Here is a 72,089-nt window from a genome sequence, read left to right on the forward strand (position 1 = left end):
TATTCTCATTGCTTTCTTAAGGAGGCAAGGCAAGGTTTTGAACTATTTCAATTTTAGGGTTCTTTGGCTGGAGTGGTGACTTGTAGGTAATGGAGACACGGTGTCTACATTTGTTTCTGATTTGGGCAGGTGGGGATTTGCATCCACTGTTATGGTGAGTTCTGAGATTCTTATTAGAGCTTTGGGAGAAAGAGAACAGGCATTATAGCCTCCTTGTTTCACTAATATTTAGACCAAACCAGCGTAAGAAAAATAAAATGCTCCCATTGGATTCAGCCTGACTCAGTGGAGTTCTACTTTGGCACAAAATCCTAGCTTGCAGAAAGTACTATATTTCCCATATTGCCTTGATTGTGCACACAGGACCTTTTGAGGAGGAAGTTGGCTAGCCAAGGCAGAGTTCAGGGGATCTCAGGGTTCTTAAAGCCTCATCTCAATGTGACCCCTTTCTAAGATCACCCTCTCATTTGCTAGAAAGCTAAGAGCCACGGTGACTTCATTTGTATAGACGACACAGAGTGCAGGAGTCCAGGCTAAAAATAGGCTTTATTTACTCCTTCCTTTTTATCGACATCCAAACCTCGGCCACCAGATAGACAGCTCAGATTACAAGAGGCAAAGGAAAACAAACCTCACAAAAAGTACACCAAGGGAAAAAGATATCTTATACTCTAAAATCCAGAGCACAGCAGGTATCAGCTAGGATGGCCCATATCCTGGCATCTCTGGGTGCTACAGGGAAGATTTCTCAAACAGCAGTCTTTGTCACTCATTCCACATTTATTTATTATCTTTTGAACATTAGGAATTATCACATTGAAAACATTATGCGGTATGTGTCTTAATAGAACATACCCTAACCTGGCTGCATGGTTATAACAAAAAATAAAGAGCCCAGAGGGAAAAGAGAAATTCCTACTCCAGTGTGTTGTTTCAAATAGAAAAGATTTTTTACAAGCAGAACTCACAATGATGAATGTACATTAAGGGATTTAACTTACTCACATGGCAAAACGACAGGAGGAAAGTCTGCTAGAGGCTTCCACCCAAGATCTTATTCACAACGTGGAGCCAAAGAAAGTCACTCTTTTTCTTGCAGAACCTGTACTGATACTTCCCAGAACCTCAAGCGAGATAGCTTTAGGAGGAATCCAGAACTCTGCAAAGGAGAGAGAAGAAACAAATAATCCAAGACCTGGCTGACATTCCTGCTTCAGGGGATTAAGTGATTCTGAAGCCTGTACTCCTTATGGATTTCCTTTTGTGTGAGATCCTAAAGTATTTGCACTAGCGTTGGAGTGGTTTCTTTTTTTTCCCCCTAAATACAAATATTTTCGTGGACTTAGAAATTGATCAGGAGTGGTTGCAGTCAGAAGCCCCAGGGAATGGAAAGGTATCTGAAATGGGTTATTTAGTCATCTGAGCTTGAAGGCAGTGTGGCATCCAGATAGTATTAAGGTATGGAAACGTGTTTGCTTATGGCATGCAGTGGCAAACAGCTAAACCAGATACAATCAGAAGTATCCATCAAAGGCAAGGAGGTGAGGGGCTGAGTTGCCATTGCCAAGAAATAGCATTTATGTTATGGGTTTGATAGCTGATTCTATGGACAATTAAAAGATTAAAGATTAAAAACAGAAAGTGATTAGCCAGTTTTTAAAACTCTCAAGATATAGACTAAATCCAAGGGGCTTCCCAGGACTGCTAGATAATTTCTTATCAAGAGCAGAACTAAAATAGCTGGATAGCAAATGTGCTATATATTTCTTCAGATTGTGGGTTTCCACACCAGTTGACTTTATAACCTTAGCAGAATCTTGTGAGACAGTTAGGGCTACAGCTAGTAATAATGGAACTTCTGGCATTGGAACTGGATTATCTAGTATGACTTCTAAGTAAAGGAAAGGGATCTAACTCCAATTATCTTTCCATATCAGAGAGTTTGTTCCTGCCTTGTTTAAAGACTCAGAATCTCATTGCTTGGAAGGAATTACATTTCAGTGGAAGGAATTACATTTCATCACCACCCTGATACCTAAATCTACAACTTAATTAGTCTCTTCACACTGGGACAGAGAAAGGGAGATTACAAAGCCACAGGATGTAATTTTCCCAGCCAAAGAATTGGAGCAATTTTCAAATTCATATTAGGAAAAATCCGGGGAATATGTCTGTGCTTGCTTGAGCAAGGAGAGAAAGTCTAGTTTTAGACTGGGCTGAATTTCTCTATATAAGTGTCAGAATTCTGGATTCAGTGGAACTTCAACAGCTGGAAATAATGATAATTGTTTCATTGAGTGTTTCATTAAGGTCTTGGGTGGCTACTGCTAAATTAAACTGAGAGGGAAGAAAAATTCTGAAATAATTAAGTAAAGAAATCCAAAGATATTGGGATGTAAAATGTGTTGGAGTAAATTTACCGTGTGTGGCTGGCTTCTCTCCACCTCATGTTGACCCAGAGAGGGCTTTGAAGAGAGTGTTCATCAGCGCCTTCTGAGAGCTATGCCAGCAGGTCAGATATCTTTCCTGGCTGTGTTCAGGCCACAGCTGATAGAAGAAGATGTTGAAATGGAAATGACTCCTTGATTTCAGTGGGTAAGGAAGTTCCTGGGGTGAGAGAAGTCATGAGGTCACACTTAATCACCAAAAGCGTGATGGACGCGGTTACTGCAGTAGGCATCTTCCACTGTGCGGTAGTCAGTGCAGCGAGTCTGTCTCCAAGATCAGTGACGGTGGCTGGACAACTTGGGGTTCCTAGGGTGAAGACAGATGGCGAGCCCATTGAGGTCCTACTTGATTGGTGCCTCTGAGCAAGGATAGGTCAGCTGAATCGAGGTCTGCCTCAGACACAGGGGTGATGGCAATCCTCCCTTTGATTTGTACCCTCAGAGCCCTTTGACTGAAGGAGGAGTCAGGAATACATGAGAAAATCTGTGCAATAGCATCCCAATAATATTCTTTGAATCTCCTTATTAGCATTCCTCAAAGGACTCTGAAGTCATTTTAAGAATGACCATAAAAACTAACAAATGAATATAACAAAACAGAAACAGACTCTAGAAAACAAACCAGTGGTTACCAGTGAGGAGATGGCTTGGGGATGGAGCAAGAGTGGGGAAGGGTGCTGAGAGGAACAAACCAGTCAGTACAAAATAAATAAGTTATGAGGATGGAATGTACAGCACAAGACATATAGACAACATTTTATAATAATTTTAAATGGAGTATAAAAATGTCAAATCATTGTGTGTATCCCTGAAGCTAATATAATATTGTAAATCAACTATGCTTCAAAAAATTAAAAAAAAAAAAAAGACCATAGAATGGGAGAGGGAGATTCCCAGATCTTCATGTTCAAAAGGTAAGTATGATCCATCTAACTCTGATTCCATGCAGGCAAGTCTCCTTGAACTGTGATGATTCCTATTATAAAGTTGGATGAAACTACCATGAATTTCTTAGGGTTGTTAGGAAGTCAGATGGATTCACAGATGTGAAGTTCTCAAAATAGTGTCTGGACAGTAGTAAAAGTCATATAAATTTTTCTTGTGGTTAATATCATTGTTAGAAATGGCTAAGTGAAAGTTTCCAGAGGTTTTTCCTACCCAAAATAGGAATAAATCAAAGGCAGTACCCCCGACCTGTTAGAATTATGGAAATCTACAAGATTATTAGAGGCTTGAAAGATGTAGGAGTAGAGATTACATCACTTTCATGGTTAGCTGTCCTGTTTAGTTACTGAAAAAGACAGACTGATTTCAGAGAATGCCAATAGATTATCAGATGTTTAATTAAGTGGAGATTCAACGTTGCAATTTTATATGTGGTGAGGTCTCTTCATTGGAACACATCAATATAGTCCTTCCTAACCACCCAATGACTTGACAGATGCTTTTTTTCTCTATCCCCAAAAGCAGTAAATAGCAGAAATTTGTTTTCATGTGACCGAGACAGCCATACATCTTCACTGTCTCTCCGCAGGGTTATATCAACTTTCTAGTTCTACGTCTCAAGTCATTCTGCAGGGATGAATAATTACCTCATCAATGTCTGGACATCACACTGCCCACTACCCTATCATGCGGATAGAAAACCGAGCAGGGTCCCTATTACCTTGGTAAGATGAAGGGCATAAGTGCCACAGCCTCGAAAATACATACCACAGAAGTATAGGGACCTTCCCCTTCCATACGATTTAGGAATGTCCTATGATCTAAAGTATTTGCTCTTCCAAAATGAAAAATAAAAAGCAACTCTTTGGTTTTGAAAAAAAAAAAATCGCATATCTGTGAACTGCACTGACCCATATGCAGTGGCCCAAAATAATAGCCAGTTTGACCCAAAGAACAAGGATACTCTCCCACTGGTGCAATGCAAGTGACTCTTATTTTTGGTCTTTATGATTCAGTGGATCCTATGGATGCTGAATAGACCTTGTGGTGACAGACATAGCAGGGGCTCTGATGATTTGGGAGAAAAATCATGGCTTCTCTATAAGTGAAAATTATGGGCTCTCTTTAAGTAAACAGACTTGCCACTGATCCCTAGAAGACTATGAAGCCCTGATGGTAAGATCCCTTGTGACTGTTAGGTCTTGGCTGCTTGATATCAGCTGAATGTTGTCTTACTGTGTCATAAATTTTGGTATTCATCGTGGTTAAGTTTTTACACTTAGTAAATATGTGAGCCTGGACAAGTTTCCTTTTCGTACTTTGGTTTCCAAATTAACAGGATAGTAAATAACTGACAATGTTTTGATAGGATTAAATGCCTCAACAAGTAGACCACTTATAATACTGTCTGGCAAATAGTAGGGGTTTATTCAGTGTTAACTGTTGTGGTTCTTATTCTCCTTTGAGGACTAGGACCTATAACCCCACAGAGCCCAGAGGTGTAAGGTTGGGTCATTTGGCTACGTGTTATTCCTGCACCCAAACCAACATACTTTTCCTATTAGGGACCAAAGCATCCCATACAGTGATACAGTGAAGTTGCTCAGTCGTGTCCGACTCTTTGCAACCCCTTGGACTATAGCCTATCAGGCTCCTCCATTCATGGGGTTTTCCAAGCAAGAGTACTGGATTGGGTTGCCATTTCCTTCTCCAGGGGATCGTCCCAACCCAGGAATTGAACCCTGGTCTCCTGCATTGCAGGCAGATGCTTTACTGTCTGAGCCACCAGGAAAGCATCCCATACAGCTTTCTAATTCAACGTACAGCATGTACTCTGGAAGAATGGACTCCATCTTCAGAGTATTGCTTCTGAGCCAGTGCTTTACTATGCCTTTGGATGCTAATTCCAGGATGCTCATTCTCCCAGTATATGTCAGAGCAGTAATCCTAGGTCTGGAATGAGCTGTCTCCATACCTCTCCATGAGTCAAATCCCATTGACTGTACTCTGATACTCTGATCTTGATGGTCATGATCATAGTGAACCCTGCCTCCCATCCCAGTTCTGATGTTGAAATGAAGTAACTAGCTTCATTGCTTCAGGCCTAATATCTCTGTTGCCATCAGGGAGGAAAGTGCTATGACAGTTTCTCTTACCCTCTGCCCTGGTCTGCACATGACCGTCACCACTGACTCTTAGTGACACCAATGCCCTCTTACCAGCTAATTCATGAGCCTGAGTCTCCAATGTCCTCTGAGTCTTTCTGTGGAAGGGAAAAAAATCTGAATGGTCTTTTGGCTTCACAAGAATATTACTTCTCTGAGGCATTTAATCAGTTCTCTACAATTGGCCATAGCAATTTGGGAATTTCAATTCTGTTCAACATGGATTATTGCTTTCTCCATGCTGCTAGGAGCCATCCCTACATCCTTCCCTGGGGTCTGTGGCAGAGTGTTAAGTCCCATGTCACAAGAGAAGCTCTCCTTGGTCATGTCTTATTTTCCAGTCCCCCGGCTCAGGAAACCTCCCATTGCAATCCCATCTGCCATCCCGGATGGTCATGTCCATCCCTCCCTGCTATCCTGGCCATCCTTGCCTCCTGCCATCCTGGATGGTCATGTCCACTAATTCCTGTGGTTTCTCTGTGGCCTTGGCCTGTATTTCTCTAGCAGGTTAATAAGTGCCCATCTGGGTGATGCTGTACTTAACTATGGCTATTGCCAGGCAGCCACAGAGAGAGGGGCACACATTCTGAGACGATCCCTGTGGGCTTGAGGGGAGAGTGCTGCACTGTCCTCCTTACTGAGGGTGGCCCAGTCTTGATGGTGGGCTGGAGGCTTGATCTCTGTGGGCTCTGAGGTTCAAAAGAGTCTGGCTGTCCTGGGCAGGGAGGTTGAGCATACGTGGAAACTCTGTACTCTCCATTTAATTTTGCTGTGAACCTAGTGCTCTAAAAACAAACAAACAAAGGTGTGTAAATAAAATTTTTTTAAATTCTGAGGACTCAAAATCTCAAGAGGGATCTACTCAGATATTCTCATCTCAGGGCCGAGATGTAACATACTGGCTTCAGAAGAACTTTCAATTGTCTCTGAAGATCAGGGATAATAGTTTAAATCCTCAGTTTTGCCTTAAGCTTTTCTTCTCTTCTCCTAAGAGAGGAAATTGGCCTCATTTAGGCTACCAAAGAAGTGCTCTGGTATTCACATTTGCTTTTCAATTATTTGTTCAATATTGTTAGCTTTTCATCAGGAAGGAAAGCACCATGACTTAATGACAGCTCACTAAGTCTGCGGTCCTATGTCCTGTTTCCATCAGTCATGACAATTCCTTCCAATAGAAGTGGCTTCCAAGCTGCCAGCTGTTAACTTCTAAGCAGCTGGGCTGCCTCCTTGTGCCAGGGCATAGTCTTGGCTCACAGAACAATGGGGATGGTGTCCTTAGTCTCAAATGGTGACCAGTGAGCCCGTCCTGGGACCATGTCTTTCCTTCTGGCTTTCTTGAACTGCTCTTGGAGTTGGCTGAGTTCTCTGGGAAGCAGACACTGGGATGGAGACGGGACTGCAGAAAAGTTGTGCAAAAAAGAGGAGGAAGTTGGATTGCGCAAGCAGAGCTGTCAGGCTAGGATGTAGAAGCTGCAGACCTGACCTTGTCTCTGCCAGGCTGTGGGAAGCTCCAGAGCGAGGTCCCTGTGGTGGAGAGGCTTCCTCCCTCAGAGGAAGTGGCCAGGCCTTTGCAATTCAGCCTTGCTCGTCATTGTCCTTCTGGAAAGTGTGACTTGGCTCTTAATCTGTTGGCTGATCACACACCTCAGACTGAATTCTGTACAGAGAAAGGATTTGAGCTACACAGTTCTACTTCATCCACACATGGTTACAATGAATTCAGGTAAGATAGTCCCTCTGTTCTGCAATTTTCACTTTCCAAAGTTTCCCTGGTGGTAAGTTTCAAATCCCACGTGGTTGAGCACCACTACGAAATCTCTCAAGGTTAGCTGCCTGGTTGCGGGAATCACCACTTTGTCCAGCAAACCCCACCGTCGGTCACCTAGGGGCTGCTGTGTTATCAGAGCCAGGGTCTCAATATCGCTATACCTGTGTTCACATAACCTTAATGGCGACCGCAAAATAAGTGGAGTGGTGTTAGCAATTCAGAGATGCCCAAGAGAAGCCAGAAAGTGCTTCCTTTATGTAAAAAGGAGAAAGTCAGCAAATAATGCGGAAAGAAAGAAATGGTATGCTGAGGTTGCTGAGATCTGTAGTTAAGAATGACCTTCCAATCTGTGAAATTGCGAAGAAAAGAGAAGCTCTTGCTAGTTTTGTTGTGTCGCCTCAGACTTCAAATATGTAAGTGCATAGTTAAGATAGATGTTAGGTAAGATGTTAAACTTACACAATAAGATATTTTGAGAGAGAGAGACTGTAACAGTGCAGTGAGCCCAGCGGGAAGCTGGCAGCCATTGCTGAATGTCATTTCTCCATACCCTGTTGCCAGGCAATGAGTATTGCTCAGTCATTAGTCAGTGCCATGGTGGCACCCACAAGCAAATAACAGTCAAGAATGGGCAATTAATGAGGGGGTTCAGACAACAATAGAATGGTGGTCCTGAGGTAGAGAGTGAGGTAAGAGTTGAATCCTGGCCTTCTCCCTCAGGCCCTCCAGCTCACCCAGCCTTGTGAGCTGGGGGGCCCAGAAACTGCTGGGAGTCTGTGCCCTTCAGGGCTCCAGAACCCTCACCAAGGCCACCTACTAGCCTTGGCCCAGGCCTTGAGGCTGTGGTAAGCCTTTCCCCCATCCCTGTCTCTGCGACCTAATAGCAGCAGCTGTCTGTCTGGGTCACCATTTGTGGGACCTGGTTTCCTCTGCTTTGGGTGGCCTGAGGAGCCTGATGGCCAGCTGGGTCCTTGCTGCCCAGCTCCTTCAGAGGTGACGGCTGGGCAAGGTGTGGGGGACGTGGCCCTGAGGGAGCCCCTAGCTGAGCTTTGCCTTCCTCTTAGCCAGAACAGGAACCTCGAAGGGTGACAGTTGTACCTTGGGTCCTTGCCCTTTCTTGTTGGGACAAAAAATAATATTCATTTGGTAGAGAGTTATAGGAACTTTTTTGCCAGACCATGACCTGACTTCAAAGACTCTGACACCAAGCAGGTTGCAACAACTAACTACACCCCTCCCCACCTTTTGCTCTGAAAAGGGTTTTGATGACAGCTCAGTAACTTTGGGCTTCTTAGGGCATGAACCACCCATGTACTTGCATGGCCCTGTAATAAGCCTTTCTGTTCCAAATGCCAATGTTTTAGTATTGTTTGGCCTTACATATGCCACCAGCATCACATACGTGAACTGGCATAGTCAGTGACAAGACCACATTCTTAAAACTTTTGTTACAGTATACTGTTATAATTGTTCAATTTTATTATTGATGTTAAGCTTGTAGTTTGCCCAACTGACAAATTAAACGTTGTCATGGTTATGTGTGTATAGGAAGAAACATATACAGTGTTTGGTACTGCTGCCGTTTCAGGCATCTACTAAGGGTGTTGGATAGTATCCCTCACAGATAAGGGGGAACTACTGTAGTTACATACAGTGATGAGGTTTATCTATGGTTTTCATAATGGAACCAGAACATTTCCTCCTCATCAGGAGAACTTTCCAAGACTATTTGCTTTAAAATAATAGTTCATTTCAGAATCAGTGTCTTTCTGAGGGACAGAGAACAATGTGAATTCATTTTACAGTGAAACTTCATTTGTTTCATTAAATGACTATTCTTTATCATATGCTGCCTGCCAAGTCGCTTCAGTCATGTCTGACTCTGTGCGACCCCATGGACACATGGGATTCTCCAGGCAAGAACACTGGAGTGGGTTGCCATTTCCTTCTCCATCTTTATCATATAGATGAGGTCAAATTAGAGATCTAATCTGGAAGATATTCAGAGTAACCTTGAGAGTTATTCTGCTTTTCACATGTATTTTTAAAAGTACTTATATAAACATCTCATTTGGCTCAGACAATAACCCTAATCTGTCAAGTGTGCAGAGCAGCATCGCAAATTCTCTTGGTCAAATTTTATTATTATTTATTCCATAAATTCTAAGAGACTTTCATGATACCAGGAAACTTAAATCCAAGGACCACTAAATTAAAAACTTAAATACCAGTGTATTCTTAATGACTTTACCTACTTCAGTTTTTGTTGTGACTTTAAGTTCATGTGAATCTGATGAATTTAAAAGCTAAGTTATGGCAGTCCCAAGATGGCAGAGGAATAGGACGGGGACCACTTTTTCCCCCATAAATTCATCAAAAGATCTTTGAATGCTGAGCAACTTCCACCAAACAACTTCTGAATGCTGGTGGAGGACACCAGGCACCAAGAAAGGCAGCCCATTGCATCCCATTCTCTTCAAAAGGAGGTAGGACAAAATATAAAGACAAAAGAGTTAGGGACGGAGACACGTCCTGGGGAGGGAGTCCCGTCCTGGGGAGGGAGTCGTGAAGGAGAAGTTTCCAAACAGTTGGAAACCCTCTCACAGGCGGGTCTCTGGGGGAGTTTTGGAATCTCAGAGGGCAACATAACCGGGAGGGGAAAAAAAAAAAAACCCACAGAATAGGTGCCTAACCACAATTTCCAGTGGAGAAACAGCCCAGATGCTCACGTATGCCACCAGCGAGCAGGGGCTGGACAGGGAGGTGTGAGCAGCATCATTGGTCCTCAGGGTAAGGACTGAGCCTGAATGCCCTGAGGACAATCTGAGGGAGTTAACGTGAGACAGCAACCCAAACTGTGGGATCGCCAGAGAGGGAAAAAAAATGAGAAGAGAGTTTTCCCGTGAAAGGCTCTAACATGCAACCTGGCCCGCTCACAGAACAAAGGATTGAGCTACACCAAAGGAGAGCTAGCTGGCTGCATACAGGCCCCTCCCTGCACTGGAGGCAGAGAGGCAGGCAGGTGACAGCCAGAGCTGGAAGGCGAGGGGCAATCCTGGCCCCAGAGACCGGCATCCTCCACCAAACTGTGGGCAGGCTCCCAGTTGCTAACCATGTCTTCCTGGGATCCTGGATGGTTGACATCTGTCAGGAGGGTCACAGCCTGAGGTCAGCTCACCAGAGGAGACACACGGCACATCTGATACGGTGCTCTTGCAGCGCACCCAGGAAACCTAGTGGCCAGGACGTGGAAGGGGATTAAGACTCACGGCCCACCTGGGACAGTGTGCTCGCCAAGCACGTGGTTGCCTGAGCTGCTCGGAACTGGGAAGGGCATAAAACACATGCCCAAAAAGTCTGTGCCCTTGCAGAGTACCCGAGAACCTGAACCCGAGCAGCTTAGACCTGGGAAGTACATGAAACACAGGGTCCACTTTGGACAGTGCCCTGCAGAGCACCCTGGAGCCTGAGCAGTGTAGACAGGGAAAGCACATGCAGCTGTGAGCTGGGGCAAACCTAGTGTGGTCTGTACACTGCGAGCAATCCTCACACATGCTAGTCATATTTGTTTGCAGTGTTCCATCCTCCCCACAACACAACTGAACAAGTGAGCCTAAATAAGTGACCACCTTCGTCCCCTTGTGTCTGGGCAGAAATTAGACACCAAAGAGACTTGCAAACAGAGGAAGTCAAAATAAACAAAGAGGGGACTGCTCTGGAAGTGACAGGTGCAACAGATTAAAACCGTGTAGTTAACATTGGCTAATCATTTGAGGGGTCCTATAGAACTTGAGAATGAGTACAAGCTGGAACAAGGAACTATCTGAAACTGAACTGACCCCAGACTGCCCACAACAGTTCCAGAGAAATTCCTAGGTAATTTACATTTCACATTTTAATTTTTTTAATTTAAGTTCTTTAATACTGCTTTAATTTTCATTTTTATCACCTACTATTACCTTACCAAAAAAAGACCTTATTTTAAAAGCAAATTTCATATATATATATATATTATAATTTTTGTGATTTTGTTTTGTATTTTTAATATTGTCTTTTTGAGAGTCTAACCCCTACTCTAGATTTTTAATTTTTGCTTTTTGGTATTTGATATCAATTTTGTACCTTTAAGAATCTAATCCTCAGTATCCATTTTCATTTAGGGGTGTGATTACTGGTTTGATTGCTCTCTCCCCTTTTGACTCTCCTTTTTCTCTCCCAGGTCGCCTCTATCTCCTCTCTCCCTCTTCTCTTCTCTACTTAACTCTGTGAATTTCTCTGGGTGTTCCAGGCTGTGGAGAACACTCGCTGCTGCTGCTGCTAAGTCGCTTCAGTCGTGTCTGACTCTGTGTGACCCCATAGACGGCAGCCCATCAGGCACCCCCATCCCTGGGATTCTCCAGGCAAGAACACTGGAGTGGGTTGCCATTTCCTTCTCCAATGCATGAAAGTGAAAAATGAAAGTGAAATTGCTTAGTCGTATGTGACTCTTAGCAACCCCATGAACTGCAGCCTACCAAGCTCCTCCGTCCATGGGATTTTCCAAGCAAGAGTACTCCAGTGCGGTGCCATTGCCTTCTCCGGTGGAGAACACTTAGGGAACTGATCACTGGCTAGATTTGTCTCTCCCCTTTTGACTCCCTTCCCCTCTTCTCTTCCTGGTCACCTCTATCTCCTTCCTCCCTCATATCTTCTCTGTGTAACTCTGTGAACCTCTCTGGGTGTCCCTTGCTGTGGAGAATTGTTTCAGCATTAACCTGGATGTTTTATCATCTGTGCTGTATGGATGGAGAAGTCTTGAGCCTATTGTTAAGAATAAGATTGAAAGCCAGAGGCAGGAAGCTTAACTCCAAAACTTGAGAACATCAGAGAACTCCTGATCCCAGGGAACATTAATAGACAAGAGCTCATCCAAATGCATCCATATCTACACTGAAACCAAGCTCCACCCAAGAGCCAATAAGTTCCAGAGCAAGACATACCATGCTAATTCTCCAGCAAAGCAGGAACACAGCCCTGAGCATTAAAAGACAAGCTGCTCAAAGCCATACCAAACCCACAGACACCCCAAAACTCACTTCTGGACACGTCATTGCCCTCCAGAGAGAAGTGATCCAGCTCCATTCACCAGAACACAGACATAAGCTCCCTTAACCAGGAAACCTTGATAAGCCTCTAGTCCAACCCCACCCACAGGGAGCAGACTCCACAACAAAGAGGAACCACAAACTTCCAGACTACATAAAAGGCACCCCAAACACAGCAATCTAAACAAAATAAAAAGGCAGAGAAATATTCAGCAGGTAAAGGAACATGATTAATGTCCCCCAAACCAAACAAAAGGGGATGAGATAGGGAGTCTACCTGAAAAAGAATTCAGAATAATCATAGTAAAGATGATCCCAAATCTTGAAAACAAAATGGAGTTACAGATAAATAGATTAGAGACAAAGATTGAGAAGATGCAAGAAATGTTTAACCTAGAAGAAATAAAGGACCTAGAAGAAATAAAGAAGAGTTAATCAATAATAATGCAATAACTGGGAGCAAAAGCACTCTGGAGGGAACCAACAGTAGAATAATTGAGGTAGAAGATAGGATAAGTGAGGTAGAAGATAGACTAGTAGAAATAAATGAAGCAGAAAGGAAAAAAGAAAAAAGAATAAAAAGAAATGAGGACAACCTCAGAGACCTCTGGGACAATGTTAAATGCCCCAACATTCAAACCATAAGAATCCCAGCAAAAGAAGACAAAAAGAAAGGACATGAGAAAATACTTGATGAGATAATAGTTGAAAATTTCCTTAAAATAGTGAAGGAAATATCCACCCAAGTCCAAGAAACCCAGAGAGTCCCAAATAGGAGAAACAAGGTGAAACGCCCCAAGACACATATTAATCAAATTAATGAAGATCGAACACAAAGAGCAAATATTAAAAGCAGCAAGGGAAAAGCAACAAATTTCACACAAGGGGATCCTCATAAGGATAACAACTGATCTTTCAGTAGAAACTCTTAAGGCCAGAAGGGAATGGCAGGACATACTTAAAGTGATGAAAGAGAAAAACCTACAACCCAGATTACTATACCCAGCAAAGATCTCATTCAAATATGAAGGAGAAATCAAAAGCTTTACAGACAAGCAAAAGCTGAGAGAATTCAGCACCAACCAAACCAGCTCTTCAACAAATGCTAAAGGATCTTCTCTAGACAAGAAACACAGAATAGGTTTATAAACTTGAACCCAAACAACAAATGCCAAAGTAAATGGCAATGGGATCATACTTATCAATAATTACCTTAAATGTAAATGAGTTGAATGCCCAACCAAAAGACAAAGACTGAATGAAAAGATACAAAAACAGGACCCCTATATATGCTGTCTACAAGAGACCCACCTCAAACCAAGGGACACATACAGATTGAAAGTGAAGGGCTGGAAAAAGATATTTCATGCAAATGGAGACCAAAAGAAAGATGAGTAGCAATACTCATATCAGATAAAATAGACTTTGAAATAAAGGCTGTGAAAAGAGACAAAGAAGGACACTACGTAATGATCTAAGGATCAATCCAAGAAGAAGATATAACAATTATAAATATATATGCACCCAACATAGGAGCACCTCCATACATAAGGCAAATGCTAACAAGTATGAAAGGGGAAATTAACAGTAACACAATAATAGTGGAAGACTTTAATACCCCACTCACACCTATGGATAGATCAACCAAACAGAAAATTATCAAGGAAACACAAACTTTAAATGATACAATGGACCAGTTAAACCTAATTGATATCTACAGGACATTTCACCCCAAAACAATGAATTTCACCCCAAAACAATGAATTTCACCTTTTTCTCTAGTGTACATGGAACATTCTCCAGGATAGAGCACATCTTGGGCCATAAATCTAGCCTTAGCAAATTCAAAAAATTTGAAATCATTTCAAGCATCTTTTCTGATTACAATGCGATAAGATTAGATGTCAACTACAGGAAAAAAACTATTAAAAATACAAATATATGGAGGTTAAATAACACGCTTCTGAATAACCAACAAATCATGGAAGAATGAAAAAGGAAATCAAAATATGCATAGAAACAAATGAAAATGAAAACACAACAACCCAAAACCTATGGGATTCAGTAAAAGCAGTGCTAAGGGGAAAGAAGAAAGAAAGTGAAGTTGCTCAGTTGTGTCCAACTCTTTGTGACCCCACAGACTGTAGCCTACAAGGCTCCTCCGTCCATGGGATTTTCCAGGCAAGAGTACTGGAGTGGGTTGCTGTTTCCTTCTTCAGCTAAGCAGAAGGTTCATAGCCAACAAGCCTACCTCAAGAAACAGGAGAAAGATCAAATAAATAACCTAAGTTTATACCTAAAGCAACTAGAAAAAGAAATGAAGAACCCCAACGTTGGTAGAAGGAAAGAAATCATAAAAATTAGGGCAGAAAATAAATGAGAAAGAAACAAAGGAGACTATAGCAAAAATCAACAAAACTAAAAGCTGGTTCTTTGAGAAGATAAATAAAATAGGCAAACCATTAGCCAGACTCATCAAGAAAAAAAGGGAGAAGAATCAAACCAACAAAATTAGAAATGAAAATGGAGAAATCACAACAGACAACACAGAAATACAAAGGATCATAAGAGACTAGAGACTACTATCAGCAACTATATGCCAATAAAATAGACAAGTTGGAAGAAATGGATGAATTCTTAGAAAAGTATAACCTTCCAAAACTGAACCAGGAAAAAATAGAAAATCTTAACAGACCCATCACAAGCATAGAAATAGAAACTGTAATCACAAATCTTCCAACAAACAAAATCTCAGGACTAGATGGCTTCACAGGTGAATTCTACCAAAAGTTTAAGGAAGAACCAACAACTATCCTACTCATAATCTTCTGGAAAATTGCAGAAGGTAAACTCCCAAACTCATTCTGTGAGGCCACCATCACCCTAATACCAAAATCAGACAAAGATACCACAAAAAAGAAAACTTCAGGCCAATATAACTGATGAAAATAGATGCAAAATTCCTCAACAAAATTCTAGCAAATGGAATCCAACAAAATATTAAAAAGATCATGCATCATGACCAAGTGGGTTTTATCCCAGGGATGCAAGGATTGTTCACTATTCACAAATCAATCAATGTGATACACCACATTAACAAAATTAAGGATAAAAAACAAATGATTATCTCAATAGATGCAGAATAAGCCTTTGCCAAAATTCAACACCCATTTATGATAAAAAAAAAAAAACTCTCCAGAAAGCAGGCATAGAAGGAACATACCTCAACATAATAAAAGCGATATATGATAAACCCACAGCAAACATTATCCTCAATGGCAAAAAATTGAAAGCATTTCCCCTAAAGTCAGGAACAAGACAAGGGTGTCCACTCTCACCACTACTATTCAACATAGTTTTGGAAGTTTTAGCCACAGCAATCGGAGAAGAAAAAGAAAAGGAATCCAGACTGGAAAAGAAGAAGCAAAACTCTCACTGCTTGAAGATGACATGATCCTCTACATAGAAAACCCTAAAGATACCACCAGAAAATTACTAGAGCTAATCAGTGAGTATAGTAAAGTTGCAGGATATAAAATTAATACACTGAAATCCCTTGCATTCCTATACACTAACCATCAGAAAACAGAAAGAATTTAAGGAAACAATCCCATTCACCACTGAGACGAAAAGAATAAAATACTAAGGAATAAAACTGCATAAAGAAACAAAAGACCTATGTATAGAAAACTATAAAACACTGATGAAAGAAATCAAAGATGACACCACAAATAGATGGAGAAATATACCATGTTCATGGATCAGAAAAATCAATATAGCAAAAATGAGTATACTACCCACAGCAACCTATAGATTCAATGCAATCCCTATCAAGCTACCAAGGGTATTTTTCACAGAACTAGAACAAATAATTTCACAGTTTGTATGGAAATACAAAAAACCTTGAATAGCCAAAGCAATCTTGAGAAAGAAGAATGGAACTGGAGGAATGAACCTGCCCGACTTCAGACTATATTACAAAGCTGCAGTCATCAAGACAGTATGGTACTGGCACAAAGAGAAATATAGATCAATGGAACAAAATAGAAAGTCCAGAGATGAACCCATGCACCTATGGACAACTTATCTTTGACAAAGGAGGTAAGAATATACAATGGAGAAAAGATAAACTCTTTAACAAGTGGTACTGGAAAAACTGGTCAACCACCTTTAAAAGAATGAAACTAGAATACTTTCTAATACCATACACAAAAATATACTCAAAATGGATTAAAGATCTAAATGTAAGACCAGAGACTATAAAACTCCTAGAGGAAAACATAGGCAAAACACTCTCTGACATAAATCACAGCAAGATCCCCTATGACACACCTCCCAGGGTAATGAAAATAAAGGCAAAAATAAACAAATGGGACCTAATTAAACTTAAAAGCTTTTGCACAATGAAGGAAAGTATAAGCAAGGTAAAAAGACAGCCTTCATAGTGGGAAAAAATGATAGCAAAAGAAGCAACTGACAAAGAATTAAACTCAAAAATCATGAACAGCTCATGCAGCTCAAAACCAGAAAAACAAATGATCAAATAAAAAAATGGGCCAAAGAACTAAACACACATATCTCCAAAGAAAACATACAGATGGCTGACAAACACATGAAAAAATGATCAACAGCACTCACTATCAGAGAAATGCAAATCAAAACCACAATGAGGTACCATCTCATGCCAGTCAGAATGACTGCTATCAAAAAGTCTACAAACAATAAATGCTGGAGAGGGTGTGAAGAAATGGAAACCCTCTTATACTGCTGGTGGGAATGCAAACTAGTATAGCCACTATGGAGAACAGTGTGGAGATTCCTTAAAAAACTGAAAATAGAACTGCCATATGACCCAGCAATCCCACTGCTGGGCATACACATCGAAGAAACCAGAATTGAAAGAGACAGCGTGTACCCCTTTGTTCATCACAGCACTGTTTCCAATAGGCAGGACATGGAAGCAACCTAGATGTCCATCAGCAGGCGAACGGACAAGAAAGCACTGGTGCATATACACAATGGAATATTACTCAGCCATTCAAAAGAATACACTCGAATCCGTTCTAATGAGGTGGATGAAACTGGAGCCTATTATACAGAGTGAAGTAAGTCAGAAAGAAAAACACCAATACAGTGTTTTAACACATATATATGGAATTTAGAAAGATGGTAACAATGATCCTATATGCGAGATAGCAAAAGAGACACAGAAAGAACAGACTTTTGGAATTTGTGGGAGAGAGCGAGGGTGAGATGACTTGAGAGGATAGCATTGATACATGTCTATTACCATATGTAAAATAGACCACCAGTCCAAGTTTGATGCATGAAACAGGATCTTCAAAGCCGGTGCACTGGAACAACTCAGAGGGATGGGATGGGGAGGGAGGTGGCAGGGGGGTTCGGGATGGAGGACACATATACACCTGTGGCTGATTCATGTCAATGTATGGCAAAAACCACCACAATATTGTAAAGTAATTAGCCTCCAATTAAAATAAAGAAATTAATTTTTAAAAGCTAAGTTATATTATTTGTTTGCACTTGAATTTTAATATTAACATATAAAATACAGAGCATTAGGAAATTTGATAAGACACAAAATCCACCAATTACAACACAAATTTTAAATTTCTGTTTGCTATCCATCTTTATTTATGTGTATTTTTACATTGCTATAAATATTTATATATATATATAATTTTCTACTTTTTCTTTTTTCAAACTTAAAATCATTCCAAAGGATTTCCCAAGATCCATAATTCTATAGTCACCATAACTGTAATTTTAAATGAGTACCTAATATAATATTATATCTAGTGTTTTAAAATGTTTTAAACATGGTTTGAAAGGATAGTTTAAAGACAAATCTCATGGGAGATAGACTTTTGGGGATATACAAAGTAAAAAAGATTTTAATATGAATAGCTTTCAATTGTTTAGAAACTGGACCAAAACACGTTAGAAATCGTTTATAATGTTGTTCTTCCCTGTGAGACTTCTCACTGACCTTTCAGCCTGACACAAAAATAGAAGACTTTATCATAGCTTTAGCCTGTAGGCCTATTTTTAGGCATACAACGTCATGACCTAAACTTAATAAAAACCCAACACAAAGAGATGAAAGTGGGAAACTTCTTTGCAGAAACTCCTTTGAGACTATATCCTGCCTTAATTCTACAAGAAGAATTCCCACAGAAATCAATAGGAGATTAAAATAAATATCAATGGCAGGATACAGTCCAAATTATGAACGAAAAAATTTAAACTTGACAGGTTAATTGTTTTTCAGAAACAGTGAAATTTTGGAGAAGTGTTTTCATGAGGAAAAACCAACATTTTGGCTATAGATATATGAATACATAGCATTTTTGTGTAGCAGAACCTTATCAGTGGGAGCTGTGTGCACCCATTGTGTTATGACACTGGTTTCTGTAATTTTGAAGGGAAGTTTCTCGACCTGCACCCAAGTTTTGCACTATTTGTTCAAGTTTCTAACATGCTTTTAAGTAGAATAAACAGTAGACAAGATGAAAAAAATGTATTTCAAACTCTCCTTGCTTAACCATATTATTCAAAAATTATTAACAAATTTTAATCATACTAAATATGGAAGATTCAAAGGTTAAAATTGGGTAATCAGTAACTGGGTGCCCTTTAGCTACAAAAATGTTACAGTCAGTATGAAGTAAAGTGAAGTGAAGTCGCTCAGTCGTGTCCGACTCTGCAACCCCATGGACTGTAGCCTACTACGCTCCTCCGTCCATGGGATTTTCCAGGCAAGAGTACTGGAGTGGGGTGCCATTTCCTTCTCCAGAGGATCTTCCTGACCCAGGGATTGAACCCAGGTCTCCCGCACTGTAGGCAGGCACTTTACCGCCTGAGCCACCAGGGAAGTCCTTTGGCTAAAAAAAGTTTACAGTCAGTATAAATGTATACAAAATGTTCAGGCTCCTAAGTTTATTGTCTAGTAAATTTTATACGAACAATTGAATAGAGGCTTATATGAAAGTCAAGCTCATTCATTATTTAATTTTACCTTCTGCAAAAGGAGGATGAGATTCAAGAAAGAGCAACATAATACACTATTGTTAAAGTACTAGATATATAGGGCACAATTTTACCTCAGTGTGGTTGGCACATAGTAGATGACCAAGAAATTTTAGTGGCTGAATCAGTAATAGATGTTTCAAAGACAACAATCAATTCGATTAACATTCAATAAGTTCCTATTATACTCAAATTGTGTGCAAGGGCTATAAGAAATGTTATGATTCTAGCAATGTCCCTATACTGAGAGCCAGGTAAACTTGAATTAAGCCCATTATAATACCAAATCATATGCATTAGGAGCATAACTAGAGATTAAAATAAAGTACTCTAGAAATATAAAGCGATAGCAATGATTTCCCACTGAGGATTAATTGGGGAATTAACTGGAAGATGGAAGAACACATGGAGGGAATAATCTAAGGCGAAAGGATCAACTTCTCCAGTAGCAAAGATTAAAGTGTCAGTGACAGTACTTCACGGGATGATTCATGTTTCCTTGGAAGTAAAAGAACAGACTTGTGAATGATTCTTCTGGGAACAGTGACAAGAATGGTGGGTTTGTTTACCAATTGCAAGGAAAGTACATAAAAATGACATCTTTTATGACATAAAACGATTCTAGTATGAAGATAGCAGAGAAGTAGAATACGGAAGTTAAAATGAGATGTCTCGTCCGCAAGGAATAGAGAGTACTTGGCTGAAATGGAGTAAGTTAATGGAGTTGTTTTTTGTTTTTGTTTGTATCCTATGAGACCTAAGATACTGAACAGTAAGAACTGTAGAAAAAATTAAGTACTTTTGGAAAAATTATATTGCTTCTGATTAACTTTAAACACTAAGCATAAATTTGTAATCAAGGAAGCTGTTAAGGGAGCTCCAAAATGAATCAATGTGACTCCAAATTTACCTTAGGTTGAAAATGGTCCAGTCAGTTCATCCCCCGTACTGTGTGGAATGAAAACCTCTATCTAAAGCATTTTAGTGTCGTTACATTAATTTCTTTGAATACTAATTTCAGTAAATATTTTAAGATGATCAAGGCACAAAAATCTGTCTGAGATTAAAAACCTGCTGTTAGCCCAAGGAATGTAAAAGTAATGAAATGTCAAGAAAAATTTAATGTACATGTTTGAGCCTGTAGAACAATTGTGTTCAAAGGAAATTAAACTGAGAAAAAATTGTTTCAATATAGCCAATGCATGACTAAATTAGATGAACTCTTACAAATAAGTACACATTCCCCTTCCAAAGAGCCGACAAAAATATGGAATTCTCTAGGCTAGATTACTGGAGTGGGTAGCCAGTTCCCTTTTCCAAGGGAATCTTCCCAATCCAGGGATCAAATCCAGGTCTCCCACATTGCAGGTGGAGTCTTTACCAGCTGAGCCACCAGGGAAGCCCAAGAATACTGGAGTGGGTAGCCTATCCCTTCCTATCCTATCCTATCTCCTAGTGGGTATCCTATCCCTCTCAAACCGGGGTCTCCTGCATTGCAGGAAGATTTTTTACCAGCTGAGCTACCAGGGAAGCCCCTGATGATAAGAGCTAATGTTTATTGAGCATTTACTATATTTCAGCTACTGTATGAATTACATTACACATTTTCTCATTTAATTTTCACAGCAATATAATGAAGTAGAAACTCTTTTTAATTCTTTATTAGTAATAAAATGGAGAAGTTGTCTGTGGTCATACAGTTATTAAACAGGAAGGCAAGACTGGACACAGGACTCACTCTAAATCACCCTCTGATGGCCTGGAATCACCAGGTGTGTTCAAAAAAATTAAAAATAATTTATTAGTAGACATAATTGTGTAGCCAGTTCCCAATAATGAGTAAGCTTATCTCTGGCATGAGTTGTTCTCAATGCGTAAAAAGATTTTGTTTATTTTTCTAGGGAGATATAAAATCTGTTCCATGTTATAGTTACTTAAAGATTTAAGAAGTGTTAAGAATATAGCACTCAGCTGTGTTTCTTCTATGTAGTCTCTGCTGCTGCTGCTAAGTCACTTCAGTCATGTTCGACTCTGTGCAACCCCATAGACGGCAGCCCACCAGGCTCTGCTGTCCCTGAGATTCTCCAGGCAAGAGTACTGGAGTGGGGTGCCATTGCCTTCTCCTTATATAGTCTCACTAATGTTTAATGAAGATCTTCCCTATAGCTCAGATGCTAAAGAGTCTGCCTGCAATGCAGGAGACCTGGGTTCGATCCCTGGGTCAGGAAGATCCTCTGGAGACGGGAACGGCAATCCACTCCAGTATTCTTGCCTGGAGAATCCCATGGACAGAGGAGCCTGACAGGCTACAGTTCATGGGGTCGGAAAGAGTCAGACACAACTGAGCGACTAACCTATCCACAATGTTTAATGAAGAAGTCTTTTGTTTGGTTTTCCTTCTTTAAAAGAAGAATGTTCATCTCCTAAACTATACATTTAATTATCATTTTATTCCATGTAAAAATGGTTTTTAAAATTAAAGAAAAAATACAAGCACAGATAAGCCATACCAGGAGCATAGAGTCTGTGTTTGAGTACTATTATTGATCATTTTTAATGGCATTATACTGAAATTACAGTCTTCTTTCCTTAAATAACTGCATGTATGGTTTCTACAAGCCATTCTTTCCCTACATTGAGTGTGGTTTTGGGGAACTAGGTAAAAGTTGGGGGTGATTTGAGTTGCCTGAGGATTTGGGGGCATGGAACAAAGGGAAATGGAGATTTGAGGGGAGGGAGAGAGTAAGCTGGAAGTTGGAAATGTCGAAAAATTTAAGTCTATAAAATCAGACAGTGAAAACACATGAGAGCAAGGAAAGTATCTTATAGAGCATCTCTGAGCCAATTTGGAAAGTTGAGCCTAAAAGATTCCCTTTGGGCACAAGATATGAGATAAAGGTTCTTTTATAGCTTGGCAGCAGTAAATCTATATGCTGGGAAAGAGATCAATTTTAGACACTTAAAGTTACTTAAGTCTCATTTTCACAACAGAGTCTCTCAGCAGTAGACAGTGCAGTTAATGGGATAATTTTACCAAGAAAGGAATTTATCCAAAAAATTCCTTATGGACTGATATAAGAAACTTTTTACTAAAGGCAACAAAACCAGAATTTATTAAATTGTACCATGGACACTCTACAAGTAGATCTAATATTAAAAGTATTAAAAGATCTTTTACAGCAATATCCACAGGGACTTTTTTTCCTTGACCTCAGTTTGCCCCAAGATTCAAAATTCATACAAATTAAGTGGTGAAAGCTGAAAAAATGCTTGAATTACCTCAAAATGGCACATTACGAATTTGAAGCAGAAGGAGGGAAGATAACCTAACATTTGTTTAAAGTAACATATTTACTCATTTGTAAGCCTAAGAGAAAAGTTGCCTGTGATAATGAGAATATCTTAAGGCAATTACAATTTCAGGAAATTTTCTTATGAAGGAAAAATCATTTGTTGTGAGAGGATTTTGTACCTAGTGAATTATTATAAAATAAAACTAAATAGACGTTAGGATCTGATAATCTCATATATTTGATGCCCACTGTATATCAGACCGGAGAAGGCAATGGCACCCCACTCCAGTACTCTTGCCTGGAAAATCCCGTGGATGGAGGACCCTGGTAGGCTGCAGTCCATGGGGTCACTAAGAGTCAGACACGACTGAGCGATTTCACTTCAACTTTTCACTTTCATGCATTGGAGAAGGAAATGGCAACCCACTCCAGTGTTCTTGCCTGGAGAATCCCAGGGACGGGGGAGCCTGGTGGACTGCCGTCTATGGGGTCGCACAGAGTCAGACACGACTGAAGCGACTTAACAGCAGCAGCAGTATATCAGACACTGTGCTATGCATGTATTATCTCATTTAATCCTTGCATTAACTGTGCATTAAGAGTAGCTGCTATTTCGTATTGTAGAGATAAAGATGAAGCCACAAAGAAACACTTCAATGAGGTTATGTGATTTGCCAGACCTGGGATTAGAAGTCATATGTGCTTGGTCCCAAAACTCCATTTTTGAGCACAGGATAAATGTGGCAATTAATGATACCATTTCTATGTTATTTGTTGTTATATAAACAAGGAAAATTTCTATTCCAACGGGGCATCCTATGAATACTTGAATCATATTTAGGTTGATTGTGATAAAAAGCATACAATCAAAAGGACATTTTGTATCATTACCTTTGAACCTTTCAGGCCAAATCCTTTCAGTTACTAGAATTTTGACAGGAGTGTTGGTTTCCTTGGTGGGGATATAACCCCCTTCTTCCCTTTCAGATTCAAAACAAGTTGAATGAGATGAAGAGGAAAGTATATGGAAAATCAGAATGTTGCTTTAAAAAAAAACCTGATAAAGGTTTAGTTGTCAGGACCAAATGGGCCTCATAAATGAACCCAGAATAGTCAGACTTACCAACCCAGTCAAGGTGTGTTTGTAAGCACTGGCTTTGGGGAAGAGCCTGCCCCCCAGGAAGGCTTCCCTTGTGGCTTAGATGGTAAAGACACTGCTTGCAGTGCAGGAGACCCAGGTTCGATCCCTGGATCGGGAAGATCCCCTGGAGAAGGAAATGGCAACCCACTCCAGTATTCTTGCCTGGAGGATCCCGTGGACAGAGGAGCCTGGCCATGGGGTCACAAAGAGTCGAACACAACTGAGCCACTAACTGCCTCTGGGAGCACGGAGAACAAACGTTTGCAGCAGGGAGCCCATAGCTCCTAAGAGGGAAAATACTTGGGTGGGCTCTGCAAGCCTAGTTTTTTTTTTTAAGTTATAAATCAGAACCAACAAGGTCCTACTGTACAGCACAGGGAACTCTGCTCAATATTATGTGGCGGCCTGGTTGGGAGGGGAGTATGGGGGAGAATGGATACGTGTATAAGTATGACTGAATCCCTTTGTTGTCCTCCTGAAACTATCACATTTTTAATCAGCTATACTCCAATATAAGATAAAAAGTTTTTAAAAAGTCATCAATCAGATAAATCACGCCACCCACTCAGAGCAGAGTAAAGGGGCAGAAAAAGGAGTGAGTTTTACGGTAATAGAACGCCTTCACAGGAAGAGAGCGTCCGTACTCCCCTCTAACACCCCCAGGTGTGCTCCGCTCTGCTCTGCTTTGTTTTGTTCCCTCCACTTTACAGGATGCTCCTCAGCCTACCTGGTTAGACAAGGGTCTCTTCATCTGGGAGATTGCACTCCTGAGGCTGTTACTTTCCTCCCTCTGAAAGATGGAGCATGACTCCTGTGTAGTCCTCTTGGAACCACCCATAGGAAAGATACACTTTGTTCTGAAAAAGCTCCAGAATGAGTTTTCTGCTTCATTAACTAAGCTACTTCAGGGCTACTCTATTTAAGTTGAAGATGTACTCCCTGTTTTGTTTCCCGTCCCTGACTATGTCCAACCAAGCTTTCCAAGGTCACATGGCACTGGTTCTGCAGTGAGATTTAAAAACATTAGTAATAAATGCTGCAATAATAAAAGGCCAGAAAATGTCGGTAGAAGCCCTCTCATGCTATCACATTTGAAGGGGAAAACTAAAGGCCACACCCATTGATTAAGAAATTAATATTTAAAACTTAATTTTCTTGACAATATGAGTTAAAAGTTAGAAAATAAAGTAATTCCCATTTGTTTATTCTGCCCAATGTGTATTAGAGGTTTTTCTCAATTTATCTGAATACTTGAGAGTGGAGGTTATTTCTTCAGGGTTTCATACATTTAATTAATTTAACACAAGATATCGGATACACCTGTATTTCTAGTGTCCAAAGATAAATAGGACATAAGATTATCACCATATTGCTCCTGTAAGAAAAACAGGCAATCCTCAGGCCCTTGAGCAGTTTTTCTGGGTAAAATGCCCTTGAACTCATTAAAACATTAGTTAAAACTCAGTTATTTCTAAATGAAAGTCTGCTGCTGCTACGGCTGCTAAGTCGCTTCAGTCGTGTCCAACTCTGTGCGACCCCATAGACAGCAGCCCACCAGGCTCCGCTGTCCCTGGGATTCTCCAGGCAAGAACACTGGAGTGGGTTGCCGTTTCCTTCTCCAATGCATAAAAATGAAAGTGAAGTCATTCAGTCGTGTCTGACCCTTAGCGACCCCGTGGACTGCAGCCCACCAGGCTCCTCTGTCCATGGGAGTTTCCAGGCAAGAGTAGTGGAGTGGGTTGCCATTTCCTTCTCAGAAATGAAAGGCAGAGTACTAATTTATCTATTGCTGTGTGACTAATTACCCCCAAAACGTAGCAACTTAAAACAACAAGCGTATATTATCTCACAGATCTCATAGTTTGGGAATCGGGAAATTTTCTTGTTAGTCCTGGTTCAGATTCTCTTGTAAGGGTGAGTCTGATTGTCAGCAGAGCTGTGGTCATCATTTCCAATTACTGAAGACTAATTTGCAAACTCATCTTTCACTGGCTGTTGGCCAAACCCCTTTTCTTATAAGTTGAGCCTTGTCATGGGCTGCCTGCTGCCCTCAGCACATGCGGTTGACTTCCCTTGGAGCCCGTGATTGAGAAAGGGAAAGCAAGGCAGTGACACAGCACTTTCATTTATGTCCTAACTTTTGAGTCATGCACAGTGTCTTCCATCTTATTCTGTTTCTTAGAAATGAGTCACTAGGTCCAGTAATACCCTCAGCAGAGGGTATTACACTAAAGTTCAAATACTAGAATGCGGGGAACGTTGGGGACTGGCTCTTCCCAAAAAAAGATGATGGGAAAAATCTTAATTTTTATCTTTTCCAAGATACCACTGGTCAGTTGATATCTGACTTGTCAGTTTATATTTAATAGGGGTCAGTCTCCAACACGGAGAAGGCGATGGCACCCCACTCCAGTACTCTTGCCTGGAAAATCCCATGGACGGAGGAGTCTGGTAGGCTGCAGTCCATGGGGTCACTAAGAGTCAGACATGACTGAGCGACTTCATTTTCACTTTTCACTTTCACGCATTGGAGAAGGAAACAGCAACCCACTCCAGTGTTCTTGCCTGGAGAATCCCAGGGACGAGGGAGCCTGGTGGGCTGCCATCTATGGGGTTGCACAGAGTTGGACACGATGGAAGTGACTTAGCAGCAGCAGCAGCAGCAGCAGCAGCAGCAATCTCCAATAAAAAGGACTTCCCTGGTGGCTCAGATGGTCAAGTGTCTGCCTACAATGCAGGAGACCCAGGTTCAATCCCTGGGTCAGGAAGATCCTCTGGGGAAGGAAATGGCACCCCACTCCAGTACCTTGCCTGGAAAATCCCATGGATGCAGGAGCATGGTAGGCTACAGTCCATGGGGTCACAAGGGGTCAGACATGACTTCACTTCCACTTTTTCTCCAGTGAAAGGGTTTAGTACAATGCACCTACCATTTCTGGATGCGAACTCTGCCCATGCAGAGTTTCTTAATTGCCATTTCCTCCTCGAGTTCTGTGTTCTCGACACTTTGGTCTATGTAGACAGTTAGCTCTGTCTGGTCATATGGCTACCACGTATCTTGCAGAAAGACATATTTAATCCTGTGCCGTAGTAGCTTAGCCTCTGCCTCTTGTTCCGGAATTGCCTAAGCCCAAGAAGTTTCCTTTTTAGAGATGTTTTCTCATGTTGTGCCTGTATTTATTTCAAGGTTTTTCTAAAATGAAACTACTGTGGGTGTTTCTGACACCTGTGCCCCTTGGGCTCTGATGCCAACCAAAGTCTCTGTCATGTGCTTCTCAAGACACTGTCCTTCCTCTGCTTAGGAATTCCTTAAGCTTCTCAGGCAGATTCCCTCATAATATTAGGAAGCCAGTGAAAGCTCCCCTACAATAACCTGTATATCACTTCGAAAACTATCCTGTATTTCTTTGAGTAGTTTCCATTTTAACCTGTGGACAAGCCTCATAAATCCACACTCCTTTTCTTGACTGTGAACAGAGAAAATAATCTGAGGCACTTGATCATTGGTCCCTTGCTGCTTATCAAAGCTTGGTGACAACAATTTAAAGATAGAACCTTAGAAAGACTTCCCCAGCACTTCGGAGATTTGGCTGTCTTGTAGTTTAAAAGCAACTGTATCAGGGTCTACAAATTTATAGGAAAGCTCCAATTCTCTCTATAACCTAATTCTTGCCTCAGCTGCCCTTCAGCACTAAGACTGCTGCAGCCACTGACGTATGTTGTGGTTTCTTCTGTGTATCACATGGCAAGGATATTTCTAGTCAAGAAGCAACAACTTCTGTGCCTGACTCTGTGTGACCCTATGGGCTGCAGCCTGCCAGGCTCCTCTGTCCATGGGATTTTCCAGGCAAGAATACTGGAGTGGGGTGCCATGCCCTCCTCCAGGGGATCTTCCCAACCCAGGGATTGAACCTGTGTCCTTTAAATCTACCTGCATTGGCAGGCAGGTTCTTTACCACTAGTGCTACCTGGGAAGCCCATTCTTTCTTCAGTCAATGGAATTCACATTTTTCAAGTAATGCAGGTCATAAACAAGATGGTCATCTTTCATTTCCACATTTTCCTCATTTGTCTTGCTCATCTAGGCAGGCTGGAGGGTATTTATCATACGCATTTGTCGTGCTGAGTTCAGTCCCACCTCTCCCGTTTCACAGCTCTGTGATCTCGAGCAAGCTACTTCACTTCTCTAATCCTCATTTCCTGAATCTGTAAAGCACGTATGAGGAACAGAACATGACTCATGGGACTGTTATGAAGATTTAAAGAGACAAAAGTGTGTGGTGCCCTTAATACAGTGATGGACGCCGAGAAATTGGGCCGTGTATATTTTACTGCTGGTGACATGTGGGTTCTGACTCTGGACTATCTTTTGATTGCATTCCCTTTTTATACTTCTGCTGTCACTGCCTTTGTTTATTTCCTTTTCTTTTCTCATGGGGATTATTGCATCTGACTAGCCTCCTTGTTTATAGCTTCTCACCCTTTAAATCCATCATTCATACTGTCACAAGCTTTTACTAAAGCCCAGACCTATTCATACCACACTCCGCTGCTTTAATGCTCCAGTGGCTCCTTGTGGTCTGCAGGATAACATTCAGGCCCTAGCATGGCATCCAGGCTCTCAGTAATCTGCTTACAACTTGCTTTCCTCATCACACACTTCGGGCTGCAGCCACACTGGACTCCAGTTTCTGAGTGCATTTTCATAAGCCTGTGACTTTTTTACCAAAAAAAACCCTGCAGCCCCAGCCTGAAATTCTCTGTCCTGTTCACCCTTCAGATATGACCTCACATTCCTTTCCTTTCTGCTCTGTTAGCAGATTTCCCTCTTACGGTCCTCCCCATTTTTAACCTCATCACAGTGGTCTGTGTGTTCATTTCTGCAACAGCGTTGTAAGCTCCTCCAGAGCAGGGACCCTATCCAGTTCTTTGGACAGGGTCGCAACAGCGAGCTCAACATGGCAGACGATTGGAACACACTAATGTGAATGAATTTCTAAGTCTAGTAAACATTCTTAGTTAGGATTTCATACCTGTGAATTCGGCTCCTTCACCAGATTGGTTTGTTTGTGTTTTGATCACTGCTTGCCTCCCATTCTTTTGGTGGTCCTGGAGGGACACACGTGGCCCGTCCCCAGCCCTGTGCCGTGCTAGCCTGACCACAAAGCGCAGAGGGGAAGTGGGAGGCAGCATGTTCACAGTGGCATAAGTAAGGTGTTAAAAATTAAATCCGAGATATAATTGCTAGTTATAATAAGTAAACAGATTAATAGAGAATTTTTAAAATTAAAATAGAATAGTAGCGACAAGAATCCAGATGGAAGGTGTTTCCTGGAATTACTATCTAGTCTCTCACACCCTGAGAACCATAAGTTCTCACTTTACTTAGAAACAGGTACAGTTACAAGAAATGCTGCTTTATTTTGTACCACATAATCGACAGATACCCTTCCATTGTTCATGCAGTTTTATTTCACAGTCTCATTTATTTCTTAGTTTTTTTTGAAGTTCCAGGCCAAATATGAGCCCTGTGGAGTTAATGAACAAAAGCATTCTTTTCTGTCTCTATTAAAACCTTGACTATAGGCTGTTTCACAGTGAATACACCTCAGTTTCTTAAACAAAGTGCCAATATGCCCTGAACCACTTTTAGAGAAAATTAAGGAAGGCTCCTACCTTGGTGTCCTGTAGTGGAACCATTCCAAGTCCCCAGATGCCTGCTAATACAGTCTTCTTATTTTCAAAATAAATGAAAACTCCATTCACTTGGCTGAAACACAATTTATTTAAGCTTCTGCTTTTAAACAATTATTACCCCACATAATTCCTCTTGTGATTCTACTGTCCTAATTATAAGACCTACCTTCCAACATAAATGCTGGTAAATATAAATTTTTTTGTCTCTCTTTTAAGTAAAATATTGATTACTTCCTAAATATAAAATCTGTATTTGCTATAGAAAACAAGAAAATACAAAAAAGAGAAGACATTTATTTTACCATCCAAATATAGCTACTCTTTGTATTGTAACATTTTAGATATTTTCTTATGTGTTTTGCATTTTATGTAGCTGTGATCTGCTAGATAGAGTCTTGTAGAGTTATGGCCTTATTCTGTCATTTAACACATTTCCCACATTAATAAAACTATTTGTATATAAAATTTAATAGCCATATGAATATATCATCATTTATTAACCATTCTCTTATTAATAAGTATTTTAGTGTGTTTTATGGTTTTAGTCTTTATAAATAATGACGCTCTGAAAGGTTTGTATCATAAAATTTTTATTCATGGTTAGGATAGACAGAAAATCAACTGTCTTTGAAGCCTATAGTTCCTCCCATTTCATAGAAACAGAAACTCAGTTCCTATGGGAAATACATTGCAGTATCTTATTGAAATCAGTGTCAGCCGTGCAATTAGATGTGTGGGCGTGGTCTTCAGAACACCGCCTCTTTCCTGGAAACTGTGATCGGCTCAGGGAAAGGCATATGATGCAGGCCAGGATAATTAGAGATTCTTAAAGGACTTCTTGGGTTGGGCTTTTACTCAGGCTACTAACCTGGTAGGCAGCTTTGCTTGTTGTTGGGAGGAAATCTGCCTGGATGATGGGGGAAAAAGAACTTTGAATTATATCATTTAAACCATATATAGAACATTTCAACCCAGAGCAGCAGAATGCTTATTTTTTCCTCAAGTGCACTTAGACCTTTCTTAAGGATGTTTAGATAAAAAAAAAAAGTCTTAACAAATTTAAAGTTGCAACCATATCAAGTATCTTCTCTAACCACAGTGGGATGAATCTAGAAATTAATAGAAAAGGAAAACTTGAAAAGTCACAAATACGTGTAAATTATACAACACTCTTGAACAACCAATGGCTCAAAGAAGAATTGAAAAGGAAAACTAGAATATATCTTGAGACAAATGAAAACACAACATACCAAAAGTGGGATGCAATGGAAGCAGTACTGAAAGGAAAGTTTATACCACCAAACACCTACATTATGAAAATAAAAATTATCTTAAATAAGTGACCTAGAGATACATATCAAGGAACTAAAAGATGAAGGGCAAACTAAACCCAAGCTTAGCTGAGGGAAGAAAATAATAAAGATTAGAGAAGAAATGAATGAAACGTAGGATAGAAAAAAGGAAAAAAAATCAGTGAAACTAAAAGTTGATTTTTTAAAAGAAGATAAAATTGACAAAACTTTAAGGTTGTCAAAACTTCTAAAAGATAAACAAAATTGACCAACCAAGAAAATAAACAAAGGACTTAAATCAGAAAAGGAGACATAACAACTCTAACCACACAAATACAGAGGATTATGATACTACTATGAACAACTATATGCCAACAAAATGAATAATCCAAAAGAAATGAATAAATTCCTGGAAAAAATATGTTACCAAGATTGAATGATGAAGAAAGAGAATATTTGAAAAGAACTAAAATTAGTAAGGAGATTGAATCAGTAATCAAAAAATTCCCAACAAAGAAAAGCTCAGGACCAGGTGGCATCACTGGTGAATTCCACCATTTAAAGAATTAATGCTAATTCTTCTTAAATTCTTCCCAAAAACTGAAGAGTAAGGAACACTTCCAAACATATTTATGAGAATTTCCATGATACCAAAGACAGAAAAAGCCATCACAATAAAACTATAGGCCAGTCCCCCCGATAGATATAGATAGAAAAAATCTTCACCAACATACCAGTGAATCAAATCAAACTCACAGCACACAAAAGGATCAGATACCATGACCAAGTGGGATTTGTCCCTGGGACACAAGGATGGTTCAACGTGCAAAAATCAGTCAACGTGACATGTTACCACAAAGGATAAAATCACATGATCATCTTAACAGATGCAGAAGAAGCATTTATAAAATTCAACACCCTTTGTGATTAAAAAACACTTAACTAACTAGGAACAGAGTGAAATTTCCTCAACATAATAAAGACAATTTGGAATGCCCACAGCTAACACAAGTAATATTGAAAAACTGAAAACTTTCCCTACAGTGTCAGGAATGAACTAAGGATGCTCCTCCTCACAACTTCTATTCATCATACCAGAAATTCTAGCCAGAACATTCAGTTCAGTTCAGTTTAGTCACTCAGTCGTGTCCGACTCTTTGTGACCCCATGAATCACAGCACGCCAGGCCTCCCTGTCCATCACCATCTCCTGGAGTTCACTCAGACTCATGTCCATTGAGTTGGTGATGCCATCCAGCCATCTCATCCTCTGTCGTCCCCTTTTCCTCCTGCCCCCAATCCCTCCCAGCATCAGAGTCTTTTCCAATGAGTCAACTCTTCGCATGAGGTGGCCAAAGTACTGGAGTTTCAGCTTCAGCATCATTCCTTCCAAAGAACACCCAGGGCTGATCTCCTTTAGAATGGACTGGTTGGATCTCCTTGCAGTCCATGGGGACTCTCAAGAGTCTTCTCCAAAACCACAGTTCAAAAGCATCAATTCTTCGGCACTCAGCTTTCTTCACAGTCCAACTCTCGCATCCATACATGACCACTGGAAAAACCATAGCCTTGACTAGATGGACCTTTGTTGGCAAAGTAATGTCTCTGCTTCTGTATATGCTATCTAGGTTGGTCATAACTTTTCTTCCAAGGAGTAAGCGTCTTTTAATTTCATGGCTGCAATCACCATCTGCAGTGATTTTGGAGCCCCCAAAAATAAAGTCTGACACTGTTTCTACTGTTTCCCCATCTATTTCCCATGAAGTGATGGGACCAGATGCCATGATCTTCATTTTCTGAATGTTGAGCTTTAAGCCAACTTTTTCACTCTCCTCTTTCACTCTCATCAAGAGGGTTTTTAGTTCCTCTTCACTTTCTGCCATAAGGGTGGTGTCATCAGCATAGATATGCAAAGGTTATTGATATTTCTCCCGGCAATCTTGATTCCAGCTTGTGCTTCTTCCAGCCCAGCGTTTCTCATGATTAAGCAAGACCAAAAAAAAAAAAAAAAAAAGAAAGCCATTCAAATAGGGAAGGAAGAAGTAAAATTATCAGTTTGCAGATTACTTAATCTTATTAAGTCCTAAGATTCCACCAAAAGTTAATAATGAATTCCTAACATGCAAGATATAAAATCAATATACAAAAATCAGTTGCATTTCTATACACTAATAGTAAACAACCTGAAAAGGAAATTAATAAAAATAATCCCATTTACAGTAATATCAAAAGAAATAAAATACTTAGGAATAGGGCTTCTCTGATGGCTCAGACAGTAAAGAGTCTGCCTGCAATTGGGAGACCCAGGTTTGATTCCTGGGTCAGGAGGATTCCCTAGAGAAAGAAATGGCAACCCACTCCAGTGTTCTTGCCTGGAAAATCCCATGGACAGAGGAGCCTGGCAGGCTATGGACCATGGGGTCACAAGAAGTTGGACATGACTGAGTAAGTAATATTTAACACTTAGAAATAAACTTAACCAAGGAGGCAAAACACTTTATACACTAGAAACTATAAGATACTAAGGAAAGAAATTAAAGAAGCTACAAATAAACAGAAAGGCATCCCATGTTCATGGTTTGGAAGACTTAATATTGTTAAAATGTTTCTACTATCTAAAGCCATCTATAGATTCAGTGCAGTTCTTATCAAAATTCCAATGGTACTTTTATAGAAATAGAAAATATAATCTTAAAATTCATATGAACCACAAAGGAACCTGAATAGACAAAGCAATCTTGAGAAAGAACAAAGCAGCAGCCCTCATGCTTCTGACTTCAGGACATATTAGAAAGCTAGGTTAAGAAATTGTCTTCCAAAGTCTTATATCAAATTGTATTTCCATAACATTTATTAAGGGAGTCCCTTTTACTGCATCCTTGTCAAAACAGAATATTCTCAATTTTAAGTGTTGGTTATATTTTATTGTCAAGAGATGATCTACCTGTTTCTTTCTATTTCTTCTATTGCCTGTAAGTTTACTAATGCCTTTCTTCATATAGAATTGGTTGTGTTTAAAATTTTTAAACATTGCTTCTCTGGCATATAAATAGCTCACTATTGTTCTGTTTGTCAGTGGAGGGTATGAGTTAAAGTGGAATAATGTGGGTGGTAAAGAGGCAATTAATTATGAAAAATTGTATTATTTTAAACCTGCATGTCAGTAAGTTAAAAAATTCAGAAACTCAGTCATTAGAATTCTTCCTTGCTAATTTCTTTTCCTTTCTACCAAGACAGTGAGTAAACATTCTTGGAAACATGTATGTTTCCAGCATGTATTTGAAGTCTGTGGTTGATTCCCTTAAGTTTTCAGGAAGAGCAAAACTGTATAGAACTGATCCATTGTAGAAGCATCTTTCTAAGAAGCCTGAAAGGTACTAACAGGTCCATAAGCCTTGAGATTCTGTTCTCTATATTCCCAGTTGTCCTGTCCTTCTGAGGAGAGGCTTATGATATAAAGTTTGCCATAGCCATTTCAGTGATTCCCGTGTATTTTGATAGGGACTATCGAACTTCTTATGTGTCTTGGTCAACGTACATTTCAAGTGTCCAGTGTAGTGCTTTACACAGAATCAGTGCTCAATAAAAATTTGTTAAATACCAACAAATGGATTTTAAAAAAAGAATATCAATAGTGTTAGGATGGCGAGAGATTCTTCCTAACCCATATCACTTTTCAGTAATTAAGAAAATTACTTAGAAACTTTTGCCAAGACATTAGCAAGTACTTTTCTAGGGTTCAGAATTTTAGAGCTGCAAGGAACCTCAGAAAATATCCAGTCCAACTCCTTTATTTACACAGACTAAGATACACTTTTTAAAAGCAGAGACCAGACTGGAGGCCAGCTTTCCCATTTTAATCACTGTGCCTTTCCTTTGAAGGAAAGCCACTTTGCATTCATACAGTCATCAAATCTTGAGTCTGATCCCTGGAAGAGAAATGATAATTCATCTAATTTTTTTCATATGTCAGGATAGTTATTAAGCTTACAAACGAGTAAATATATTTTGTTTGTAGCTTTTCCTTTTGAATTTTAATGTGAATTTTATTTTGGTATTAGTAGGCTGAAATTTCCTTTGGCTAGAATTTCATAACAAAGATTGCTGATTGTGCATCAGAAACAATGTGAGCAACAAGACAATAGAATGGCACATTTAAAGTAGTAAAAACTAAAAAAGACTGTGGGTGAAAATTTCATACGGATGGGTGAAAGTGAAAGTCGTGTCTGACTCTTTGCGACACCATGGACTGTGTTCTCCAGGCCAAAATACTGGAGTGGGTAGCCTTTCCCTTCTCCAGGGGATATTCCCAACCCAGGGATTGAACCCTGGTCTCTCACATTGCAGGTAGATTCTTTACCAGCTGAGCTATCAGGGAAGCCCATTCTTCAAAATAAGGATGAAATGAAACTACTTTCAGGTAGGGAAAACAGAAGAGATAAAAGTAAAACAACAAAAACAGAAAAATTAAAGTTTCCCATGAAGTTCTTAATAACACATTTTCATCACTGTCCTTCTAGTCAAGACTATGGTTTTTCCAGTGGTCATGTATGGATGTGAGAGTTGGACTGAGAAGAAAGCTGAGTGCTGAAGAATTGATGCTTTTGAACTGTGGTGCTGGAGAAGACTCTTGAGAGTCCCTTGGACTGCAAGAAGATCCAACGAGTCCATCCTAAAGAAGATCAGTCCCGGGTGTTCATTGGAAGGATTGATGCTAAAGCTGAAACTCCAGTACTTTGGCCACCTCATGCGAAGAGTTGACTCATTGGAAAAGACCCTGATGCTGGGAGGGATTGGGGGCAGGAGGAGACAGGGACGACAGAGGATGAGATGGCTGGATGGCATCACTGACTCAATGGATCTGAGTCTGAGTGAACTCCGGGAGTTGGTGATGGACAGGGAGGCCTGGTGTGCTGCGATTCATGGAGTTGCAGAGTCGGACACGACTGAATGACTGAACTGAACTGAACTGAACTAAGAATATGATACTTTAACAGTTTTTAAAAGTCATTTTCCCTTACTTTGTGTTCTTATTAGAGATACTAATTTCTTCCAGAGTTATTGAATACTCAACATTAAAAAGTGCTACAAGGGTTATGAAGAGGAACAAATAAAAATTGTTCTTTCATGAAATTTATAGGCAGATAAGAATTTACTTAAAGTACCATGATACAATGTAGGAGTTAACAGGGACACTAAGACACCAGATAAAACACTGGGAATATAGAAATAAAAGGGAATACTTTAGAGTGGGAGAATGAAAGATAATTTTTGAAAAAGGCTCTGAACTGGCCGAATTTGTTCATTATCCCTTTTCTCTCGTACACAATTTCTCTTTTTCTGTGGCTTCCTTCAAGATTTTCTTTTTCCTTACTTTCAACAACATGACTATGTGCATAGGTGCATAGGTAGATGTGCGTAGGTAGAGTTCTCTGACATTTTTTTGTGGTTCAGTCACTAAGTCATGTCCGTCTACTTGTGACCCCCATGGATTACAGCATTCTAGGCTTCCCTTTCCTTCACTGTCTCCTGGAGTCTGCTCAAACTCATGTCCATTGAGTTGGTGACGTCATCCAATCATTTCGTTCTCTCTCACCTCTTTCTCTTTTTGTCCTCAATCTTTCCCAGCAGCAGGGTCTTTTTTATGAGTCACATCAGGTGGTCAAAGTATTGGAGTTTCAGGTTCAGCAGCAGTCCTTACTATTTGTAATTCACTGAGCCTTTTTTGTTTGTAAGTCAGTGTTTTTCTCAAATTTGAAAATTCTTGTGCATTATTTTTTCAAATATAATTTTCTTTCCCAGTCTCATTCTCTTCTCTTTTTAGGACTTCAGTTAGACATAAATTAGACTAGTGTGGATTTTTTCCCATACATACCTGAGGGTTTGTTTATTTTTCTTCAGCATTTTATCTTTCTGTTGCTGAAATAAAATTTACTGACTTTTTAAAGCCTATGAGTAAATTTTTAAATTTCTACTTTTGTTCTTTTCCATCCTAGCATTTCTTTTTTTTACAATTTCCGTTTTCTTTCTGCTGAAATTCTCTACCATTTCACTCATTAAGATTAAATTTGTCTTTTTAAGATAAATATATATTATTGCTTCAAGTTCTTTCTCTTCTATCTCAGATTTGCTGCGACTGCTGCTAAGTCGCTTCAGTCATGTCCGACTCTGTGTGACCCCATAGATGGCAGCCCACCAGGCTCCCCCGTCCCTTGGATTCTCCAGGCAAGAACACTGGAGTGGGTTGCCATTTCCTTCTCCAATGCATGAAAGTGAAAAAATAAAGTGAAGTTGCTCAGTCGTGTCCGACTCCTAGCGACCCCATGGACTGAAGCCCACCAGGCCCCTCCGTCCATGGGATTTTCCAGGCAAGAGTACTAGAGTGGGGTGCCATTGCCTTCTCCCATCTCAGATTTGGTTTCTGTCAATTACCTTTTTTCTTCACTATGGATTAAATTTTTTTGTTTCTTTGAATGTCTTTTGATTATTTAAATGAAATACTGGACTTTTGATTAATACATTGTAGAGACTAGATGTTTTTGATTTTTTTTTGAAATATATTCATTCTGGCTTCCCCCAAATATTGTTATAAACAAAAAAGGCAGAAAAAATGGTACAGATTATGTGATTCCATTCTATAATATTCTAGAATAGACAAAACTACAGAGGCAAATCCAGATAGTGGTGGCCTGGGACAGGAAATGAAGTGAATTGATTGCAAGGGGGCATGAGAGAAACTCTGTTGTTGGTGAAACTGTTTTGTATCTTGAATGGGGTAGTAATTATATGGTTACCTGTTAAAAGTCATCAACCCAAACACCTTATAACATGTGAACTTTCTTGTATTTAATTTATAACTCAGTAAAGTGTTTAAAATATAAAAAATATTTAAACATTGTTAAACACTAAAATGATGTGTTACAGATTTGTGTTGAATTTATAAAATGTGTTATATATTGAAATGCTTGAGATGCAAAAAATTTGAGAGGAGTTTTGTTTTACTCACTTTGGTATATCTCTAATCCTAGCATGTTGCTCACTGAAAGTTACTGCTCAGTACATTATTTAAAAATTCATGTTTATTTCCAGAAAGCCAGTTACCTTGAAATGTCGAATGACCTGGATATTTGAACATATCCTATTCATCTCTAAGTTAAAGACATCAATTCAGTTCAGTTCAGTTGCTCAGTCATGTCTGACTGCAGCATGCCAGGCCTCCCTGTCCATGACCAACTCTCAGAGCTTGCTCAACTCATGTCTATTGAGTCAGTGATGCCATCCAACCATCTCATACTCTGTCGTCCCCTTCTCCTCCCTCCTTCAATCTTTCACAGTATCAGGGTCTTTTCCAATGAGTTCTTTGCTTTTAGGTGTCCAAAACAAAGCTGATGTTTCAGCTTCAGCATCAGTCCTTCTGATAAATATTCAGGACTGATTTCCTTTAGGATGGACTGATTGGATCTCCTTGCAGTTGAAGGGACTCACAAGAGTCTTCTTCAACAGCACAGTTTAAAAGCATCAATTCTTCAGCACTCAGCTTTCTTTATGGTCCAACTCTCACATTCATACATGACTACTGGTAAAACCACAGCTTTGACTAGATGGACCTTTGTCAGCAAAGTAATGTCTCTGCTTTTAAGTATGCTGTCTAGGTTGGTCATAGTTTTTCTTTCAAGGAGCAAGCGTCTTTTAATTTCATGGCTGCAGTCACCATCTGCAGTGATTTTGGAGCTCAAGAAAATAAAGTCTCCCACTATTTCCATTGTTTCCCCATCCATTTGCCATGAAGTGATGGGACCAGATGCCATGATCTTAGTTTTCTGAATGTTGAGTTTTAAGCCAACTTTTTCACTCTCCTCTTTCACTTTCATCAAGAGGGTCTTTAGTTATTCTTCACTTTCTGCCATAAGGGTGGTGTCATCTGTGTATCTGAGGTTATTGATATTTCTCCTGATAATCTTGATTCCAGCTTGTGCTTCATTCCAGCCCAGCATTTCCCATGATGTGTTCTACATATAAGTTAAATAAACAGGGTGACAATATACAGCCTTGATATACTCCTTTCTCAATTTTGAACCAGTCTGTTTTTCCATGTCCAGTTCTAACTGTTGCTTCCTGACCTGCATACAGGTTTCTCAAGAGGCAGGTAAGGTCGTCTTGTATTCCCATCTCTCTAAGAATTTTCCACAGTTTGTTGTGATACACACAGTCAAAGGCTTTGACGTAGTCAAGAAAGCAGAAAAAGATTTCTTTCTGGAACCCTCTTGCTTTTTCCATGATCCAGCGGATGTTGGCAATTTGATCTCTGGTTCCTCTGCCTTTCCTAAATCCAGCTTGAACATCTGGAAGTTCATGGTTCATGTACTGTTGAAACCTGGCTTGGAGAATTTTGAGCAGTACTTTGCTGGCGTGTGAGATGAGTGCAATTGTGTGGTAGTTGGAACATTCTTTGGCATTGCCTTTCTTTGGGATTGGAATGAAAACTGATCTTTAAAGTTAAGGTCATAGTTTCCTAAAGGAGAGATCTTTATTTTAATAAATAATAAATCTTTGTTCTTATCAAGTGCTGTGCAGTAACTTACATCATTTGGTGTTTCCAACACCTCAATCTAACCTCTTTGATCCACATTCTCCTTTAATCCAAGTTCTATTAGGTATTTGGTTCAAAATTGTACCAAGTGAAATATGGATAAAAATAAATCTGTCAGAGAGGTATGGTAAACATTAGCAATGCAGGAGACACAGAAGCTGTAGGTTTGATCCCTCAGTCAGGAAGATCCCCTGGAGGAAGGCACGGCAACCCACTCTAGCATTCTTGCCTGGACAATCACATGGACAGAGGAGCCTGGCCACTACAGTCCATATAGTCAATCAAAGTTGGACATGCCTGAGTGACTGAGCATGCACCCTCCCATGATTGATTTCTGTGGAAGATTACATTTTATCATGTGTGAATGTCTCCCCCAACACACAGCTTTAGTGAGATATTATTGAGATATAACATTGTGTAAGTTTCAGATATATAATATGATGATAGGATGCACATATCTGTTACTACATTGTTACCACAGCATTAGTTAAAACGTTAATCCCCTTATATAATTACTTTTTTTTTTTGGTGGTAAGAATGTTTATGATCTCTTCTCAGCAACTTTCACGTATATAACACAGTGAATGTCTTTTAGAAAGTGGATATATTAATTTCAGCTCAGACAGTTGCTCTCTGAAAATGAGATCAGAGTGAAGAGCAGAAATTTAAGTTTATGTGGGAAAATTTGCTTCGAATTGGGCTGAAAAGATCCATTATAACACAGTGCACTTGGAAACTGTCAGACTTGTGAGTTGCCAAATGCTCCTTGGAATGAGGAGCTCCCGGCAATTTTGAATCTGAGCCATTTAGTGTCACATAAATAAGAAGGCCAACTTCCTTAAAAGATATACATTCTCTTCAACTCTGGATATCAAGATCACTGGTAATTTTAAGTGTGATTTTGTACTAAATGTCTATATCAGAACTCTTTTGTTTTTTCTTAGGAATGCATTCTTGGAGCTCAAGTCCCTGCATATAATTTATCTGGGATAAAAAATGGGATCCCTTTCAGTTTTGATTATAAAGCTCTTTGGGGCTATTTTCCTTCAGTCTAATTTGATTGATTTGCTGCTTTTCATACTTGCTGACAGATATTAATAGAATATTTTTTAAAATATCCTTTAAAATAAAGGATAAGGTAACTAACTTGTGGAAGATACTTAGTGATGGGGTATTTTTTATAATAAAATTTATTTAACACATTTGGAAAAAATACTTCTAAATATTGTGTTAATTATTGTAACTGTATCCTATGTAAATAATTCTCCATATAGGTCAAATTACTTACCAGGTAGTAAAATCCATCCTATATTCTAACAGATTAGGAATTGATATATAGCTCTGGACATATTAATAAAATAACAGAAGTGAAGCAATAAATCATGACCTGATTAAGGTCCTTCACTCATCAAATGAGAACTCAGAGCTCAGTAAGATAAATCACTGATTTCCCCATTCTGATTTACCGTCTCTCACTCTCCTCCCACTTTCCCTCCTCCTTCATTTTAAAAATAAGAATAATTGCCTACAACAAACAACTTTTCTGAAGATCAGTCTGAAGCCAGTGCTCTTATGAACGAACTCCACACTAAACCTTGTGAAATCTTACCAACAGGGACTATACTTTTAAGGTCTTTTGGAGAAACTAAAATGGTGTACCCACTGGAACCCAGTAGATTTTCAAGACAGATCACGTGGACTGGGAATGAGGCATTTGTGGGGTCCCAGGCCCCTGTGGACCAGTGTGCTGTGTATATTCATCCAGTCCTAACCTAGACACCTTTGCTTGACTGCAGATAACATTGACACCCTAGACATCAGAAAATTAAAGGCCACTGGGATTGCATAAATAAATAAATATTGTATAACCATGCATACATGTAGGAACTTAAGTAGTATATTTCATAAAAAGGCAAGTGAAAGGCTTATATAAATATAAGCTTGTATATAAAATTGGGTATAAAATATAGCGTTGTATATAAATAAAATGAAAATCTCAATTCAATAGCTGAAAATTTCAAAGTAATTAGACCAATGATTAAAAATATTATAGATATATCTATACCTATAAAATATGTGTTGTAGTATATAGATATATAAGATTTAGATATGTCTATAAATATTACATAGATAACTATATAAGAAAATTTAAATTATAAAATATTATAGATATTTATAAAACTATTAACTATTGGTCCTACTGCTCTACATTGCTTTTTAACTATTGAGTTGTGATTCCCAGTTTCTGAAATATGTATCATTTATACACTTCGTGTTCAAGGAAATATTTTCAAATCTTTCTCCTTCTTTCAAAAGTAGAACATTTTTCCAATGTGTTCACAGTCAAGAAGAATTAAAAATAGATGAGAAGTCTTTTATGCCAACTACTTATATAGGATACATATCCTAAATGTTAACATTTTCACCATGAGTTTCCTTTAATGACATCAAAAGGGTAATAACGAAAATATGACAAACATATTCATCATGAAATTACTAACTTTATATTTTTATGCTTCGAGTTGATTAGCGATGATAAATTTATGCCTTACTATGATTGTTCAGCAATCCTGGAGAAGGAAATGGCAACCCACTCCGGTGTTCTTGCCTGGAGAATCCCAGGGATGAGGGAGCCTACTGGGCTGCCGTCTATGGGGTCACACAGAGTCGGACACGACTAAAGTGACTTAGCAGCATGATTGTTCAGCATAGATTCTTGTGAATTCCTCTGCTGTTTATAGCATATTTTCCTGTTCTACTAATACGTGTGTGTGTGTGTGTGTGTGTGTGTGTATATATATATATATATATATATATATATATATATATATATGAGAAACATCTCCATTTCAGATGTATGTTTTTATTTGCAGTTATAGGGTGTCAGTGATAAAGAAACGATGGAGTCCACATTGTCCCTGCTATAGTAAGTCCAATTCTGAAACTAAGAAATGATAATAGTTTTATCCTTGACAGAATGTAATGTGCAAACAGTTACACTTTTCTACTCTGCTGATTTAAATTTCCCATGTTAAAATAGAAAGGCAGTGTATGTGTGCATTTTAAAATTCTATCAGGATTGTTATTGCTTCTAAACCAAATGTCCTTGTAGCGTCTGGTGCATGGAAACAGATACAGTATCTATGATAACCTTGCATCATCTGATTAGTGATTGTGCACAAAGGTAGAGATGTCCATAAACACCTTTTAAATTTTCCTCATCTTGGTTGCCAGAGACAAGGCAGTTTTCTTTTAGGAGGGATTCTTTAGAATGCTTTAAATCCCAACAAATTTTCGTCTACTAAATTGCAAGTTTTAAAGTAAAAAAATAGATGGGAGGTTTTGTTTATTTGTTTGTTTTGGTATCTTTGTGATTTTCAAGTAACATTGGAAGCAGATAAGAAGTCCTGGGCTTGAGATGAGAGCACACTAGATGGTGCTGTTATCCTGACAGCAGTGACGCACAGGAAGCAGTGCTGGTTAGAATAAAGCTAGAATAAAAGAAATAGTGTGCGGCTGCATACTGGATTTTGTCTTCCACCAGGATACACTAATATGAGATTATATAATTCACTTTCACAGCATTTGTATTTTACTCAGAAATGACTTGCTGAAGTTTTGTCTTAGCACAGCCTTGTTTTAATAAACAGGTGCCTGTGCGTGTATGTGAACATACATGTGTGTTCAAGACGGGACAAAGTTTCTGGTTTTACCTAATTTTATCTCCTGGGTCTTTCTTTCTTTTTTCTTTTGATTTATTTTTTTATTGAAGGATAATTGCTTTACAGAATTTTGTTGTTTTCTGTCAAACCTCAACATGAATCAGCCATAGGTATACATATATCCCCTCCCTTTTGAACCTCCCTCACATCTCCCCCCGCATCCCACCCCTGTAGGTTCATACAGAGCCCCTGTTTGAGTTTCCTGAGCCATACAGCAAATTCCCGTTGGCCATCTATGTTACATATGGTAATGTAAGTTTCCATGTTACTCTTTCCATACATCTCACCCTCTCCTCCTCTCTCCCACGTCCATAAGTCTATTCTCTATGTCTGTTTCTCCACTGCTGCCTTGTAAATAAGTTCTTCAGTACCATTCTTCTAGATTCCATACATATGCGTTAGAATATGATATTTATCTTTCTCTTTCTGACTCACTTCACTCTGTATAATAGGTTCTAGGTTCATCCACCTCATCAGAACTGACTCAAATGCATTCCTTTTTATGGCTTAGTAATATTCCATTGTGTATTTGTACCACAACTTCTTTATCCATTCATCTGTCAATGGACATTTAGGTTGCTTCCATGTTCTAGCTATTGTAAATGGTGCTGCAATGAACAATGGTATGCATGTGTCATTTTCAATTTGGTTTCCTCAGGGTATATACCTAGGAGTGGGACTGCTGGGTCATATGGTGGTTTTATTTCCTAGTTTTAAAAATATGGAATGCTTGACAAATTTGCATTTCATCCTTGTGCAGGAGTCATGCTAATCTTCTCTGTATCATTCCAATTTTGGAATATGTGCAGCCAAAGCAAGCACCTCCTGGGTATTTTTTAAAGACACACAAGGTTCCCATCAGATTTCCCTGGATGTGGCTTACATCCTTCCAGCTGCTTGTCCCTTATGTTTTTTTCCCTCCTATGGGGTGACTCCCATCACATTTCTAACAATGTCTTGCTTATTCTACAAGACCAAGTTCAAATGGTAAGCTTTCCAGGAAGCTGTTCCTGATTGCTTTTTATTCTTTCTTTACTTTGAATTTCTGTAACGCCTCCTCCTCTTATGCATATCATACTCTGCCTTGTGTTATTTGTATACTTGCTGCTGCTGTTGCTAAGTCGCTTCAGTCGTGTCCGACACTGTGCATCCCATAGACGGCAGCCCACCAGGCTCCCCCGACCCTGGGATTCTCCAGGCAAGAACACTGGAGTGAGTTGCCATTTCCTTCTCCAATGCATGAAAGTGAAAAGTGAAAGTGAAATCGCTGGGTCGTGTCTGACTCTTAGCGACCCCATGGACTGCAGCCTACCAGGCTCCTCCATCCATGGGATTCTCCAGGCAAGAATACTGGAGTGGGGTGCCATGGCCCTGTCCAATTTGTATACTTACTATCCTGTAAACTCCTGGAGAACATGGACAATTTTAATGCAATTTTGTCTCCTTCCTGTTCCTATATCAACTTTTCCATAAAGTAATATATCTTGAATGTAACTGGTACTCACAAATGTGCATGCAAGGAAGGATGAAAAGAATTATGAAACGGATTTTTTTTTTTTTTTGGACCATTTGAGAACAACGATTAATTGCTTGGGAAAGAAATGATCCACAATATTAATAGTAGCTTTCTTTGTGTATAACCTAGGTGATATTTACATATTTTCTCATTTTAAAACATTCTATTGGGGTTTTTTTGTTTTTTTGGCTGACACACAGAATCACTGACTCAAACAACTAAAACAGTGGGTTTGAAGCCACTCTCTGAGGAATCTAGGATTCCCAGTTTAGATTTTTTGCTTCAACCTAAAAAGCAAAATGCATTTGACTTTGAATCTTTTCGTGACTATCTGATCAAGATGGGAATTAAGCTATCAGAAATTATCTGAAAATGACAATATTGAGCCTGTCATATAGTAGGATCCAGATGAAAATCTTTGCTGCTCACCAAAAATGACTTATTATACACGTTGAGAAATCCCTTCATTGATTTTCTTCTGACATAGACAATAGGGTGTGAACTTTTTTCAGCTATAAACTGGCAGTAATTTACGTACCTCACAGAGGTTTTAAGATGATTAAATGGCATGGCATACCCACAGCAGCCTGCTTAGAGCTGGTTTATATTCATTTTCTTCTTTCCATCAGACAGTCTCTTTTTAGATAATTACACCAAAGCCCAGGCCTCCTGACTTCAAGTTCAGGGCCGCTTCTACCTTATGGATGCTGTTCTGGTTTGCCTTTACATATGTTGACTGAAAAAAGATGCACAACTTGAGATTTGTGAGTTAAGTTTCATTTGGGGCAAAATGAGGACTGCAGCCCGGGAGGCAGCATCTCAAAGAGCTCTGAAAGACTGCTCCAAAGAGGCAGTGGGAGAAGGTCAATATACAAGATTTTGGTGGAGGAGTTCAGTACCACAAAGCACTCATTTTACAGAAAGGTTTTTGTTGGTCATGAGGATCTGATGTCACCATGAAGGGATTTAGTGCTTCTCTAGGTATGAGGAGATGCAAGGATTGAGATCATAAAATCTGTTCCTAAAAACATCCAACTGTCTGAAGACCTGTCCCACCAGATTCCCTGGAGCACAGAGTGCCTCACTCCACCCTAAGCTCCCTCAGGGGGTGTTGAAGGGCAGCAGCTATAGCAGCAGGGGTTCAATCTCCATATAAAGTGAAGTTGCTTAGTCCTGTCCGGCTCTTTGTGACCCCATGGACTGTAGCCTACATGCTCCTCCATCCATGGGATTCTCCAGGCAAGAGTACTAGAGTGGGTTGCCATTTCCTTCTCCAAGGGATCTTCCTGACCCAGGGATCAAACCTGGGTCTCCCGCAGCAGAGGCAGACGCTTTACCGTCTGAGCCACCAGGGAAATCCATATCTCCATAGAGGCAGATGGCAGACGCCTTTGTTGTTCACTCATTGGCAATGCCCTTGGTAAGTGCCAATTTGTAGTTGACACATATTTTAATTTCTTTTTAGTTATAATAATTTTCCTTTTGCATCTATAAAGAATATAGCATGTCAGGGAAGTATAAGTTAAGCTGTAGCTTCTGCTCAATATTAGAATTTCCATAATTATAAGCAGTCGATATTTTAGACATTTGTTCATTTCCTTTCCAATATTTCTAAACTTTGAAATAAAGTCAAAGCCTGGGTGACTAGAGCATTTGATCTTTCACTCATAATTTGCTTTCTTTTTTGAGATTGTGAATGAAATGACCCCTTTGGCTATATTGGGTTTCCATGGTGGCTCAGATGGTTAAAAAAAAAAAAAAAATCTGCCTGTAATGTGGGAGACCTGGGTTTGATCCCTGGGTTGGGAAGATCCCCTGGAATATTGGCATGGCATGGAGTGGGCATGGCAACCCGCTCCAGTATTCTTCACTGAAGAATCCCCATGGGCAGAGGAGCCTGACAGGCTACAGTACATGGTGTCGCAAAGAGTCAAGGACATGACTGAGTGACGATACCTTGGCTGTATTTGTGTTTCTGGCTTAATCAGTAAGGGCATTCAGAGTCTTAGTTGTCAATAAGTGGCCCCTTGACCTCCCTGATGTGTCTTCCAATTATCAGAGCCAGAATTGCAGAATCTCTCCCCACCCCTCCAACCCGATGTCTTCAAGGGCTTCGCAGATTAAGAAACATCTAGACTTCTGAGTTGGCACTGCATCTGCCTGATAAGACCTTGTGTCTTCATTTTAGTAACAGCAATCTTGTGTTCTCCCCATGAGAAGTCTAAAGTCCGGTTTTTACTGGCTGTGTTTCCTATAACCAGCTCACAGTTTCCTCTCTGTGAGAGCTCCTAATCTCATGGTGATTTTTTATATTAGCTTTTTTTTTTTTTTTTTAATGTGAAGCTTCTGGAGATTAGGATCCATCTGGGCAGGTAGTTCTAAGTTACTGACCCAAAGAACTATAGAAAAATATTTAAAGAGATGTCTCTACACCCTAGAAAGAGAACCAAATGGACATCAAATAATTCTGATAGAAGAATCCCTCTCCATTTACCTCTTCACCAGGAACTGTGCTAACACTTTGTCATTGTGATTAAGAGAATGACCTTTTCCAGGCCTGCTGCCTCTTCCATTCTGATTCTGGTTTGTGCCCCACAAGTGATGTAGAGAACTCCTAGCATCCAGCACTCTTAAAACTACTTTCAGATTCTACATTTCTGTTGATGCAATTGCTTAGTTTGCCTCAAATATTAAATGTTTATTACTCACTTTTTATCAATGTTTAAAGTGCCCTGGAGAATGCTGGTTGCCAAGTTGGGATGTTAGCATGGGAATGGCTAGTTTCCAAGGTCTCTGCCTCCATGAGCTCTGTTTTCAGCTCTCTTTGAACTGCCTGCTTCCCTGCAGCAAAGAGGAAGGTTATCGTCCACATTTTCTCATGAGAAGAGTTCCCTCTCAGCTTGAAGTACAATTTGTAAATAATAAATGCAACCATATTAAGATTCTTTTCATTTTACAGAATTTAACATCCCTCCTGGTAGCAATGGTTCAGGGAAATACTAGTTTGTATTTTTATACTTTTTTCTTTTTCTGAAATTCTTGCTCATTATGGTGAGGGTTAGCATTATACCCTAAGCTAAACTTTGTTATCACATGAATTACAAGAACAATGTTTGGCTTTGGGACCTGATTAATTCAGCACACTCTGTTGATGCTTCCAAGTTTTAAATGTACAGGGGTTTTGTTGTTGTTTTAGTTTGTTTTCTTCTGTATATTCACAAGCAGCTCCCAACCTCCCATTCACAGGAAGACATCTAGAAGGAACAGCACTGTGTATTCTTCAGTCTCTATATAATTCATTGTATAGCATGTTTACATTCTTCTGGGGAAAAAAGCCTAAGATTCTATACGCTATGACTCTCATCAAAATTCCTTGAGAAATTTTCATAGTCTGTTATATATTCTATGTCTAAGAAGACAACAAAAATTTTAAAACTAACTTATTAGTTAGCGAAAGCAGTCACAAGACTGGTTTGTCACAAGAGAAATCATATCCAAATTCATCATCAAAGTCTGTTAAAATCTTTTTTTTAATAAATTAGGAAGTAGAAAGACACATCATGGATTTCAAATGCCTTATTGAGTGCTTGGTCATGGTCGGTGATTTCCCAGACAACTGGTGGTCTATTAATAGTGAACATATTTAAGTCATTAAATGACTGCATAGCTTTGATTGACAGAAATCTTAATTAAACATTTCTGGGAGTGGTTTTATTTGGTTTGGCAGAAATGATTGTCCACTAATATTGCATTGCAAGAAAGAATCACGCGAGCATCACTGAAGCCATCTTTGAAATGTGCTTCCTGGTTTGGCAGGACACCTGCAGAAGATGATGACCAGTAGGCTATTCTGAAACATTGCTGTGTGTTAAGAAATGGGATGGTTGCAAGGAGGGTATGGAGAAGAAATGCCTCAAGTTTCTCTGAAATACAACCTCAACAATACTGAGTGAGGGTGAATTCCTAAGAAAGAACAGTAGCTTGTACCAGTCAACCTGAATCTAAGATAAATGTGCAGTGTTAGATAGTTGAAAAATATTCTGAGAGCAGTTTACAGCCCAAGGAAGGCATTACTTTATATGTAATGGAAGACACCATGTATCTTTCCTACAGGAACTATACATACCTATAATTAAATAGGATTTATTGCTGTATATTAAGGATATTAATAATTGATCTGGTGAGTTTAATGAAAGCATATTTTATGAAACTAACCAATTTTTTGAAGTAAATGTCATTTGAATCTGTTACTTTTCACTTATATCCGAAACTCTAAACACTTTTTTTTCATGTGTAAAGCTTCCATCTCCTATGGAGATACTTGGCTGTAAACACCTTATTTACCTTTCTCTAGAAAGCCCGTTAATTCTAAAACCTGTCTTCTTAATTTTAATTCTTAATTCTCTACAAGAAAATTTTAGATACCAAGGGACCATTTCATGCAAAGATGGGCTCAATAAAGGACAAAAAACAGTATGAACCTAACAGAAGCAGAAGATATTAAGAAGAGGTGGCAAGAATACACAGAGGAACTGTGTGATATTGTGCAGGAATTGGAGATCAAGACAATCCCCAAGAAAAAGAAATGCAAAAAGGTTGCCTCAGGAGGCCTTACAAATAGCAGAGTTCCAAAGAATAGCAAGGAGGGATAAGAAAGCCTTCCTCAGTGATCAATGCAAAGAAATAGAGGAAAACAATGGAATGAGAAAGACTAGAGATCTCTTCAAGAAAATTAGAGATACTAAGGGAATGTTTCATGCAAAGATGGGCTCAATAAAGCACAGAAATGGTATGGACCTAACAGATGCAGAAGATATTAAGAAGAGGTGGCAAGAATACACAGAACTATACAAAAAAAGATCTTAAAAAGATCTTAATGACCTAGATTGCTGGGAGAAATATCAATAACCTCAGTTATGCAGATGACACCACCCTTATGGCAGAAAGTGAAGAGGAACTAAAGAGCCTCTTGATAAAAGTGAAAGAGGAGAGTGAAAAAGTTGCCTTAAAGCTCAACATTCAGAAAACTAAGATCATGGCATCCGGTCCCATCACTTCATGGGAAATAGATGGGGAAACAGTGGAAACAGTGTCAGACTTTATTTTTGGGGGGCTCCAAAATCACTGCAGATGGTGATTGCAGCCATGAAATTAAAAGATGCTTACTCCTTGGAAGGAAAGTTATGACCAACCTAGATAGCATATTAAAAAGCAGAGACATTAGTTGGCCAACAAAGGTCCATCTAGTCAAGGCTATGGTTTTTCCAGGGGTCATGTATGGATGTGAGAGTTGGACTGTGAAGAAAGCTGAGTGCCAAAGAATTGATGCTTTTGAACTGTGGTGCTGGAGAAGACTCTTGAGAGTCCCTTGGACTGCAAGGAGATCCAACCAGTCCATCCTAAAGGAGATCAGTCCTGGGTGTTCATTGGAAGGACTGGTACTGCGGCTGAAACTCCAGTACTTTGGCCACCTCATGCGAAGAGTTGACTCATTGGAAAAGACCCTGATGCTGGGAGGGATTGGGGGCAGGAGGAGACAGGGACGACAGAGGATGAGATGGCTGGATGGCTTCACTGACTCGATGGACGTGAGTTTGACTGAACTCCGGGAGTTGGTGACGGGCAGGGAAGCCTGGCATGCTGCGATTCATGGGGTTGCAGAGTTGGACACGACTGAGCAACTGAACTGAACTGAACTGAATAACCCAGAGGATGTGATGGTTGGGTGGCATCACCAACTTGATGGACATGAGTTTGAGTAAGCTCTGGGAGTTGGTGATGGACAGGGAAGCCTGGTGTGCTACAGTTCATGTGGTCGCAAAAAGTCAGACACAACTGAGCGACTGAACTAACTGAATGACCCAGATAACTACGATGGTGTGGTCACTTACCTAGAGCCATACATCCTGGAATACGAAGTCAAGCGGGCCTTAGGAAGCATCACTAGGGACAAAGCTAGTGGAGGTGATGGAATTCCAGTTGAGCTATTTCAGATCCTAAAGATGATGCTGTTAAAGGGCTGCATTCAATATGCCAGCAAATTTGGAAAACTCAGCAGTGGCCGCAGGACTGGAAAATGTCAGTTTTCATTCCAATCCCAAAGCAAGGCAATGCTCAAACTACCACACAATTTCACTCATCTGACATGTAAAGTAATGCTCAAAATTCTCCAAGTGAGGCTTTGATAATACATAAATGGAGAATCTCAATGAACCTAAATCACGATGTTCAAGCGTGATTTAGAAAAGGCAGAGGAACCAGAGATGAAATTGCTGACATCTGTTGGATTATAGAAAAAGCAAGAGAGTTCTAGAAAAACATCTACTTCTGCTTTATTGACTATACTAAAGCCTTTGACTGGATGGATCACAACAAACTGGAAAAATTTTTCAGAGATGGGAATACCAGAACACCTTATATGCCTTCTGACAAACCTGTATGCAGGTCAAGAAGCAACAGTTAGAACCAGACTTGGAACAATGGACTGGTTCCAAGTTGGGGAAAGAGTATGTCAAGGCTGTATATTGTCACCCTGCTTATTTAATTTATATGCAGAGTACATAACGTGAAATGCTGTATGAAGCATAAGCCAGAATCAAGATTATTGGGAGAAACATCAATAACCTCAGATACGCAGATGACACCACACTTATGGCAGAAAGTGAAGAGGAACTAAAAAGCCCCTTGATGAAAATGAAAGAGGAGAGTGAAAAAGTTGGCTTAAAAGTCAACATTCAGAAAACTAAGATTATGGAATCCAGTACCATCACTTCATGGCAAATAGATGGGGAAACAATGGAAACAGTGACAGACTTTATTTTCTTAGGCTCCAAAATCACTGCAGATGGTGATTGCAGCCATGAAATTAAAAGACACTTGCTCCTTGGAAGAAAAACTGTGACCAACCTAGACAGCATATTAAAAAGCAGAGACATTACTTTGCTGACAAAGTTTTGTCTAGTCAAAGCTATATGGTTTTTCCAGTAGTCATGTATGGATGTGAGAGTTAGACCTTAAAGAAAGCTGAGTGCCAAAGAATTTATGCTTTTGAGCTGTGGTGTTGCAGAAGACTCTTGAGAGTCTCTTGGACTGCAAGGACATCAAACCAGTCAATCCTACAGGAAATCAGTCCTGAATATTCATTGGAAGGACTGATGTAGAAGCTGAAACTCCAATACTTTGGCCACCTGATATGAAGAACTGACTCATTGGAAAAGACCCTGATGCTGGGAAAGATTGAAGGCAGGAGAAGAGGATGACAGAGGATGAGATGGTTAGATGGCATCACCGACCTGAGAGACATGAGTTTGAGCAAACTCTGGGAGCTGGTGAAGGACCGGAAAGCTGGGGGTGCTGCAGTCCATGGGGTTGCAAAGAGTCAGACATAACTGAGCGATTGAACAATGACAACAGAAATCCTGTTAATTCTGACAACTGACCTCGTAATTCTATTAGATTTGTGTTCCTAACAATTTGACAATAATGAAAAAACATCGTAGTGAACACCAGGATAAAATTCTAAGTGGTACAAAACCCTATACATTGTATGATGCTATGAATCTGCTGTGATGAAATGAGGGAAATAGCACCTTTAATTTGCACAGAAGACATTTTCATGTACACAAAGGATTTTGGGAAAATAGGCGCTTGATGTTAAGATATTGACAAATGAATTCACCAGACATTGGCTTTTGAAGCTGGGACATATTAGTTTAGGGCTGTACAGCCTTGGTATATCCCAGAGTAAGTCAATGTGGTAGCCTCAGATGTGGACTCAGACCAAACTGTATCTCACTCTCTCAATTTACTGTCTCTCTCCCCACTGCCCTCTCCCACACTCTTGCTATCTTTTGCTTAACTCTGAACCTTAGCATTATTGCAATAATATAGTTTGCTTGTACCAATAACTTTCTTGTCAAGAGACATCTGTTCTGTTATGAACAGTCTCTTAGTAAAGCATCAATCATGTCTTACTTGTAAAGCAAAACACATTTTTGGGGTCCCTAGATAGCAAAATACTGCTGAAAAAACAAACTGTGCAGAAATATTAACTGTGGCACATTAATATATGCATTCTGAGCTCTTTTTGTTTGTCTACCATTGGTGCCATGTGATTCTGACAGTATGAGCTGCTGACCTCTTGTCTCTGGAACCACAGAGGACTCATCAATGTCCTCCCTAGAAGCTTGTAATGGGCTGATTGCCATGGAGATTCACACAATAATAGGATGCTATATTTTAGGTGCTTTGGTCCAAAATGCTACAAGCACAACTGATAAAATGTTGCAATTGTTCTGAGTGACTTTCGAAGCTTGAACCCATAGTGTCAAGCTACCTGTGAACTTCGAGTCAGTCATCTGGGTTGCTTTGCTTCATGGACATAAGACATATGCATGGTGGACCTGAGCTTCTGATTAACATTCTGATGGCTTTGTATTTTGCTGTTGGGCTCACTGCTTGCATTTATAAAATGAGATTCTCTGCTTTGGGGCCAGATTATTACTTTCTAAGTGCCCATCAACTTCACGTGTAACAGCTTATATTGGATGTGTTGTTCTTTGCGTACATCAAGGCTTGAAGTGAGGTATAAGAGAGAAATTATTATAGTTTGGGTAAATATTTCTGTACCAGAAGCCAACCTTGGATGTTGTTAGGGCTAAAAGTAATGTGTCAATCAGTGTTCAGTTAGGGAAAAAAAATCATGTTATGTATTTCAAGTGGGAGGGACTAGGTACAAAGGACTTAGGACTGGTGGAGCAAAGGGAGGCAGAGAAGGAGCCAAGGGAGTAAAAAGGAAGGAGTGATGTGCAAAGATCAGGATCCTGCCAGTGCTCTTAGCTCAGCCGCCAGAACTTGCACCTGCAGCTTCCTGGAGCTTCCAGAGCCGCAGGCACCACTCGGGGGCTGTGGGGACAGCCCATCCCCACCGCCCCGACAGCAAAAATCCCCAGCTGCCAGCAGCATCCACTGCAGTGGGAACCAGAGCAGGAAACTTCTCTGTCCCTCCTGCTTTCTGATCTCTTGACCATGCTTTCCAATGACAGAACTCAACAGGGAGCTGAATGAGCAGGGAAGGGAGTGTGGGGAGCATAGTCTGCAGAACCCCGGAAGCCAACACAGACATTGGGGGGCGGGGTGGAACTAGAGACAAGGGGTGAATGAACAGCACCAGGGCCCAACAGAGTCAGTGGTATTCTGCTTGGTTAATGTTTTATACTCATAAAATCAGACGATCACCAACATCAAAGACAAGACGCAAAGACTGGTTATAAAGGGAGGGACAGACAGGGGAGAGTTGTTACAGAAGCACAGGGAGTGATCAGTGGAATTTGTAAAGGTGGGAAGGACACTTTCCTGTATAGCCTGTCAGCCTGCCTTTCAAGTAAACTAAGGCTGCAGAGCTTTTAAAAACTATTACTTTTAGTTTCTCAAGCAATATATAAATGTATTCTCCTTCTAAGACATTAGATTTTTATTGAAGTATAGTTGACATACAATGTCATGTTAGTTTCAGGTGCATAGCACAGTGACTTGACAATCGAATACATTATGAAATGTGCATGAGGCAAGCTCAGTCACTATCTGTCACCCATACTAAGTTATTCCAGTGTTACTGGTTCCATTCCTTATGCTGAGACCTATTCATTTTATAACTGCCCATATTTATCTTATAGTTGAAAGTTTGTATCTCTGTTGCTGTTCAGTCGCTCAGTCGTGTCTGGTTCTAACTGTTGCTTCTTGACCTGCATACAGGTTTCTTAGGAGGTAGGTAAGGTGGTCTGGTATTCCCATCTCTTTAAGAATTTTCCATACTGTGTAGTGATCCACACAGGGGCTTCAGTGTTGTCAGTGAAGGAAGCAGAATTGTATCTCTTAATCCCCTTCATCTATTTTGTGCAACCCCTTCAACTCGCTCCCTTCTGTGACCAGCACTTTGTTCTCTTTATCTGAGTCTGTTTTGTTTTGTTTGTTTTGCTTTCATTTTTCACAAATAAGTGAGACCATCCATGTTGTCATAAATGGCAAGATTTCATTTATTTTATGACTAATATTCTATTATATATATATTGTGTGTATATGCACACACATATTATATAAATACAAACAAACACATCTTCATTATACACTTAACCGTCCACTGATGGACATTTAGGTTGCTTCTATAGCTTGGCTATTGTAAACAATTCTGTAATGAACATAGAGTTGTATATACATTTTTGAATTAGTGCCTTTATTTTCTTCAGTAGATACCCAGAAGTGAAATTGCTGGATCCTATTGTAATTATATTTTTAACCTTTTGGGGAAATTCCATACTGTTCTCCACAGTTTACAGTTCCATTCAGTTTAGTCGCTCAGTTGTATCCGACTCTTTGCGACCCTATGGACTGCAGCACACCAGGCTTCCCTGTCTATCACCAGCTCCCAGAGCTTGCTCAAACTCATGTCCATTGAGTCGGTGATGCCATCCAACCATCCCATCCTCTGTTGTCCCCCTCTCCTCCTGCCTTCAATCTTTCCCAGCATCAGGGTCTTTTCCAATGAGTCCATTCTTTGCATCAGGTGGCCAAAGTATTGGAGCTTCACCTTCTGCATCAGTCTTTCCAATGAATATTCAGGGCTAAATTCCTTTAGGATGGACTGGTTGGATCTCCTTGCAGTCCAAGGGACTCTCAAGAGTCTTCTCCAACACCACAGTTTAAAAGCACCAATTCTTTGGCGCTCAGCTTTCTTCACAGTCCAACTCTCACATCCATACATGACCATTGGAAAAACCATAGCCTTGACTAGATGGACCTTTGTCAGCCGAGTAATGTCTCTGCTTTTTAACATGCTGTCTAGGTTGGTCATTGCTTTTCTTCCAAGGAGCAAGCATCTTTTAATTTCATGGCTACAGTCACCATCTGCAGTGATTCTGGAGCCCAAGAAAACAAAGTCTGTCACTGTTTCCAAGGTTACATTCTCTACCAATTTACATTCCCACCAACAGTGCGTGAGGATTCTTTTTCCCCACATCCTCACCAACACTTGTTATCTGTTGTCTTTTTGATGACAGCTATTCTGGCAGGTTTGAGGTCACCTCTCACTGTGGTTCTGATTCACACTTCCCTGAAGACTAGTAATCTTTCCACATGAAGACATTAACACTTATAGGTGCAGGCTTATCCTCCTTTGTTTACCAAGCCAACCCTAGTAATTTCCCAAGAAATTAGTCAGTTTGATGTGTATCCAGAGCCTGAAATAGCCTTCAGTAGAAAAATGACCAAGTAAAACATAGCATCATTATTTTATGGACAATTTTTGCTGCTTTTTAAGAGGACAAAGTAGATGTGTGAAGTTTTCATGAATAGCAAGTGAAAAATTGAATTTGTAGAATACACCGTATGGTCCACTTATGGGTTTCTTAAAGGCACAAAAAAATGACATCTTATTCCATTTATTAACATTTAGGTGATTTCCATCTCGTGACTATTGTAAATAATGCTGCTATGAACTTCAGGTATGCATCTTTTCAAATCGGTATAGAGAACAAAGCAGTGTTTGGTTATTGGTTGGGAGAAGGAAGGGAGGAGAGGCAATACATGGGTAGGGGATTAAGAAATACAAATTATGAGGTTTAAAATAAGCTACAAGAGAGCCTTTCCTGGAGGTCCAGTGGTTACAGCTCCTACTCCAAATGCAGGGGGCCCGGGTTCAACCCCTGGTCAAGAACTAAGATCTTACACGCTCCCTGGCCCAAACCCACCACCACAACAAAATAAATCCCTTGAAAGCACACACAAAATATGTAATTGCCCATGAAAATAAATGCAAATAATTTACTGGTATATATATGTTAAAAAAAATCTATAAGGATATATTATACAACATGGAGAATACTGTAAATATTTTAAAATAATTATAAATAGGGTATAACTTCTTAAAATTGTTAATCACTATATTGTACACCTGTAATTTGTATAATAATACATCATCTATACTTTAATTTGAAAAACTGTCAAAAAACCAAGGTGACTCCCATTCAGTTGTTCCATACACACAGGTTGCATGGGGTGATTCCCCTTTTCTATTATCCACATTCATTTTCCCTCTGGTAAGTGTGAAGGCAGAGAGGGGGTGGATGCTAGGATTGGTGAATGGATATTGTGGTAGAATGGGAGAGAATTAAACACTCTGCCAAATATGCCAAATGCTTCATAAATCTCGGGTGGTATGAACTCATGCTCAGTCTTTGTTTTTCTCCCTGAGACTTCTGTCTCATAATCCCAGAAGTCTGCCCAATGGCCTCAGTCATTTATTTTCACATCCAGCCTTTTCAGCTCCTATTTTAATTTATAGCCTGAAAATAGTTGTTTGTCTCAGAAGTGGTATGGGGCAGAGCTAGAAGTTACCAAGTAGTAGCTGAAATGTGCTATGGGTCACCCTGAATTTCTTGTAATCCCATCACTATCTTCTCAACAAATGGCCCAATTTTAGGAAAGTCGTCACTTCAATGGGAACGGTCAAATGCTACTCCAAGTCTGCACACTGAGTCTCCACTGGTCCACAGGGCCCTGTGTGAGAAGCATGCTGGCTTCTACTGTAGATCTGTTTACACCAAGCCAGCTTGATGTTTTTATCTGTTTACGAAGCAGTGCAAAGTGTTGACATAGCAGCGACCTGGTTCTTCGGGTCTTGGAGAACTGTTTGCACTAGAATGTTTTCTAATCTTCCGTGAAGCTCTGTCGTTTGCATTTAGTGAGGCCTCGGTTCCAGCTGATGGGAACTGTTTGGAGAATGGCTCCACTTCAATACCAATCTTGTTTTCTCTTGTCTTTGAGAGAGTGGTTTCAGATGAGCTCCCCATGTATCAGACTGCTTGTCTTTTCTGTTAGATTTGATTTAAATGAAACACTTTGGATTTCTGAAAATGTGTATTTTGAGCCATGAAGAGTTTGGAATTTTGCCTGCATGGTGCAGCAGCAGAAAATAGATGAATAGAACCTCTGATCTGTCGTGATTTGCTCAGAATCACAGTTTCCACTGAAGTGTATGCACCTCCTCTTTGGTTTGTGTAAATTATTCCTCGATATATCCCTAGAAACACAACTAAGTTTCAGTGCATTTTAATGAGGCATCATCTCACAGGCTTGGGGAACTGTTCACTTTGGGGCTCGGTTGTGAATCTTGCTAAGAAAAAAGTGCAAACGGCCTGCCTCACCTTGCTGGGCAGGCGGGTATAATGAATAATGCCTGTGACAGTGTTTTATAAGCAACATGAAACTGAATACGTATCAGGTTTATATCAACATAGGTTTTATTTGATTCCAACCCTGAACTCCACCACTTGACTTAAATTCATTAGCAGAAAGTAGAATGTAGGAAAAGCACTGAAACGGAAATCACAGGCTCCATGTTGTCAACTTGTCTAAGCACCTGACTAATATTTGATAAGTGCCTTATCTTCTCTGGGCCTTGAAATCCTCCCTAAAATGAAGTGGCTGAGTTCAATGATCCCTGAATTCCTTTCAGCTCTATACTCTACGTAGCTACTGGACAGACTCCTGGTGAAATGGAAAAGCTTGAAGTCATACTATTATCTATTTATGAAATAGGATCCTTCAGCTTTTTATTCATTTTATTGTCTTGATGATCTTTTATATGCCTTTAAAATGACTTTAAGGCATATCCCCTTGCCTGCTGATAGCAAAATAATCATATGATATTGGTTCTATGATATATTATGAAAAATCAGATTCATTTAAAGTGCAGGACTGTTTCCACTTTAGTTAAACAACTTTAGGTAAAGAGATTCTAGGAATGAATATACATCCCTCCAGCCATTCTCCAAGGCCCATCCCCCACATGGGCCAGTGGAGCAGGGAGGATTGATGATGGGAAGGAGGTGAAGTATTGATGGTTTTCAAACCACACTTCTGACCAATGTCCTGAAGCTTGTTTCACAGAACACTAGTTTTGTGAGATTTTATAGATTAGGCATGAAAGAGGTTCCATGATTAAATGAGTTTGTGAAACATTACACTCAACAAATGTAAACAAGGTTTCCTTACTATATAACTTTCTCAGAACTTTGAAGATGCTCATGGACATTCTGCGTGTCCATTGGAGATATAAGACATTTATGTTGCACAAGCGTGATTGACTGTGAGACCCTTTTATTTGAGAAAGTCTCATAGAACTAGATTCCTTGGAATCTAGTTGAAGAAATATGGTTCTTGTTTGTAAGGAACCCAAATTAACTGAGGCAAGTGAATATCCACTGAGACTCTAAAGAAAGGGATACTTTAGGGCTATGGTAATTCACTAGTGTGTGTGACCGAGAGAACAGAATTGCATCAAATTGATGAATACTAAGGATTATAGTTTTATATTTACCTAAAACCCACCTCACCAGTTAAATTAGTTTGCCTTGCACGGAGCTCAGTACACCACCAAGGGTGTCTAGACATTTCATAAATGCTCTGGATGCCAAAGTTTAAAAACTGTTAGACTGTTTATTAGGTTAGTAGTAAAATTTTTATGGTTGCCTTATTTTTTACCTCTTTTCTTCCTTCAGCAAACATTCATTGAGCACTTTGTCCTGAGTATTTTTCTAAGCTCTCGTGCTATGTCATTGATTTCCCGTGGCATGAATCTTTCCTCAACAAGTGATATTTTGTAGGAGAAGGAAGAGTATATTTTAAAATTGGGATCGAGGTGACAGATGTAACTTTTTTAAAGCAAGTCCAAAGCAGAAAGGCAATGAGGAGGGGAGAGAGCAATTAATTCTCAAAGAAATGCAAAAGAATGTTCTCTAGAGAGATGCCTGCTTTAGTCTTGAAATCAGAACAGAAGTTTGCTCAATGGAACATGCCAGTCGGTTCTAGTACCAAGATTAAAAATGTCAAAGGCAAGGAGATGGAAACAATTCGATGAGATTGGGAAAGTGTAAGGCAGTTGGTGTTATTGGAACATGAAGGGGAACAAGCCAAGTAGAAGCTATAAAGCTTCAGAGCTTGGCAAAGATCTGAGTACAAAGATTTCTGTGCTTTGAAAATTTCTCAGAGTCAGAATCAGGAGATGAAAAACTAAGAGGGGCTTTTAGAGAGGGGAGATTATGATGAAGCAAAGCTGACCTCTGAAGCAGTGTAGAGAGGCTTGTTGTTCAGTTGCTCAGTTGTGTCAGATTCTTTGCAACCCCATGGACTGCAGCACGCCAGGCTTCCCTATCCTTCACCATTGCTCAAACTCATGTCCATTGAGTCAGTGATGCTAGAGAGGCTATAGGTGGGGAAATCAATTTGTAGGTGTTGCAATTATCCATGACAATTGACTCATTGGAAAAGACCCTGATGCTGGGAAAGACTGAAGGCAGGAGGAGAAGGGAATGACAGAGGATGAAATGGTTGGATGGCATTACCAACTCAATGGACATGAGTTTGAGCAAACTCTGGGAGTTGGTGGTGGACAGGGAAGCCTGGCATGCAGCAGTCCATGGGGTCGCAAAGAGTCAGACACGACTGAGCAACTAACCTGAACTGAACTGAACTGAACAGTTATCCAATTGAGAGGTGATGGATACATAAATCAAGGCATGAGCAGTGATCCACTTGAATGGGACATCTTTGAAGTTGCTCAGTCATGTCAGACTCTTTGCGATCCCACGGACTGTAGCCTACCAGGTTCCTCCATCCATGGGATTCTCCAGGCAAGAATACTGGAGAATATTCAGTATGCCATTTCCTTCTCCAGGGGATATTCCCAACCCAGGGATTGAACCTGGGTCTCCTGCATTGGAGGCAGACGCTTTAACCTCTGAGCCACTAGGGAGGCCCTTGGAGGTATTAATGGTGTAGATTTTATACTTGGGCTTTCCTCATAGCTCAGTTGGTAAAGAATCTGCCTGCAATGCGGGAGACCTGGATTCGATCCCTGGGTTGGGAAGATGCCCTGGAGAAGAGAAAGGCTACCCACTCCAGTATTGTGGCCTGAAGAATTCCATGAACTGTATAGTCCATGGGGTTGCAAAGAGTCAGACACAACTAAGTGACTTTCATTTTCACTTTCAATGATTAGGGCGGACTTCCCTGGTAGCTCAGTGGTAAAGAATCCACCTGCAATGTAGGAGATGCGAATTCAATCCCTAGGTTGGGAAGGTCCTCTGGAGAAGGGAATGGCAACCTGCTCCAGTACTCTTGCCTGGAGAATTCCATGAACCAGGGGAGTCTGGTGGGCTGTAGTCTATGGGGGTCACAAAGAGTTGGACATGACTGAGCAACTAAACAACAAAACTGATTAGATTGTATGGGATGATAGGGAATGGAAGAGCTTCAAGGTGTATGGTTTCTTTCTTGGGAGATTGGTTAGATAATGATGTTTGCAATGAGATAGAAAATGCAGAAGAGTGGACATCATTTTCAAGTGTAAAAATATAAGTTCATTTTTTCATATATAAAATTTGAAGTGCTTTGAGGATATACAGGATGAGACCCTCAGAGATGATTGGTTATATTTGCCTTGACTCCCATACAATTGTTTTGTTAACAGTTATATATCTACATGCCATCAGCCTTTAGGTGGTGGATATAAAATTCTTAAAATTAAAAATACAATCTTAGAAGAGAAGACTAAAAGCTTTGAAGGAATCAGAAATATCATCATGTGTGGGTTCGATCCATGAGTCAGGAAGATCCCTTAGAGACGGAAATGACAAGTCACTTCAGTATTCTTGTGTGGGAAATCCCATGGACAGAGGAGCCCCGCGGGATACAGTCCACGGGGTCACAGAGAGTCAGACAGGACTGAGTGACTGAGCACAGCACACAGAGAATCATGGAATGGCAAATGAGAAAGTCTTTATTCCAAGATCTGGGAATGGAAGGTGAGACGATAGAGAATAAGAGAATTTTAAAGAAGGATCTGTCAAAAAAGAAAAAAAATAAAAAAATAAAAACCTGACAAGACAAAACGCCTCAGAGAATTTTTCGGTGATAAGACTGAGATTTGTTTTAGGATTTGGCAACACTGAGTTGTTAGTGACCTTTGCTGGAATGATTTCAGTGAAGCCAGATTGCCTTAAGTGGTTAGATATGATAACAATGGGTTTAATCATTTTTTCCCCCCAAAAAAAAGCTTGGCTAAGAAAAAAGGAAGATAAAGATAGGAATAGCTACAAAGAGTTGAAGCGTCAAGGGAAAAATGTGTTTAAAATATAATTTGTTTGTGTGTTTCTCTGTGTGTGTCAGAGAGAGTGAAAGAGAGAAAGAGAAAGGACGGGCGGAAGGAAGGAAGGATAGGCTGCAGGATCTGTGAGCCTGGGAGCCTTGGGGGCCAGGAACACGTGCAGGCGTGCTGGAGTGATGGAGTGTGCTCTGCAGGATGTAGAGCTGCATCCACGGCCCTGGTGTGCTGGTAGCCGGTAGCACCCCGACTGGGTGCCAGTACAGTAGCCCCCCATTGTGACAACCAAAGATGTCTCCAGACATTGCCAAGTACCCTGGGGAGAGAGGCAAGTTATTCCTGGATGAGGACCACTGGAATGGAAGAGCAGGCAGTGGAAAAGACTACTCACATAAGAGAAAGAAGAGAAAAGATAATGCAGAATGGACTGAGGTAGAAGGAGTCTCTGGGATGCAGAACTTCAATAAAGGTGCCTCCTTTGTACAGAAGAGATGTATTTTCCTCTGATACCAAAATGAGGGAGAAAAAGAGGATAGGGATGCTAGGAAATTTGCCCTTTGGGGTGGGACAGTGGTCAGAAAAACAGAAAATCAAAATGATTTCTGTTCCCTCTGTGAATTAAGGAAATGAGGTCATCTGATAAAAATGAACAAGCAACACAAGCTAAGCAGAGGCGTGAGGAAGTGGAATCATTCAGGATGATAAAGCCGAAGTGAATGTGAGAGGAAAAGGCCCCAAATTCTAGATATCTTAGGGAATGTAACTGATGCCACAGGCATGAATTTGAACAAGTTCCAGTTCAACAGAAGACTAATTTCCCCTTCAACACATCTAGTCCCTCCATTAAAGAAGTGAGGAGGGCAGCTTGCAGGGTTGATACTGTATTGGATATTTGTGGGTCAGGTAGGGGAGACGGGGAGAAGGAAATGGCAACCCACTCCACTATTCTTGCCTGGAGAATCCCGTGGACAGAGGAGCCTGGTGGGCTGCCATCTATGGGGTCACACAGAGTCGGACATGACTGAAGCAACTTAGCAGCAGCAGGGCAGATGGGATAGGAAAATAGATTGGATCACAGATAGACAAAAACATAACTTCAGAGGTTAGTGTATCTTAAGCATTATCTAGTTCAATGGTTTCTACTCTAGAGTCAATCAATGAAAAATTTTTAAAAATGAAAAGAAAATCAAATGGCATTCCTTCAACTCTTAACTCTAGAAGAGATATTCAAATATTTGCATGAGATTGTGTATAGTTCATGTTAAAAGCCCTTTTAATATCCTTTTTTGTGTACCGCATTTTCATATTTAACTACTTAGAAATAATATGCTTGTCTTTTGCTTATTGATTTGTCAGACATCTTTACATATTAAAGGAATCAACCCCATGTGTTAAGTACTATAAATATTTATCAAGTTTTCTGTTTGTCTTCTGACTTTAGTTTTATTCAGGCATTTTTAAATTAGAATGTATCAAATACATCAATATACCCTTCCAGAGAAGTTTTGTGACATACTTAGAAAGGGTTTCCCCATAGAGACCTGATAAAAGCATTCTCTATGCTTTTTTTAAAATTTTTGTGGTTTTGGCTTTTTTATATTTACATTTGTGGACCACTTACAATTTATTTTGGCTTAATAAGTAAGCTAGGGATGCAATTAAGTTATTTTTAAGAGGGTGTCAATCACCTAAACATAATTTATTAAGTTCAGTCTTGTTAATATTGTTATGTGATGCCACTTTTTCCATAAAAATAAATGCACTCAGTTATTTGGGTGTGTTCATGTTTCTCTATTTATCCCATTGATGTGTTTGTTTATTTTTGGATATGGATATATTTAAGATATCCATGAGTAATACACATGATCATAGAATTACTTATTAGACTTAACTCCTCATTTTATCATGAGACCCAGAGAATTTAAATGGTTTATCAGAAGTCATTCAGGTAGTTAGTGAGAAATCCACTGGAACCCGAGTCTTGTTTCTCTGTTGAGTTTGGATTACTCTAACACCCTTCTAACTTGTTATGAACCAATTCTATTATTAGCCATTGACTAGGTCTGTGATGAAATCAGTCATCACGAGTGGTCAGTCATTGGTTATTCAGGTGATCAGATGAAGTAGTTCAACAGATAGCTGATGGAAAAAGAAAATGTTTGGAGAAAATGACTACTCCATAATCATGAAAGTGTCTTATTCTTAATATTATGTTACAACAGACAGCAAAGGATTGTGAATCCTTTGGGTTATGGAAGAAATACTGGGCTGAGAGTGTGTGGCCCTGGAACTGGAATTTGGAGAGATGCTCAAAAAAGGATAGATAGATATTTACCATTAAAGTTATGACCAATCTAGACAGCATATTAAAAAGCAGAGACATTACTTTGCCAATAAAGGTCCATCTAGTCAAAGTTATGGTTTTTCCAGTAGTTATGTATGGATGTGAAAATTGGACTATAAAGAAAGCTGAGGGCTGAAGAATTGATGCTTTTGAACTGTGGTGTTGGAGGAGACTCTTGAGAGTCCCTTGGACTGGAAGGAGATCCAAACAGTCCATCCTAAAGGAAATCAGTCCTGAATATTCATTGGAAGGACTGATGTTGAAGCTGAAACTCCAATACTTTGGCCACCTGATGTGAAGTGGTGACTCATTTGAAAAGATCCTGATGCTGGAAAAGATTGAGGGCAGGAGGAGAAGAGGATGACAGAGGATGAGATGGTTGGATGGCATCACTGACTCAATGGACATGAGTTTGAGTAAACTCCGGGAGTTGGAGGTGGACAGAGAGGTCTGACGTGCTGCAGTCCATGGGGTTGCAAAGAGTTGGACATGACTGAGTGACTGAACTGAATTGAACTGATGAACCTGTGAACTTATAATTTGCAGTGATTTGTGTAAAACTGTTTCTCTACAGAAACTATGCATTGGTTTCAGTTTTTGGAAAACTTTCTCCTTTGTGCTTGTATAAAAAAGGAAAAAAGAACATTCTGTTGATTCATTCTGCATTTGTAGTTCTTACTTCAAAGCATCACTTTGAATTTTTATTTGAGAATATATTAATATTATTAAGTGGAAAGATATTGGGTGACAGTTCTTTAGAATATTTAGGGTGTTTAGGAAAATAAATGAGCCACACAATTTCTAGGACTATCCCCCAAAGATGGAAAAGTTACTTGATCATTCAAATGTTTGCATATGATTAACAAAGTCTCATAGAATGTATGAAATATATGACTATATATTTGAGTATATGAAATACCAGTTACAAGTCAACTCTGTTGATGAAGTGGGAGATGAAGGAGTGGATTAATGTCAGTTATACCCTAAACAAAGATATTGTTTAGCTTTCTTCCCAGCCAATATGTACAGATACACTTGTATAGACTTTACCCTTATAGGATAAGAATTCTTACTATTAATATTTAAGTTAAGTGTGTTTTGATCATTCAGGAAACATTTTTTTATCAAATTCAGGTCTACTTTGCTTTCCTTATTTAACATAAGGCAATGAGGGTAAATAATTACAATGCAGAGACAAAAAAAAAGATTTTTGAACATTGATTCCACCAAAGGGTCCATGTTGAACACTGAAGATTGCCTGGTTTGAAATTTTATCCAACTTGATAATTTGATGCCCTCTGATTTGCAAATTGCCTTAGTGCTTCCAAAATAACTGTGGATCAGTTAACTGCAGGAGAGGAGTGACTGATAATCAAACATGAATCCCTTGTTTTAAGTCTCTGTAGGAGCCTTTAGTGACATGAAAATCATTCAGTCATGTCCAATTCTTTGCGACCCCATGGACTATACAGTCCATGGAATTCTCCAAGCCAGAATACTGGAGTGGGTAGCCTTTAGGGTTCCAATTAAATCCTAAGGCAACAAAAATTAGCTTTCTCATGGACTATGAGTTACCACATAAGCGCTACATTTTAACATTAGATGCACCCCTTTAGGGCCAAAGAAGACACTTTGGGAAACCTGCTGGTTTAGAGTTCCAAAATTGGAACTTTGAGCAAAAAAAAAAATGTTCAAACTGAGAGTAACCGAGTCATAAGTGAATCAGGATGTAATTTTTGGTTAAAATGATGTAATATAATGAAACACTTAAAAGATTGGCCTATTTTCCTTTCTTGGAGGTTACCTGTTTAAATTAGCTCTAATCACTTGGAATTCATTTAGTGATCCTGGTGTTGTGTGGATGCTGGCAGCTATGGAGTTCCAGAGTGATGTTAGACATATATGAAAAGTTATGAACCCAGTTAAGTCTCTGAATGAGGAAGGCAGGCACTACTTATGGACAAGTCCTCAGCTTGTCATATAGAAGTGATGTGGTCAAAGTCTGGGACCCACCAGAAGCTTTTCTTTCCTACAGCTAGAGTTTATGCTACTGTGGGTAAAACCACTGGCTAGGTCTTTGGATAAATGTATATTTTCCTAGCTTCCCTTCCACATGATATCCTCTACTCAGATCAAAGACCCGGACCTCTCCTACCTCTGTCTTTCTGTATAATATATGTCCTCTAAGAGAAACCAAGCCCCACCATGTAAGTTAGCATGAAGTTAATAAACTATTGTTTCCAGGTTAGTTGCATTTAAACTTCTTTTGAAATTACTGAGTGAAAGTATATGTTACCTCTGAAAAATCTTCAATACTCATATGACACATGTATCCTTATGGATTAATTTTAAGATCAATGATTGGCCTTAAGATTTATGATTGATAAGGGGAGTTTTGCATAATTTCTTGACGATTTATGAGTGTGTGACTGATTTTGGTATATCAGACATAGACATTAAATATAATTCCTCTTATATTTGAATCAATGCATTATAGTACCCATATACACATTAAAAAGCCTTTCATATATAAGGTAAATATTTCCTCAAAGGAGTTACATATGGAGACAAACAGAGAATAGTATTAACATCCTTTCTTTAGTTGAAAACCTTGAATCCCACATCAAGACAAATCTAGGCCTAGATCCCAGTGTTCCTAATGGAGTTTATTCCTCGATTTGCATAAGGTTTATTAGACTAAAAATTCTAAGGAAGGAACTGTGTGTGATTTCCATTAAAAAGGGCTTTCTTCTCAGGGTGAGGTTTGGGCCAGGAAATGGTTTTATCCTTTCGATCTGTGGTTTGTGGCTTGTGTTGGACAGAGATGTCTCTGACACCCTGTGAAAATGTATGACCCCTGCTCAGAAGATGCTCTAAAATCAGTGGGGGTTTTATTCTCTAATCTTTTGCTGAAAGGATGTCAAGTCAGCACATTAAGGTGTGGAGGTATGGCAAATATTGTTAGAAAAATGCAGCCGTGTTGAAATCTTGAGAGTGCTTCCTTCTCAGAATTGCAGGGAAAGACACATGATGACACATGTTGTAAAGCTGTGCTGGAAATTCAGACTCATGCTGAAATCTTAGAAAAAGATAGTGAGATGTGGTGAATCATGAATTATGAGGGCAGTCCAGGGCCAGGGTTATAGAGCAATTTCAAGTTGGGTATTCCAGTGAATAGAGAGAAGAGAAGAGAAAAAACAGGGCATTTTAGGTGGAGAAAACAGGATTATCCAATCCCCAGGGATGTGGAGACCACAGGAGGATCACAGAAAAGTGAGACTGAAAACCAACAGGGTGGAAGGAGCTGGTTGGTTGCAAAGATATACTGCTAGGCAGTATAAGAGCTCCAAATGTCAGCTAGGAATTTGGACTGTTTGCTATAGGGAAGTGTACTCTGTGATCAAAATAATGGTTTGGATGGCATAGAAAGTGGAAGCAGGATCCATCAACATTCAACAGAAACTGAGAAGAGAGAGCAATTATCTCTTTCTTTTTGGTTACCAAAACAAGGGGATAATGACAGGACATGAACAATAAGAGCAAAATTGGAAATATGCAATCTAGCGTCCAAGATTACCTTTCTAATCAAACTATTCTTGTGGTGTGATCTTGGCTTTGAGTCATTCCATCAGTTCAGTTCAGCCGCTCAGTCGTGTCCAACTCTGCAATCCCATGAACTGCAGCATGCCAGCCAGGCCTCCCTGTCCATCTCCAACTCCCGGAGTTCACTCAAACTCATGTCCATTGAGTCGGTGATGCCATCCAGTCATCTCATCCTCTGTTGTCCCCTTCTCCTGCCCTCAATCTTTCCCAGCATCAGGGTCTTTTCCAATGAATCCATTCTTCACATTAGGTAGCCAAAGGATTGGAGTTTCAGCTTCAGCATCAGTCATTTCAATGAATATTCAGGACTGATCTCCTTTAGGATTGACAGGTTGGATCTCCTTGCAGTCCAAGGGACTCTCAAGAGTCGTCTTCAACACCATGGTTCAAAAGCATCAATTTTTCGTTGCTGTTTTCTTTATAGTCCAACTCTCACATCCATACATAACTACTGGAAAAACCATAGCTTTGACCAGATGGACCTTTATCAGCAAAGTAAGGTCCCTGCTTTCAAGCGTCTTTTAATTTCATGGCTGCAGTCATCATCTGCAGTGATTTTGGAGCCCAAGAAAATAAAGTCTGTCACTGTTTCCATTGTTTCCCAATCTATTTGCCATGAAGTGATGGAACTGGATGCCATGATCTTAGTTTTCTGAATGTTGAGTTTTAAGCCAACTTTTTCATTCTCCTCTTTCACTTTCCTCAAGAGGCTCCTTAGTTTCTGTTGGCTTTCTGCTATAAGGGTGGTGTCATCTGCATATCTGAGGTTATTGATATTTCTCCCAGCAATCTTGATTCCAGCTTGTGCTTCATCCAGCCTGGCATTTCACATGATGTACTCTCCATAGAAGTTGAATAAGCAGGTTGACAATATACAGACTTGATGTATTCCTTTCCCAATTTGGAACCAGTCCAAATTGATTCCATGTCCAGTTCTAACTATTGCTTCTTGACCTGCATACAGATTTCTCAGGAAGCAGATAAGTTTTGGTATTCCCATCTCTTGAAGAATTTTCCACAGTTCGTTGTGATCCACACAGTCAAAGACTTTGGTGTATTCAATAAAGCAGAAGTAGATGTTTTTCTGGAACTCTCTTGGTTTTTCTATGATCCAATGGATGGTGGCAATTTGATCTCTGGTTCCTCTGCCTTTTCTAAATCCAGCTTGAACATCTGAAAGTTTTCGGTTCACGTATTGTTGAAACCTGGCTTGGAGATTTTGAGAATTACTTTGCTAGTGTGTGAGATGAGTGCAATCGTGTGGTAGTTGTAACATTTTTTGTCATTGGCCTTCTTTGGAATTGGAATGAAAACTGACCTTTTCCAGTTTTGTGGCCACTGCTGAGTTTTCCAAATTTGCTGGGATATTGAGTGCAGCACTTTCACAGATCATCTTTAGGATTTGAAATAGCTCAACAGGAGTTCCATCACCTCCACTAGCTTTGTTTGTAGTGATGCTTCCTAAGGCCCACTTGACTTCATCTAGGATGTCTGGCTCTAGGTGAGTGATCACACCATCATGGTTATCTGAATTATTAACATCTTTTTTTGTATAGTTCTGTGTATTCTTGCCACCTCTTCTTTATATTTTCTCCTTCTGTTAGGTCCATACCGTTTCTGTCCTTTATTGTGCCCATCTTTGCATGAAATATTCCCTTGGTATCGCTAATTTTCTTGGAAAGACCTCTAGTCTTTCCCATTCTATTGTTTTCCTCTATTTCTTTGCATTGATCACTAAGGGAGGCTTTCCTATCTCTCCTTGCTATTCTTTGGAACTCTGAATTCAGATGAGTGTATCTTTCCTTTTCTCCTTTGTCTTCAGCTTCTCTTCTTTTCTCAGCTATTGTAAGACCTCCTCAGACAAACCATTTTGCTTTTTTACATTTCTTTTTCTTGGGCATGGTCTTGATCACCACCTTCTGTACAAGGTCACAAACCTTTGTCCATAGTTCTTCAGTCACTCTGTTTATCAAATCTAATCCCTTGAATCTGTTTTGTCAGCAGCAGACAAAACGTGGTCCACTGGAAGTGGAATGGCAAACCACTTCAGTATTCTTGCCTTGAGAACCCCATGAACAGTATGAAAAGCAAAAAGATATGACACTGAAAGATGAACTCCCCAGGTCGGTAGGTGCCCAATATGCTACTGGAGAAGAGTGGATAAATAACTGCAGGAAAAATGAACAGACGGAGCCAAAGCAAAAGCAACATTGAGTTGTGGATGTGACTGGTGATGCAAGTGAAGTCTGATGATAGAAAGAACAATATTACATAGAAACCTGGAATGTTAGGTTCATTAATGAAGGTAAATTGGAAATGGTGAAACAGGAGATGGTAAGAGTAAACACTGACATTTTAGGAATCAGTGAAATGAAATGGACTGGAATCAGTGAATTTAATTCAGATGACCATTATATCTACTACTGTGGGCCAAACTCCTTAGAAGAAATGGAGTAGCCCTCATAGTCAACAAAAGAGTCTAGAATGCAGTACTTGGGTGCAATCTCAAAAGTGACAGAATGATCTCTGTTCATTCCCAAGGCAAACCATTCAATATCACATTAATCCAAGACGATGCCCTAACCACTAATGCTTAAGAAGCTGAAGTTAAAGAGTTCTCTGATGACCTACAAGACCTTCTGGAACTAATACCAAAAAAAGATGTCCTTTTCATCATAGGGGACTGGAACACAAAAGTAGGAAGTCAAGAGATACCTGGAGTAACAGGCAAGTTTGACCTTGGAGTACAAAATGAAGCAGGGCAATGGCTAACAGAGTTTTGCCAAGAGAACACACAGGTCATAGCAAACACCCTCTTCCAACAACACAAGAGACAACTCTATACATGGACATCACCCGATGGTCAACACCAAAATCAGATTGATTATATTCTTTGCAGCCATGGATGGAGAAGCTCTATACAGTCAGCAAAAACAAGACCAGGAGCTGACTGGGGTTCAGATCATGAGCTTCTTATTGCAAAATTCTGACTTAAATTGAAGAAAGTAGGAAATCCACTAGACCATTCAGGTATGACCTAAATCAAATCCCTTCCAATTATACAAGTATCTTCTAGGATGTCAGTAATTAACATTTTGCTTAAATGGGCCAGAGTCATTTTCTTTTGCTCGTGATGAGAACTCTGCCTAATATAAAAACAGGTACCCAAAGTGGGTCTAAAGACAACATTCCAGAATAGGAGGAGGAGCTAGATTCTGTGTGCTGGAGCTGGATCTCTTTCCAACTGTTTATTCAGCTGGCTGACAGAAGTGTCTATTCAGTGTCAGTCAACTGTAAATAAAGTGGAGATACCAGAGTTACCTAGGCAGTGTCAGGAAAGCATCCTAATACTCTGGGATACATGAATATTAAAGTGAATTTACTACATATGAACAACCTACCCGATCTTCAAATCCGTATCATTAAGAGGGCACAGAAGATTTTCCCTTCAACAAAGCCTAGGGAAACCTGCTGGTAAGGGGAGAGTTAGTTTATGAGGATAAATGGTCCCTGCTGCAGTGATGAGAAAACACTGTGAAGGGGTAAGAGGCAAACCTATTTGGAAGCCCTTTCATTCATTCCAGGGATGTGCGGTATTACCTGGACCAGAGTGGTGGAGGTGGCTCAAAGTGATCAGATTCTGAAGGCATTGTAAAGATACATTTAGAGACAATAGGTTATATGGATGGATCAAATAGGGTGTGAGGGGAAAAAGAGAAAATGAAGGTTCCAAACATTTTTTTACTTGAGCAACTTTGAAGATGCAATTGCACTTAACCAAGATGGGAAAAGTTGCTGGCACAGCAAGTTTAGGGCAGGAATCTTGGAGTTAAGTTTTGAACATCCTGAGTTTGGGATAACTCATAAACATCAAGCGGAAATGTGGAGTTAGGAGCTGGAAATACTAATTGTAGGTCTTTAGGAGGTGTCAGACTTTATTTTTTTGGGCTCCAAAATCACTGCTGATGGTGACTGCAGCTATGAAATTAAAAGACACTTACTCTTTGAAAGAAAAGTTATGACCAACCTAGATAGCATATTCAAAAGCAGAGACATAACTTTGCCAACAAAGGTCTGTCTAGTCAAGGCTATGGTTTTTCCAGTGGTCATGTATGGATGTGAGAGTTGGACTGTGAAGAAGACTTAGTGCTGAAGAATTGATGCTTTTGGAGAAGACTCTTGAGAGTCCCTTGGACTGCAAGGAGATCCAACCAGTCCATTCTGAAGGAGATCAGCCCTGGGATTTCTTTGGAGGAAATGATGCTGAAGCTGAAA

The 72,089-nt window shown here is 39.7% G+C and overlaps 1 long non-coding RNA gene and 2 other non-coding genes across 3 annotated transcripts; all 3 read right to left on the reverse strand.

The window, feature by feature from the left end:
- Nucleotides 1–527: 527 nt before the first annotated feature.
- LOC133239837 (uncharacterized) lies at nt 528–12,745 on the reverse strand. The gene is made up of 3 exons (XR_009733996.1): nt 12,401–12,745; nt 2,421–2,754; nt 528–1,159 (listed from the first exon to the last, which is right to left on the reverse strand). It is a non-coding gene; the product is annotated as an uncharacterized LOC133239837 (long non-coding RNA).
- A 31,163-nt stretch (nt 12,746–43,908) lies between these two features.
- On the reverse strand, nt 43,909–44,015 carry LOC133240166 (U6 spliceosomal RNA). The gene has a single exon (XR_009734146.1). It is a non-coding gene; the product is annotated as a U6 spliceosomal RNA (small nuclear RNA).
- A 16,430-nt stretch (nt 44,016–60,445) lies between these two features.
- On the reverse strand, nt 60,446–60,517 carry TRNAW-CCA (transfer RNA tryptophan (anticodon CCA)). The gene has a single exon. It is a non-coding gene; the product is annotated as a tRNA-Trp (tRNA).
- Nucleotides 60,518–72,089: the final 11,572 nt, after the last annotated feature.

The sequence above is a fragment of the Bos javanicus genome, chromosome 27, assembly GCF_032452875.1.
Source record: "Bos javanicus breed banteng chromosome 27, ARS-OSU_banteng_1.0, whole genome shotgun sequence".
Lineage (NCBI taxonomy): Eukaryota > Metazoa > Chordata > Mammalia > Artiodactyla > Bovidae > Bos > Bos javanicus.